At 44.1% G+C, this 72,089-nt stretch overlaps 1 long non-coding RNA gene across 1 annotated transcript; it reads left to right on the forward strand.

Annotated features, from left to right (window-relative positions):
* Window positions 1-31,965: 31,965 nt before the first annotated feature.
* On the forward strand, window positions 31,966-37,920 carry LOC117981472 (uncharacterized). The gene is made up of 3 exons (XR_004673010.3): window positions 31,966-32,108; window positions 36,719-36,851; window positions 37,825-37,920. It is a non-coding gene; the product is annotated as an uncharacterized LOC117981472 (long non-coding RNA).
* The last annotated feature ends 34,169 nt before the right edge of the window (window positions 37,921-72,089 follow it).

Consider the following 72,089-nt stretch of genomic DNA (forward strand, 5'->3'; position numbering starts at 1 on the left):
AATACCTCACTTCTTTTTTAAAAATTAGGGTAATTAGAATGCTAGGCATTTAATAATAGCAACACTATTCACAATAGTCAAAGGTGGAAATAATCTAAATGTCCATCAGTGGATGAATGAATAAACAAACCGTGGTATACACACATAATAGAATATTATTCAGCCATAAGGACGAATGAAATTTTGATGCATGCTACAACATCGATGAACCTTAAAAACACTATGCTAAATGAAAGAAGCCAGACTCCAAAAGACAATATAGTATGATTCCACTTATATGAGATAGCTAGAAAAGACAAATTCATAGAGACAGAAAGTAGAATAGAAGTTACCAGGTCTGGGAGAGTGTGGAATGGGAGGATTATTGCTTAATGATTATAGAGTTTCTGTTTGAGATGATGAAGGAGTTTTGGAACTAGATAGTGGTGACAGTTGCACAACATTGTGAATGTCCTTAATGCCACTGAACTGTACACTTGCTTAAAATGGTAAACTTCGTGTTATATGTATATTTCCACAATAAAAATTTAAAACAGTTTAAATACCATTCTTTTGTTACTAGGGTCATTAGAGATGCTAGTCTGTTAATGGGTTGTTATTGGTTGTCACCTACTTTTTCCATAAGACATCCTAGTGCTCATGCTAGCCAATTGATATTATCAAGAAGCTCCTATTTTGTTAAAGACCCAATCTTATAATTAAGAGTTACATTTAAGAGCACATGACTAAGGAAGCAGTATTATACAAACTGCAGAGATGACCAGAAATGTGCCGCAAGAGCCAAGACACCACAATACTTGTCATGGCTTGGGACTACATGGGTGTCCCACAATGGTCACAGAAAGGAAGGTATAGGGAAAGGCAGGAGCTGACTCCGGTCATCCACTAGGCAGGGTAGATCCTGTGTAAGGGGTCTAGCAATGCCTAACATGGTTCAGAAAAATGGTCTGCCTCAGGAGTCAGAGCTGCGGGACAGGGAATCTAGAAAGAAAGTCATGGGAAGAGGCAGACAGAAAGTAAGCATGGGAGGCTGATATATGAGGGGCAAGGTCCCACCCACTGGGCGGGGCACAGGGGTAGGCCTCCACTAGCAGGGTGGAGTTAAGGATCTATGCAGTTTCACAGGTAAAAACTCAGAAATGGGGTATCTGGGGAAGCTATCAAATGCCTTAATAATATTTATATTCTTGAATCTAATAATTTATTGACAAGGAATTTATTCTATTAATCATTTAATACAAAGATGTAACTAGCCATTAATAGAAATATTTTTATAGCAACAGTGCTCAGAATAATGAAAAATTATGAGTAACTTAAATGCCCAACAATAAAGAAACTCCATACAGCAAAATAACATGTAGCTATTAAAAATGCTGTTGTGGGCCGGGCGCGGTGGCTCACGCCTGTAATCCCAGCACTTTGGGAGGCCGAGGCGGATGAATCTCTAGGTCAGGAGTTCCAGACCAGCATGGCCAATATGGTGAAACCCCTTCTCTACTAAAAATACAAAAAAAATTAGCTGGGCATCTGGGCGTGAGCCTGTAATCCCAGCTACTCAGGAGGCTGAGGCAGAAGAATCACTTGAAACCGGGAGGCGGAGGTTGCAGTGAGCTGAGACCGCGCCATTGCACTCCAGCCTGGGTTACAAACGCGAAACTCCGTCTAATAATAATAATAATAATAATAGTAGTAATAATAAATACCACTAGTATTCATTCATTCAATCATCAAACACCTACCATGTGTCCAGCTTTGGTTTATGTGTTGGAGACTTAACACCACACAAGCCTCTGCTTACACATGGCTTACATTTTAAAGGGGTGGGGCAGACCACCAATAAATAAACCATATGTGATTATAGGTAGTCATAAATGCTATTAAAAATTGGACAGGAGAGGCCGGGCACGGTGGCTCACGGCTGTAATCCCAGCACTTTGGGAGGCTGAGGCGGGTGGATCACGAGGTCAAGAGATCAAGACCATTCATTCAAGACCATTCAGGCCAACATGGTGAAACCCCTTCTCTACCAAAAATACAAAAATTAGCTGGGCCTGGTGGTGCACGCCTGTAGTCCCAGCTACTTGGGAGGCTGAGGCAGGAGAATCGGTTGAACCTGGGAAATCATATCATTTCATCTGTAAATTTTTAAAAGTCATTCCATGTTAATTTTATATTGCAGTGAGCTGAGATCCCATCACTGCACTCCAGCCTGGCAACAGAGCAAAACTCTGTCTCAAAAAAAAAAAAAAAACTGGACAGGAGAGAGCAAGACTGGATGGGGGTAGAGGGTACACTATTATAGGTAGAATGGTCTGGAAAGGCCTCTCTCTGAGAAGCACGTATATGACCAGCCATGCATGTCAGCAAACTAGGAGGAGGTATGGCATTTGATGCCATACTTTACACTCCTGTTAAATAATAAACCATGCTATTTCATATAGTTTATAATTATCTATAATTATATAGAAGGATGCAGGTGGTGTATTATTGAGAAAATTTTTGAATAAATGCCACTCTTAACTCTGGTCATTTGCAATTAGATCACTTTGTACTTCACTGAAAAGACAAGAAAAGTATTACCAGGCCATTAGCTTGGATTTTACAAAGTGAGCATCAACATTTCTATGTCCAGGAAAGTTCTAGGACTCTGCACTAAGTGGACTTAGCCCTGAAGGTGCTGGCCCAGGGTGGAAATGCCTGACAGTGGCAGAGGAGCAGGCAGAGACATCTGTTTGCACTCAGCCAGTGCCAAGGTAGTTCCACCCCTTCCTCACACGTACCACGCCAGACCATACAACAAGGCCAAGTTTGTGCCAGCTGCTCTACTAGAGATCTCACAGTTCATTTTATTCAACCATGCAGCAGATATTTACTGAGCTGCTACCATGTGCCAGGCTCTGGGGATAAAATAGGGAGCAAGACAAAAGCAATCCCGGTGCACTGAGAGCTTGTAGCCTGGTGGGAGAAACAGACAATTAAACAGGCAATTACAACAAACCATAGCAGTGTTATGACAAGGTGCTGTGGGGGCATGGGGCAGGGGTTCCTCCCTTGATTTGGAGGGGTCTTAAAAAGCTTCCCAGAGAAAGTGCTATTTGTTTGAGCTGGACTTAGAGGTTGAGTAGGCACCAGATGTGGCAATTAGGAAAGGATGGAGGAAATAGAGTTCCAAGCGGAAGAAGCATGGAAATGCCTGGAGGTGCAAACCCTGGACTACTTGAGGCCCTGAAAGGCTTAATATTCATGGAGAACTGTGAGAAAAGAAAATCCAGAGACATGTCTGTTCTGTTCGCCTATTATTCACCTATCATTTTTTCAACAACAATTTTCAACCATATACTGCAATAAAGAGAATAATATAATGACTCCATCATACCCATCACCCAGCTTCAATAATTATCACCTATGGTCAGTCTTGTTTTGTCTGTGCCTCTCCCATTGCACCAACTCCTCTTCTCCCACTCTGTGGGTTATTTTGAAGAAAATCCCAGACATCATATCATTTCACCTGTAAATTTTTAAAAGTCATACCTTATTAATTTTATATGCAACTGCTGGTATAGTATATTCTCATGGTAAGCACTCAGTAAACAAATTCACTTGTTTGCTGAACAATACACAATTGAGTAAAAGAGAAAAAGGCAGGCAGAAGCCACACGATGAAGGGCTTTGTCTGTTGTCTTGGAGTTTGGCCTCTATTCTGTGGGCCCCAGGGAGTCAGTGCAGGGTGTTGAGTCAGGGAATGACATACAGTGGCCATTCTACCTAAAGTGTTGGAAGGGAGAGTTTGAGGTGGAAGTTGCATCTGCAGAGAGGTTTTTAGGGGCTATATTACAAATCCAGACCATCAAATTATAACTATATATGGGGGAGAAAGTAGAGGTGGAGGGGGATACAAAAGGCAGAAGAAAAAGCAGAAATAGAAAGAGGAAGAGGAAGAAAAGTGGATAGTAGAGAATGAAGGAAAACATAAGTCCAAGAAAGATGAAGGAAAGCGCTGAAGATGGGAGGCTGTGGAGAGGGCCTGGAGAAGAGGGTGAAGAACACAAGGAGACTGAAAGCTTTTCACCCTTGGTTCTTGTTGTGCCATGCCAGGCAAGTGTCTGCAGAGAGCAGAAATGCCCATTTCCTGCCAGTTCTCTTTGCCTCAATGGGCAAAATGTCAGCAGCACTCAAGGGGAGAAGTCTGGTTTCAATATCTGATCCAAGGAGGAAGGGAGAGAGGAGGAAAATGTGGTGACAGTGGTTCTCAGGGCCTTGTGTGTATCCAAGGAGTATCCAGCCAATGAAGGGGAGGTAAAATCTAGACAGGAAAAGAGCTGGCAGGAACCAGGCCAAGGGGAGAGAACCTCCAGCCAACTGAGAAGAGGTTGAGGGCCAGATCCTCCCCTAGAAGGAGCTGGAATAGGGACAAGCACCGAGGCTCTGGGCAGAAGACCATTGTCCCTGGCACATCCGAGTGGTGTTTAATAGAATGCCAGCAGCTCAAGGCTCCCACAGACACTGAGGGTGGAGGAAGGGCAGCCACCCTGTCCCCAGGCACACACTACACTCCAGGTGTGGGAGCCACCTGTTGTTCCTGGCACCCCTGCAGGATTTTCAGCCTTGGGGTCTTGGCAAAGCAGATCTTGCAAGTGAACAGCCTTTAGAACTCAAAGCTTGGCAGGCAGGGGATCAATATTTGAGATATTTCTATTTTCTAACCCAGCAAGGTTTAATAAGGTTTTATAACCATTGTTTGTTTTAGAGTTAGACAAACATGGGGCTGCCTCTCCTCTCTAAGCCAGATAATGCTATAAAGGATTTCCCTAAATACAGCTGCCTCTCACCCCACCGCTTCCTCTATGACCAAGGAGGTGCGAGCCCTAAGATGGTGGGAATAGTCATTGTCCATGCTTGTTTACTGCATAGAGTGGGTCTCCCACAGCACCTCTGTGTGAATGGGGTAGGATTTGGTCTTGTCTTTTTTCATTTTTTATTTGGACTAGCAAAAGGCTGCCACCTGGAAGTGTTTGCTTTGCAGACTTCACCTTCCCCTGGGTGGTGGCTAACCTTAGACTGCAGTAAGCAGACCCATTTGAGCGATTACTCTGAGCTGTGTTCTCTAACCCAGCATTTAGCAGCAGCAAAGGTAGATTTTGGTTAGCTATCTGCCACCTCTTCTGTCCAGAGCAGGAAGGCTTGCTCTTTTTTTTGTCTGTTTTTTTTTGTTTTTTGTTTGTTTGTTTTTTTTTGAGATGGAGTCTCGCTTGTTGCCCAGGCTGGAGTGCAGTGGTGCGATCTTGGCTCACTGCAACCTCCATCTCTCTGGTTCAAGCAATTCCCCTGCCTCAGCCTAATCCTGAGCAGCTGGGATTATAGGCACATGACACCACGGCTGTCTTTTTTTTTTTTTTTTTTTTGTATTTTTAGTAGAGACTGGGTTTCACCATGTTGACCAGACTGGTCTCGAACTCCTGACTTCAGGCACTCTGCCCACCTCGGCCTCCCAAAGTGCTGGGGTTACAGGCGTGAGCCACCGTGCCTGGCCAAAGGCTTGCTCTTTATGAGGCCCTCTGGAGACCCAAATGATGCTGTGTGGGGCCAGGCCTCTGTAGACATGGCTCAGCCAATAACAGTGGAAAATGTCTTGATCTCTTTTGCTACTACCCCAGGGCCCATGGTGAGATCCACTGACAGTGTCTTTTGGTGTGTTTTTGACACCAATTGACAAGTTTCTCCCAAACTCTTTATGGAGACATTTGTATAAAGAGAAACTGGCCAGGTGTGACAGGTTCCCTCCTGTAATCTCAATGCTTTGGGAGGCCGAGGTGGGATGATCGCTTGAGGCCATGAGTTCAAGACTATCCTCAGCAACATATCTGTACAAGAAAACAACAACAAAAACTAGCCAGGTGCGGTGGCACATACCTGAAGCCCTAGCTACTTTGGAAGTTGAGGCTTGAGCCCAGGAGTTCAAAGCTGCAGTGAGCTAGGATCACACCACTGCACTCCAGCCTGGGCAACTTAGCAAGATCTTTACTCCTTAAAAGAGAGAGAGAAACTGATGGGAACAGTAAACAAAGGGGACTGTAAGCAAGGAGTTGGTGGAGGTCATTGATATTCCCTCAGCACAAAACTGTACACATCTTACCTAAAAGAAAGTAGCCACCCTTAGCCTATCTTGCTCAAGAATATTGGTCACAATTGACTGTGCACTCTGTTCCTGCATGAAGGACCAGCTATGACATGGCAGCTTCTCGGGGCTTCAGGTTCCATTTGAAGATTTTCTTATTTCTCTCCCTGTCCCTCCAGAAGCTGCTGGAGTAATCAGACACTAACCTCTGCTCTCTAGTATGAATGTCTGTGCTTAAAACTGGTGCTCCTAATAGTACAATACAGTAATAGCTCATCATCTATTATCAGAGAATATAAGAACATTTTCTAAAAAAAAATCACAATTTAATTATTGATATGTATAGGTTGTAGCCATTTTGTAAAACAAAAAAGCACTACTCTGCTTTTGTTAATAGAATGGGCTGGAACATAACTTAAACTTCTGATAATGATAATTTAGGATTGCTGTTGGACGCTTCTGATAGCATATTCTGCCCATGGAAGAAACAATCTTTCTTCTCCTGAATTGCACCAGATTGCCTCCCAGGCAGCCAGCTTTGCCTCTGCTCCCATATCTTAAAGTTTAATAGCTTTACTTTTGTACCAGTCTCCCTTTAGTAGGCTGTCTACAACCCCAGATATTCATAGAATAAGAATTTTTAGATCTAGAAAAAAATTGGCACCTCCACAGTCTTTGATTGTCACCTAGGGCAGAACTGCAGGTTACCAAGGAAACCAAATAATCCCGTATTGTTTGTGATACTAAGTCAAAGTTGCTCTCTGTGCATCTGAAGGAACAAAGTACCAAGACTTTGTCACAGTTGCCACTGTTAAGGTCAGAGTCTTTTAAACGTAGTCACTGTTAGTCTGGAACTGTACCCAGGGAAGGGAATACTACAGTACCCAGATTTTATTCTATCGATAGCAATAGTAGGTGTCCTAGTGATTGGAACTAAGTTCCACCTCAGAGTCACGTGTCTCTTGAGTCAGTGTTATATTCACCTGTGGATAACTGTGGGCAGTTAAGAGTGGTATAAAATAGTGCAAATAAAAGGTGAGGGAATCTTGATGAGAACGGGAAAGAGTCCAAATCTGCTAGATGTTCCAAAGTCACAACTGGAAGTTTTGGTGACTGGTTTCTGGAACAGGAGGGGGTGAAGTAGAGAGGTAGTCCCAGAGGAGCCAGCTCTCTAACTTGGGTGGTGGCACAAGCCAAGATTTAGAGCACATGGGTAGGACATGTAGACGGCAGGTTTCTCTGTGCACATGTAGTCTAGCAGCCCAGAGGATACTCGGGGGAAAATGCAGTCATCCTTGGCTTCACAAACATTCAGATGACAACTGTTTTGAGAGGTGCATATGGAATTGCCCTGACTATGAACATCATGTGGTGGGAAGAGGTGGGACATTGGTTCTTTTGGGTCAAGTTCTCCTGCTAACTAGCTATGGAACCTTAAGCAAGTCATAACTGTTCTTCATAAGTCTCTAAAATGAGAATGAGAATATCTCTAAAATAAAATGAGAATATTTTCAAGGTCTGTTTCAAGTGTCACATTTAGAGCCAAATGTACTTTGATTCACTCTGTCACTTTTTCCAGGGAGGTATATTTGCTTATTTATTCAATTATATATTTGTGAATTGCCACAGGACATCCATGCCAGTTAAGTCTCACAGCTTTGTCAGTTGAATTAAGTATAATTATTGTCTCTCTGTCAGGATATCACTTGCCTGTTATGGTTTGAACCTAGTGCATTGTGTGATGGTTACTTTTTAAAATAGTTGCAGATCTTGGACTTTCATCATTGTCATAATTCATCTGCCAAAACATCCCCAGGCCTCACTTGCTGTCATGCAGCTTTTTGTTTTTAATTATGGTAAAAAAAATCACACAACACAAAACTCACCATTTAAACCATTTTAAAGAGTACAGTTCAGTGGCCTTTAGTACATTCACAATGTACAACCATCACCACTATCTAGTTCGAGAAGAATATCATCTCAAACGGAAATGCTGTACCCATGAAGCAGTCACTCCCTTACCCCTTCTCCAGTCTGTGACAACCACTAATCCACTTTCTGCCTCTATGGATTTGCCTATCCTGGACATTTCATACAATATGTGTCCCATTGTGTCTGGCTTGTTTCATTTAGCATAATGTTTTCAAAGTTCAGTATGCTGTGGTATGGTTCAGTACTTCATTCCTTTTGTGACTGACTAATATTCTATTGTATGGATATACCGCATTATATTTATCCATTCATCCATTGATGGACATTTGAGTTGTTTCCACCTTTTGGCTACTGTAAATAGTTCTATGGTGAAAACATATATACAAGTTTTTTTTAAACATGTGTTTTCAATTCTTTTGGTTACATACCTAGAAGTGGAATTGTTGGGTCTTATGGTAATTCAACATTTAACTTTTTGAGGAACTGCCTAACTATTTTCTAAAGCAGCTGAACCATTTTACATTTCCACCAACAATATATGAGGATTCCAATTTTCCTACATCCTCACCAACACTTGTAATTTCTGTTTTTTGAATAATGTTTTATTATAGCAAGCCCGGATGGGATTATAGAAAGCATGCTCCAGTGGGTGTGAAGTGGCATCTCACTGAGGTTTGGATTTTCATTTTTCCAGTGACTAAGGATGATGGGTATCTTTTCATGTTCTTTGTTGACCATTTGTATTGTGTCTATACAGGTATTTTGCTTATTTTTTCCATTGGATTATTTGTCTTTTTTGTTGTTGAGTTGTAGGAGTTTTTTATATATTCAGCATTCTAGATCCTTATCAGATATATGATTTACATATGTTTCTCCCATTTTGAGGGGCTGTTTTTTCACTTACTTATTAGTATCCCTTGATATATGAAAGTTTTTTATTATCCCTTGATATATGAAAGTTTTTTATTTTGATGAAGTCCCACTTATTTTTTCTTTTGTTACTTGTGTTTTTGATGTCCTAAATAAAAAATCATTGCCAAATCCAAGGTCCTGAAAATGTGCTACTATATTTTCTTCTGATAGTTTTATAGTTTTAGTTCTTGCATTTAGGCCTTTGATCTAGTTTGAGTTAATTTTTGTATGTAGTGTGAGTTGGGGGTCTGACTTCATTATTTCGCATGTGGGCATCGGTTGTCTTGGTGATACTTAGGAAGGTGTTTATACCTATTGGTTATTCCATGGCAGCTAACCACATTAACTGTGCTATGGTTCCTTATATTGTGCCCATATGTAGTGGACACTACTGGTTGCCTACCAAAATCTATTACTTCTTATTTTTTCCTGAAAGAATCCTAGTTTTGTTTGGGTATTCGCTTTTTTCCCCACATGATTCAGGGTAAAGTAACCCCACCCTAGGCTCTAGATCCTAATTACTTTAAGCCTGCTGTTCTCAGAATGTCATCTATAAACCCTTGAAGGTTTCCTAGACCCTTTCATTAATTCTGTGAGATCAAAACAGTTTTTAAAATAATACTAAAGTGTTATTTGTCCTTTTCACTGTAGGTAACATTTGCACTAATGCTACAAAACCACTGGTGGGTAAAACTGCTGGTGCCACACACTATATACAAGATAGTAATAGTAGTTGTATTTTTGTATTCCATCATGCACTTGCAGAAAAAGAGAAAAAACTAGTTTCACTTGATGCCCTTGATGAAAAAGTCAATATTTTAAATTTAATTAACCTTTGACCTTTGAGTATACTTTTTAAAAATATTCTATATGAAAAAATACAAGTAACCTTCTGTTACATATTGAAGTATGATTGTTATCTCAAAAGAAAGCACTTATGTGATTGTCTGGTCTGCAAGCTAAATTAGCTCATTTTTTTTACTTGAAAGGATGATTGACAAACTATGTTTATTTAGACATAAGTATTTATAGACATTATTTCAAACTTGGACAAAGGGAGCCTCTTTGGGGAAACCAATTGACAGTATTTGACGCCAGGGATAAAGTTCAAGCTTTTGAGCAAAATTAGAATTTTGGAAAATGTGTATCCACTATTGTGAGCTTGATAGATTTCCATATTTTATTAACAGCTTCTGAATATTTAGATTTTTCTGATATCAGTGGCAATATTAGTGAATATGATTGTTTTGACATTATATAATGAAAGTGTCAATATTTGGAAGATCTGCATAATTTAGTGAACCAGTATTTTCCAAATGACCAATGTTTGACTTTACAAAATTATGCACGTATAAAAGATTAATTCAAAGTGTAAGACAGATCAATACATATTAATGTAACAGGACATAAAAAGTTCATTACTATGGTTTCCGTGCACACAGTTTTCAGGGTTCTATTATTCAAGGTGCATCTCCATCACCTGCCAAAGTGGAGGCAGATGGCTCAAGCTCAGGCAATCAGGCTGTCTCCTCCACTGGAAATTGATCTTGGGTGAAAATAAAAAAGCATAGAAAACTGTTGAAATTGACACTGGGAAGAGATTTTTCACTTATTCTTGCTACCTGAATCCTGAGAATTGCCCTGATTCCTGCCCCTTCTGAGGCTTGGTCCCTCAATTTTTTCTTAGATTTGGGAGCCACCTGTATCCTTAAAAAAGTATTTTTTGCTCAAGGGAGCTACAATCTGATTCTGTTGCTTTCCACCAAGAACTCTGATAGAGACGTAGAAACCTACTGTGAGTCCTCTCTTGCTGGGACACCGAAGCTCTCCCTGCCATGCTGTGCTTCCTGTGCCTCTCACCTATAGATCTGGGACCTTTGAATGACATTGTTGATGAATAATGAATGGAATTAATTAACTTGACTAGCTTTCCCCAGTGCTATGGGCTGACTGTCCCCCCAAATTAATGTGTCAGAAACTTAATCTCCAATGTGACAATGTTGGGAGGTGGTGCCTAATGGGAAGTTAGATAATGAGGCCCTCATGAATGGATTAATGCTGCTATAAAAAGGACTTGCAGGAGTGTATTTGCCTTCCTCTGCTCTTCTGCCATGTGAAGACACAGTGCTTGTCCATCTTCCACTTGCTCTTCCATCTGCTGTCATGTCAGGATGCTGTAAGAAGATCCTCACCGGATGCCAGCACCTTGATCTTGAACTTATAGCCTCCAGAACTGTGGGAAACAAATTTCTGTTCTTATTGAATTACCTAGTCTGTGGTATTCTGTTATAGCAGCACCAAATGGACTAAGACACCTGGTTAACATTCATCATCTGTTCATCTGCTCACATCCCTGTGGATATGGACCACTTGTCTGAGCCAGGCCAGTAATCTGCATATCCATTCAGACAGTATAGAAGTGATAGCCTAGGTGCCTTCCTGAGGGCTAGGCTGAGCCTGTCCTGATTCTTTTCCCTTTCCATTAGCTCTGTGCTTACGAGTTCCCAACATTCTTCAGATCCAAGGCTTTCATGAATTTATAGTGGAGAAAGAATCGTACCTACTTTATATACATTTTCATCATGAATTGGAAAGAACAGAGGACCTAGCATAAGAATACCTGAATTCAAATCTCAGCTTTACTACCTGCTATGTGGCCTTGGGCAACTCATTTAATTTCTCTTGAGTCTCAGTTTCCTCATTTGTGAAATGGGAGTTGTAACTATTCCTGCTTTACTTACCTTACAGAGAGGTTGTAAGGATCAAGTTACATAATGGATGTGACAGCAGCCTAATATCCACTAGTTTAACTTTCCCAAGGATCAGGATCTGTGTTTTATCTGCATTGCATCGACACTGCACGATACCTGGGTCACAGTAAATACTTACAACATGTTGGTTGAAGTAACCTCCTTGGGAGGGAGTTGTTACAAAGCTCAACTAGAACTGGGACTAAACTAGCAATGGGAAAAAAGAGGAGCAAACTCAGAGCATGTGGCCTCATTAGTCTATAGTCTTGTTCACTGGCTCCTCTTTTAGGTTCTTTTATACTGGACTGTTTTTTCACAACACTAAAAACCTGGGGTTTTTCCTTCCCCAGTTGCCATTGAAACTGGAACTGCTTGAAAGAGCAGCTGAGCAATTCATCAGGCTCTGTGGCTTAGAAGGAGATGCGAGCTCACTCTAAATGAGATTTCCAGTGACACAGGCTCCAGCGGGGATGTTACAATTTCACAGTCACATGTTACTGGCATTGTTTTAAGCTTGCATGAAAGCTTTTGCTAAACCCAACTGCTTCAAGGTTTGCACCAACCACTTGGGCAAACTGCCAGTCGCTATGCCACATTCTTTCCAAATCTGAAGGATTATTGAATATCCCTCACAGATTCTTGCTTTCTTTCTTTCATGAGACAGGATCTTGCTCTTTTGCCAGGCTGGAGTGCAGTGGTGTGATCGTGGCTCACTGCAGCCTTGACTTCCTGGGCTTAAGTTATCCTCCCACCTCCGCCTCTCAAGCAGCTGGGACTACAAGTGCATGCACCATGCCTGGCTAATTTTTTAATATTTTTTGTAGAGACAGGGTCTCACTATGTTGCCCAGGCTGGTCTCAAACTCCTGGGCTCAAGCAATCCTCCCACCTTGGCCTCCCAAAGTGTGAGCCACTGCACCCAGCCTCTCACAGATTTTTCTAGGGTGAAACAACCCAGCAGATATGGACTGTACCCTTGGAATGAGGCAAAGACTGAAGGGATTTTCTTATTGTTGTAATTAAAATTTTATTTATATTGAAGGAAAATTTATATCTAATAATACTCATAGATTGTAGTTGTGCATTGGATTAGTTCTTTCAAATGTAAACACCTAAGTAATCATCTCCTCAATTGAAATGTAGAACATTTCTGTCACTCCAGGAGGTTACCGTCTCTCTTCTTTCTTTCAGCTCCTGCCCCAGACAACAGGCAATAATATCCTAGCCTTCCATTAACACAGATTATTTTTGGCTTGTCTAGAATTTCTTATAAATGGAATCATATGATACATACTCTTAGTTTTCTATTTTTTTTGTATCTGAGTTTTTGTTTTTGAGATTTATCCTTGTTGTTACATGTATCCATTGTTCACTATTTTTAAATTGCTGAATAACATTTCATTATGTGAATAGACCACAGTTTGTTTATCCATAATCTTTTTGAGATTTATCCTCGTGTCATGCATATGTGCTTGTTCTTTTTTATTACTGAGCATATCCTACTATACAAATACACCACAATTTATCTATTTTCTTGTTGAGAAACATTTGAGTTGTTTCTAGTTTTGTCTTCTGTGAATAAAGCTGCTGTAAAGAGTCTTGTAAAAGTCTTTTTTTTTTTTTTTTTTTTTTGAGAGTCTTGCTCTTGTCACCCAGGCTGGAGTGCAGTGACGTGACTTCAGCTCACTGCAACCTCCGCCTCCCGGGTTCGTGCGATTCTCCTGTCTCAGCCTCCTGAGGAGCTGGGACTACAGGCACCTGCTACCAAGCCCAGATAATTTTTTGTATTTTCAGTAGAGACAGGGTTTCACCATGTTGGCCAGGCTGGTCTCGAACTCCTGACCTCAGGTGATCCACCCACTTTGGCCTTCCAAAGTGCTGGGATTACAGGCATGAGCCACTGTGCCTGGCCAAGTCTCTTCATGGGGATTTGTTTTGCCGAGGAGTAGAATTACTGGGTCATATGGTAGGTGTATGTTTAACTTCATAAAAGACTCTCAGAACTTTTCCATAATGGTTGTACAATTTTACATTCTCACCAACAATGTATGATGTTCTAATTGTTTCACATTATCACTTACACTTGTCTTTCGTTTTAATCATTTTAGTGGGAGTGACATGGTTGGTATCTCATAGGGTCAGGGGACTTTTAATGGAATTTCTGTATTTGCTACTCACAACCCTAGGCAGGAGAGATGACAGCAACAGGAGGACCCTGGCAGCAATTAGGGGTTCTGGTACTCCACTCTCTCCCTCCCCCCATCCTTCACCAAGCTATATTTTTTTCTTCACAATACCCCCTAAATCTGACACTTTTTCACTTTCAGAATTTTACTTTAGTTAATTCTTTTGCAGTTTCTGTTTGGAGTTGAATTCCTGAACCTGGATCCAACTTCAGCCCCTGTTCCAGGAGACAAAGCAAATGGTATCAAGAAAGGTGCCTCCCTCTCACCTCCACCTCATCTTTGCTTTCTGACCTCCTTAGGATTATAATTTCACTAGAGTATGCAAATCATAGCAGACATCATGGCCATTCTATCGTGTGGAACAGAAAACTCTTTGAGTAATGAAGATGATTCATAGGAACCATAGAACTTAATCTAGTGATCATCAGAGCTTTCCCAGAAGGATGACTTTAAGTGTTTCAGGCTAAGTGGCATCTCTCTTCTGTAGATTCGTTTTCTTTTTTTTCTTTTTTCTTTTCCTTTCTTTCTTTCTTTTTTATTTATTTATTTATTTATTTTTTTTGACGGAGTTTTGCTCTTGTTGCCCAGGCTGGTGTGCAATGGCATGATCTCGGCTCACTGCAACCTCTGCCTCCTGGGTTAAAGCAATTCTCCTGCCTCAGCCCTCCGAGTAGCTGAGATTACAGTGCATGTCACCACGCCCAGCTAAGTTTTGTATTTTAGTAGAGACGGGGTTTCCCCATGTTGGTCAGGCTGGTCTGGAACTCCTGACCTCAGGTGATCCACCCGCCTTGGCCTCCCAAAGTGCTGGGATTACAGGCATGAGCCACCACGCCTCGCCTCTCTGTAGATTGTTAGATTTTCATCTTCATACAACCATTGCTTTATGGGAGCTCTCCAGGGTCCTGGACTTCTGCTTGAAATAATCTCTTGACACTGGAAACTAGTGTTCCATGCCTGCATTCAGCCACTGTCTCCATGTGTCTTAAACACTGGCCCTCTGATACCTGCTTTTAATTCCAACCCAAGTCCTCATGCCTGCGACTGTCTTTAAGATATGAATTCCCTCTACGTTTCCTTCTCCTCAGCTACTACCTTTGGCCAAGCTAGCAGCGTCTTCCAACTTAGTGCTTCTCAGATTTAAATGTGCAAATGAGTCACCTGAGGATCTTGTAAAAATTAAGATTCTGATTCTAGGTTTGTGGAAGGGCTCAAGATTCTGCATTTATGACAAGCTCCCATCTGATTCTGATGCTGCTGCTCTGTGGAACACACTGAGTAGCAAGGATCTAACTAGTCTTCCCACTTCCACTCTTGCCCTTCAACATTGGAGTTACCATTGTGAAGGCACACCACCTTTCAGTGACTTCTAGTTACCCTTAGAATGAAATCTAGACTTTTTACTGTGGCCAGAAAAGCTCTGCTGCATGGGCTGGTATCTGTTTATCTTCCTTGCCTCATTAGGTTCACCCTTCTCCTCATTCTCTACACTCTAGCCCACTGGACTTTTGATTGCACTTACAGAAAACCACATACTTTCCAATGCCAGTTATTTATGTATGCCATTACCTCTGCTTGGAACTACCTCATTTCGGTAGGGCTATCTCCTTGTAAATTTGGGGGGCTCAGCTTAAATGTTCCCTTTTTAGAAACACCTAGCTAGAAGGTAAACCCCATGGTGAAAGAAACCTGTCTATTTTGGTCATTGTTGCAGTCCCAACATATAGTATACATTCAATAAATATTTGAGGGAGGCCAGGCGCGGTGGCTCACTCCTGTAATCCCAGCACTTTGGGAGGCCGAGGCGGGTGGATCACCCGAGGTCAGGAATTCGAGACCAGCCTGACCAACATGGTGAAACCCCGTCTCTACTAAAAATAAAAAATTAGCTGTGCGTGGTGGCTCACACCTGTAGTCCCAGCTACTTGGGAAGCTGAGGTAGGAAAGTCTCTTGAACCTGGGAAGCGGAGGTTGCAGTGAGCCGATATTGTGCCACTGCACTCCAGCCTGGGTGACAGAGTGAGACTCCGTCTCAAAAAAAAAAAGAAAAAAAATTTGAGAGAAAAAGTATGAATATTACAAGCTCTACCCAAACTGGTCTTGATTAACATAGTTTTCTTCCATTTTCAAATAGATAACTTGGTTTTCTGGCTGGTGTTCCAATCACTGATGACTGCATTCCAGCAGCTTTCTAACTGCTTTGTCTCTATGACTTCCTGCTTGTTAATCCATCTTACTCTCACCATCAGTTAATGAATCAGAAGTGCTGCTTTTGTTATCTTATTTTCCTATTATAAAAACAGTAATTCTCATTCCCCATTACTACTGAAGAGTGTCCAAGCTCTTAACAGGATATAGTAGATGGACTGAATTGATGTTCCCAGCTAAAAACCTCACTGTATCCATACCCATTGCAGTGAGATTTTTGAAAATCTCTCATCAAAAGGTAGAATCTATTTCTCCCTCCCTTGAATATCAGCTTGCCTTGTGCCTCAAGAGGCCTTGCAGCTGCCACTGTGTTTCAGAACCCTCTCATGAGAATGCAAGCCTGGACTAGCCTGCTGGAGGATGAGAGATCATGAGAGGGGAGTCTTATTGTCCCAATTGAGTCTAATCTTAGATCAGCCTTGTCTGGGGGATGGGGAGGAGTCCTCTGGCCACCCACATGTTTGATGACTCACTAGAAGGACTCCCAGGACTCAGAGTCAGTTGTGCTCATGGTTATAGGTGATCAAAGGATACAAGACAGCATCAACAAGGGAAAAAGTCACATCAGTCTGGAGGAGTTTAAGTGCAGGCTTCCAAAGCTTTGTGTCTGGTGCAGGAGGTGGATTACACAGAACACACTTTTTCTTCCAGCAATAAAATTAAGTAACACATACACAATATTTCTGACTAGGGAAGCTGACTGGAGGCTCAGAGTCCTGGGATTTTATTGCAGAAATAGGCAGAGGATGCCTATGTGATCAGCCACAATTACTGAAATTCCAGTCCAGTGTAAATCACATTGTTTGGATAAACATTCTAGGCAAGCTGGTATGGTAGGATTCAGTGCCGTGGGCATGCCAAACAGCCTTATCAGTTAGATGGTAGACAGAAGGACAGAATAAAGGCCCTTTGAAGGTGGTTAAGTTCCTATACCCAGAACCTGTTCATATGTTACCTTACATGACAAAAGGGACATTGCACATATGATTACATTAAGGATCTTGAAATGGTAAGATTTTCCTGAATCATTCAGGATTAAAGTCAGCAAGGGCAAGATAAAGGAATTAGAGCGCAGAGATCCGCTGAAGGAGGGAGAGATTTGAAAATGCTTTGGTGCTGGTTTTGAAGATAGAGGAAGTGGTCATGTCTTAGTCCTTTTGTGTTGCCATAAGGGAATAGCTGAGGCTGCATAATTTGCAAAGAAAAGGGGTTTATTTGGCTCACAGTTCTGCCAGCTGTACAAGAAGCATGGCACCAACATCTGCTTTTGACGAAGGCCTCAAACTGCTTCCACTCATGTCAAAAGGCAAAAGGGATCCTCTGTGTGCAAAGACTGCGTGGCAAGAGAGTAAGCAAGAGAGGAAGGGAGGTGCCAGGCTCTTTTCAATAACCAGCTCTTTTAGGAACTAATAGTGTGAGAACTCACTCATTACTCCAAATCCTACACCAAGCCTTTCATGAGGGATCTGATCCTATGACCCAAACACTTCCCAGTAGGCCCCACCTCCAACATCGGGGATCAAATTCAACATGAGGTTTGGTCCAACATCCAAACCATAGTGTGTCATGGGCCAGGGAATGCAGATGGCCTTTAGAAGTTTGAAAAGGAAGAAAATGAATTATTCTCCAGAGCCTCCAGAAAGAATGCAGTCCTTCTGATCCATTTTAGACTTCTAATCTCCAGAGCCCTAATATATAAAATATTTGTGTTGTTTTAAGCTACTAAGTTTATATTAATTTGTTATATCAGCAATAGAAAATTAATATAAATAGTAACATAGGAAACATTCCAAAAGCAAAGGTCCTACATACCAGCCAAGGGTCAGCTCTTTAAGCAGGGTCCTTTGGAGGAGCAACATCATCAGAACTACAATATTTAACTCTTTCCTATAAAAGCCTACAGCCAGACAATCACCAAAAATGTGAGAGGGACCAGCCAAGATCAGCAGAACAGCCTGCCTGACTGCAGAAATATGAGTGAGCCCAGTCAGGACCAAAATAACTTCAATATTGTGGGAAATAATATATCATTGTGGGCAATAATAAATGCTTTTTGTTTTAAGCCACTGAGTTTTATTGCAGTTTGTTATACAGCAATATCTAACTAATACATGGAATTCAAGGCTTTTGAGTAAACATGTAAGAGCCCAATCCATATATCATATCTTATCTCTTCTTCACAAACTTTGCTTTATTTATACTGATCTATTTAATGTCATCCAAACAATCTGTGTTCCTTCCTATCACTGTCCTTTTCTCCATGTCATCCTTGTATCTCAAGGCCTTTTCCATCCACATCTCTGCCTACTATTTCAGAATGTAATTGACAAGCATTTAGCATGCAATTTTTGTGAGCATCCAAGTTTTCAAGTCTAGTCAACTGATGCCATTTGGAATTTGGTTAGGATCATGAAGTGTGTTACTAGAATTAAACAGGCTTGTAAGTCATTGCCATCTGTAAGCTCTCAAAAGAACAAATACTTCAGAAAATACTTTCTGCACAGATGAGAAACTAGAGTTTGTGAGGGAGCTGCCAAAGTAATTTTTTATATTAGTGAGAAGGAGGCTTATTGATTATTTGAGTGCTTATAGAACTCTTATTTGTTCAGTCCCAGAGCTAAGCTGTCTGGTATACTCATTGGCACTTTGATTGTTTCTGTATTTATAAATGCTAAGAGCTTATCTGGCCCAGTGTTAGGAAGCTTGTTGTATATTTCATTGCTGTCTAAGAGTTAAAGCTAGCTGCAAAGTCTTGAAACCAGCCAGTGTTCTTAGGCAAGAACCACAAGTTGTGCTGACAATCACTAAATGGCGAGGTGGCAAATGGTCTTACTGGGTTGTAAAAATGAAATGCAACAACCTGTATTCATGGAGTGCTTACTATGTACTAAGCCTTGGGCCCAGCCATGGGCATACAGAAGTAAATAACACAGAAATAAATAATATTTTTGAATTTATAATACAGTGTAAAAATAATAAAGTCTGGAGTAAATAATTTCTGTAAGTCAGCAATGAGATACAATGAGATACACAAGCATTTAAAGACGAAAAAAAATCTGACAATCATGATGTCATCCCAAGAATATCCCAGAATTCTTTGTGTAATGTAATTTATTCATTCCTAATTTTTGTGCCAATATTTATAATAATCTCATAGTCAACAGATATTTGTTGAGTGGTAACTATATCCTAAGCACTTTGACACCAAGGGAAACATGAAAAAATTTAACATATTCCCTGCCCTTGTGACTTTGTACATTCCAGTTAAACATTAATAGCAACAAGAACAAAATATCTGGGCTACAAAAGTGTGGTTCTTATTGCATTAAATCAATTTACTTTGTATGCCTGGGTAAATCATCAAACACACTCCTAAAAATTATGGTTTTTTTTTTCTGGCCAGATTCTTTGATATAGAGATGTGTAGATTAAATGGACAGTCAGAGATAAATATGAATAAACTGCAGGAAGGAAAGAGCTGACCCTGGGGCTTCTATTGATGTTTTCAGTGGACCCCCAAGTGTCTCATCTGTATAGTGAATGTTGTGAAAAGGGAACTAGACTTGAAATCATGAGTTCTAGTTTCCACTCTGCCATGAACCAGCCACAGGGTCTTGGGCAAATCATGTAGCCATTAGTCTCCTGTAAAAACAGGAATTTTACATCAGCTGTGCTTAGCTCCAAAGATGTTTAGCCCTCTGATCTATTTTTCCATATAGGTATTGTTTATATTCCTATGTGTGGCTTAAATTTGTTAGAGAGAACCAGCTATCTAGTCATAGAACTGTCCTATAAGACAACATCTTGTGGCCCCACCATTAACTTCAGCGGCAAGAATATGAAGCAGCAAAGAGCATTTGCTTATCAGAAAAGGCTTCTTTGTATTTAGGTAGAGAGGATCTGGGGCATTAGTGCTGTAGGATCAGTGATTGTGAAAGCCTGTTTTTTCCAAGTGTTTCAGAAAGAACATGAGGCTTCAATTTCAGGATGTTAGCCTTGAGTGGAGCCAGGGTGGGTGTGGCTTTTGCAATTCTACCCGCCCACAGACCCATGGACTGAAAATAGTGCATAGGCTTGCCTTTTAGTTTTTCTTTCTTTTTTCTTTCTCCGTTAAAGCATGGCTGTTTCTGCCTTAGCAAACCTCCAAGGATGCAGGCTTTGCAACCCTTAAAAGCCAAGGAGCAGGATAGGGAGATTTTTTAGCTTATGATTTAAAGAAGAATCCAACAAAATTTAAAAATATGGTATTATTATTAAAATGCCCCAAGCAAATATTGGTGCTTTAAGAATTTCAGGATGCTGTGGGAGGTGAGCCCATCCAATTGCTTCTCACTAATGAGTCTTGCACATAAAACCCCTGACGGCACCGAATTGATGGCTCAGTCCTTAAACCCTAGGTGGAGAATGATGAATGGGTAAGTAAATATTCATGAGGCCATCTAGGTCATCAGATTTATAAAGAACCACTAATGCATCAAAAGGCAGAGGGCACGGGTAATAGAGTGCACACTAAACTACATGCTGCTACCTGGCTGCAAAGAAACATTTGCACTTCACAGAATGGCATCTGCCCAGATGTCTCATTCTCCCTGCTCTCCTCACTCCAATTATGGCCTCCTTATTTAGAGAGCCAACTCTTTGTTTTTTTGAAACGTGCATTTTTCTTACCCATGGTTGAGTATCTCTTCCTTACATCTTCATAGCAAATATTTAATTCCGGTGTGATATTTCCTGTGCCCCAGCTGATTTGGGAGTCTCCAGGTATCTGTCAATGACGGCTCAGAAAGTGCAGCAAATACTTTTTTTTCTTTTTTTTAAGACAGGCTCTCACTCTGTCACCCAGGCTGGAGTGCAGTGGCATGATCTCGGCTCATTGCAATCTCCGCCTCCTGGGTTCAAGTGATTCTCCCACCTCAGCCTCCGGAGTAGCTAGGACTACAGGTTTGCACCACCACACCCAGCTAATTTTTATATTTTTAATAGTGAAAAGGTGTCACCATGTTGGCCAGGCTTGTCTCGTACTCCAGACCTCAAGTGATCACCTGCCTCGGCCTCCCAAAATGCTAGGATTACAGGCAGGAGCCCCCATGCCCGGCCGCAAGTACTTTTTAATATTAGCCTGAGTAAAACACAATGTCAAGGTGAGTTTGCCCTGTGCAAAGCGTTTTAGACAGCAAGACATTAAAGTGGTGACATCAGGATGTCTAGACTCCAGAGTAAGAGGGACCAGGTGTGTGTGATAGCTCAACTATTTGCTGTTTTCTCAAATGAACGTTGCAGCATCTGTCTTTCCATCTTTAAAGTAGGAACAGAAATTCTACTTATCTCATACAGTTGTTATTAGGATTCAATGAGCTAATGCATATAAAGTTCTTAGCACAGTTTTGGGCATATGGGAAACAAAATTTACCAGCGTAGTCGTACACCTTGCTTCTGGGCTTTTGAAGAAGCCAGACAACAACTCAAACTGGGTAGTCTGAGGAGGGTTTACTAAACTGTTTACCGGTGTTTACAAAGGTGTGGGCAGGGTTTTAGGTTTAAAGGTTGAGGACAAAGGATACTATAGTGCTGTAAGCTACTGACAGTATAAACACTAAAGGGGTGAGGGGAGCGAGCGATGCACAGAACCCAGAAAGGACAGAGAGGGGAGCTGTGTGGAGCAGCCACTCCCACAGGAGCTGTTGTCTTCTTGGAAGAATGCAGCCAGCTCACAGTGACCTGCAGCAGGGAGTCTCATACCCCAGGGAATAAGTCCTGCTCCTCCACTCTCCTCCTCCCTCCCTCCCTCCCTCAATTTCTGCCAGTACCTCCTTCCAGCTGAACCCAAGAAGCAGGAAATCTACTTTTGCAGTCCACGTGGGTCAACGTTCCCGGGGTCAGAGTAGAACAGAAGAGGCCAGCAGGAACTACCCAGCAGATCTAGTATTGAAATCTCACCTGTTCCAACTAACTAAAGAGACAACTTGTCACTCTAAGCCAGAGAGAAGCCTGCACTGAGACTAGATTATGTGTAAGTGTAGCATCAGAAACAAGGGAGTTCCCTGGGAGCTCACCTCAATAAGTCAATAAGAACCACTTTTAATTGCATATAAGGAGTACTTCTAAACCAAATGAGAGTCTGAAAACAATGTTTCCTCTTAAATAGGTTATGCATTCTCTGGCTGGACACAGTGGCTCATGCCTGTAATCCCAGCACTTTGAGAGGGTGAGGCGAGTGGATCACTTGAGGTCAGGAGTTCGAGACCATCCTGGCCAACATCACGAAACCCCGTCTTTACTAAAAATACAAAAATTAGCCGGGCATGGTAGCACAGGCCTGTAATCCCAGCTGCTAGGGAGGCTGAGGCAGGAGGATTGCTTCAACCCAGGAGGCAAAAGTTGCAGTGAGCTGAGATCCTGCCAGTGCACTGCAGCCTCAAACTTTTGGGTTCAGGTGATCGTCCCACCTCAGCCTCCAGAGTAGTTGGGACCACAGGCATGTGCCACCACATACAGCTGGTTTTTTTTTTTTTAACATTTGTGGGCATGAAGTCTAACTATGTTGCCCAGGCTGGTCTTGGACTCCTGACCTAAAGCGATCCTCCCACCTCGGCCTCCCAAAGTTCTGGGATTACAGGCCTGAGATACTGTGCCTGACTGCTTTCTCGTGTATATGATTTATTCAGGAAACACAAAGATAATACAGTGGCAAAAATTTATCCAGTGTTCTTCTGAATTCATCATAATTCTTGATCCAGTTGAATCCCAATCAATAAAAAATCTGTTCTGATACATTTCAAAGATTCAATCAAATGATTCTGGGATATTCAAATTCGCAATTTGTATTAGTTTTCTAAGGCTATCATACCAAAGTACCAAAAACAGAGTGACTTAAACAACAGAAATTTATTCTCTCATGGTCTTGGAGGCCAAAAGTCCAAGATTAAGATGTCATTAGAGCCATAATCTCTCTGAAAGTGCCAGGAAAAGTCTGTTCCAGATCTTTCTCCTAGCTTCTGGCAGCTCCTTGGCTTGTGGCAATATAACTCCAATCTTCACCTAGTGTTCTCTCTCTCTCTGTGTCTGTCTCAGTGCCCACATTTCCTTTTTTAAAATAGGGACACCAGTTATATTTGGTTAGAACCCACCCTAATGACCTCATTTTAACTTGATTACCTCTGTAAAGACCCTCACTCCAAATAAGAGGGTTAAAACTCCAACATATCTTTTTTGGGGCAAGTGGGAAGAGGGGGCACAATTCAACCTAGAACAGGATTATTTGGGGCAGTGTTTCCTCCTTAGGGCAGATCGTGAGAGCCAGCAGAGGGCTCACCTCTCTGTGTCCTGCTTTCATTAACCTACAAAAGCACTACCTGCGTGGAACACGAGGCTCTAGCTGGGGAGAGCTTACTGAAACACTGGGCCCCAAGTGAGATGGCCCCATCATATCTAAGAAGCAAAGAATAAAGGCAAAATTAATATAAATCAGCCAGTTTAAAGGAAATCCAGGGTTATGCTTGAGAAAACAAAGCACCAGGCATTATAGCGGCAGCAGGAAGCAGAGCTCCTTAGGGACTTGCTGAAAGGATATCCCTCCTGTGTACTCTGGGAGGCAGATTTCCCCCAGAGCAGCCTTCAAGCACCCTCTGTGGACTGCCTGGGAGTCCACAACACATCTCAGGCCAAGCCAGACACTGCCTAAGCAGCCTAGACTGTTTCAGCTCCAAATCAACTTGAACATGGTTAGCTTGCTACCTCCTCACTAGTCTCCTGCCCCTGTAATCACTGGTCAAAGACACAAGGCAACTCATCTTCTCTCCCTCTCCCTTGCTGTCCCTTTTTTCATGTCCCCCCCCTCCCCAGTGTCTCTACCCTTTCTTCTATGCTTATCCCCTTACTGTTAAGCACCCCATTGAATTTCTCATAGGCTTTTGTCCTTGGCCCACCAACTTTTTTCTTTGTACATTTCAAGGACAACCTTATTTGGTGTCATGGTTTCAGCCACCACCTATATCCAACTTCTCCAAGCTGGTGTCAGGCAGAGCCCTGCATTTTTTTTCTGTTTAACAACTTGCCACATAAATGTTTATTCTCCTCCACGACACCGTAAGTTTCATGAAACGATCAATCATATATGTCTTGTTTGTCATTGTATTTCCTGGGTGTCTCATGTCTTGTTTGTCATTGTATATCCTGGGTGTCTCAGAATGATTAGTATGTGATTGTCACTCAATAAATATTTGCTGAACTGTACAGGACAGAATTGCTTCAAAATATTTATCCTGAACATCCCTTCTGAGTGTCAGATGCCTACTTACACCTGCCACCTCTTGCTCCATAGGTACTCATGAGTCCAAAACTGACCACCTCTCAGTCTGGTCTGCCTATGTCTGGATTGCCCTAGTCTCCCACACTGAAAGCCTGAGAATCCATTCTTTCCTCCTCTCTCCCCCACCCTCCATATCCAATCAGTCCTTCCAAATACATCTCCTAAATCTTTCTCAAATTCTTCCTCTCTCTCCAGTCCATTCCTTCACTAGAATATAAGCTACAAGGGCAGGGATGTTAGCCTGTTTTGTTCACTGCCATATTCCCAGCGCCTAGAATAGAGCCTGTCACATAACAGGTGCTCAAAAATGTTTGTTGAATGAATGAATCCTACCAACACTCTAGTTCTATTTATATCAGTCATCTGTGCTGCATAACAAACCTCTCCCAAACTTAATGACTTAAAACAGCAGAAATTTGTTATTTCTGATGGGTGGTTTTTGGGCTGGCTTTGCCTGGACTCACTTACATGATTGCAGTCAGATTGCTGCCTTGGAATGTCTGGCTGAGCGGGGTGCCTCAGTTCTCCTTGGTGCCGCCTCTTACCATGACTGACTTCTTCACAGTGAGGTGGTCTCAGAGTTCCAAGAGGCAGAATGTGAAAGGTGTACAGTCTCTTAAAGCCTTGTCTTGGAAATCACATAGAGTACCATCTGCTGTGATAAAATCATGTCACAAGGCTAGGGAAGATTCAAAGGTGTGAAGAAATAGACTCAACCTCTTGAAAGAAGGAGTGGCAATGCCACATATGGCTTAAATGTACATGGATGTTAGGGCTCAGAAAATGGTACCCCAAAATGAAGGCCTCATCAGGAGCCTCAGAAGCAAAAGTTTCTCGCTGATCATCTCCTGAACTTCTGTCTCTGGCCCCTCATTCTTCCCAAAGCTACCGATACAAACTAGAAGCCCTCTCCCTCAAGATGGGTCTTAGAAACCGAACCCCTTTCCCCCAAAGCCAGCCATAAAGACTCAGTTTATCACTTTAACCCCAGCCCTTCACCTTTCTGTGTAAAAACTGGCCATAAAAAAACTATCTGACCTACCTTGTTTGATTGCAGGTCATAAGACTCCCATTCCAGAGAGGGCCCTGCCCCATACCTAGTAGGAAGGAATGCTGCACAGAGAGGCCAAGAAAAATCTAGACAGACCTTGCTGGGCTTCCCCACTCAGTCTATTAGCATTAGGTCATACCCTTTCTGTCCAATCACGTTTCTACACAGCTGTCCATACTTTGTTGAACCTAAGCATAAAAATGGAAAGTGTCCTCTGCATCTTTGGGTCTTCATTCTGAAGGTTTCCGTGTCAAGGAAAACTATGATCAAATAAATGTGTACGCCTTTTCTCCTATTAATTCTTCTTTTGTCAGTGATTTTCAGTGAATCTTCAGAGAGTAATGGGGAAGTTTTCCCTTGGCATCTATATGGCCCTCCAAAGTTTGTATGTTGAAGCCTAATCACCAAGGTGATTGTATTGGAAGGTGGGACTTCTGGGAGGTAATTGTGTCATGAGGGCTTGTTTCTCATGGATGGGATTAGCACCCTTAAAATGGGCTTGAGGGAGTAGGTACCCTCCTCTTTCCTTCCCACTCTTCTGCCATGTGAGAGCAAAGCATTTATCCCTTTTGTCCTTTCTGCCCCTTGTATTAGGTCATTGTTTGATTGCTGTAAAGGAATACCTGAGACTGGGTTATTTATAAAGAAAAGAAGTTTAATTCACTCATCGTTCAGCAGGCTGTTCAGGAAGCATAGAGGCATCTGCTCAGCTTCTGAGGAAGTCTTGGGAAACTTACAATTATGGCAGAAGGCAAAGGGGGTGCAGGCATTTTACATGGTGAAAGCAGGAGCAAGAGAGAGATGGGAAAGGTGCCACACACCTTTAAACAACCAGATCTCATGAGAACTCACTGACTATAATGAGGACAGTACCAAGAGGATGGCAGTAAACATCATGAGAAATCCACCCCCATGATTCAATCACCTCCCACCAGGCCCCACCTCCAACACTGGGGATTGCATTTCAACATGAGATTTGGGCAGGGACACAGTTCCAAACCACATCACCCCTTTTGCCATGTGAAGATGCAGCAAGAAGGCCCTCACCAGACTCCATGCCAGTGCCTTGACCTAGGGCTTCCCAGCCTCCAGAACTGTGAGAAATCAATTTTTGTTTTTATAAATTACCCAGTCTTAGGTATTTTGTTCTATCAAACAAATAGACTAATACACATGGCAAAAGAATGTAAACAGGCAGACATGGTTCATTGGGAGCCATTATGATAACAACTAACCACACCATCTCTCTCCCAGGTCACTGCAGCAGCCTCAAACTGTGGAGGCTGTGCATATTTCAAAGCCATTTCCCACACTGCTGGCAGGATGATCTTCCTGAAGCACAAATCTGACCTACTGCCATTTGCCAAAACAATATCCTTTGAATAGCAAATGATTAGCTATAATTGTAGCTCCATCTACCTTTCACTGACAGTATTTTGTTGCCATGCAGAAGGAAGTAAATAGATACATGCATCCACAGGTTAGCTCAGGTGATGACCCACCAGGATGCTTGACTCATCCGTGGATGGCACAGAGACACCCTCCACAGAGTGTGGCGTCAGCAGCCTGCACTTGACTTCCAACTTGGCCACCTCCTCGTTTTGACTGTGAACTGAAATCTTACAAAAGAAGGGATGGCAAAGGGAAAAACTAAACAGAAGGAAGATTTAGAAACAAAAGACAGGTGGTTTGGAAAAAGTGAAACTTATAAAAAGAGTAGTCAAGCAGAGGAATAAAACCAAGATCTTTGCTTCCTTCAGTTATCTTTCAGTAACTAAGACTTAAGATATGAAGTCTTGAAAATTAGGGGGAATGTGCATATTCTTCATCTTTCTATTATTTTTAAATTTCAATATATGGATTTTTAAATGTTTAAACAATATGTCAGGAATTACAAATACTTTCGCTAACAAGCTTTGTAGAGCTAAGCTGCCATTATTAGCATCTTGGGGAAGTACTTCCAGTGTGCCCACCATATGTTCCTCTGGAGTGTTTTCTGGTTTTGTTTCTGCAGAAGTTGTGTTCTCAGAGCATCCTGCAAGAGATGATATAGAGAATCCCAAGACGATAGAAATGTAGAGATAGGCTAAGATGCCCCAAAATACATCTTTGCCTGTTCTGTTTGCCCAGTACATGGTGAAAGGCTGTGAGATTGAGATGGAATGGTTGACAGAGCTCAGTTAATAGGAAAAGTTCTGGAATATGCTGGCAGAAGTGTAATTCAGCTCAAAATGCACCTCCCTCTCCCTTCATTCATCGGCCCTCCACCAGTGAAGCAGCTTGAGGTTCTTATCATTCTGACTGGAAGCTCATAGAATAACAGAGGGAAGGGTGTTAGCAGCTTAAATAAAGAATTAGCTGTAGATCCAAGACAGTAGGAAACCAGAAAATAAGAAGTATACTGGGACATCAGGACGGGCACCTGGAGCCGGGCGTCATATGTTTAAAGCCTAGTTGCTTCCTTACCTTGCCTGAACAGGTGGTGGGAGCAAGAATGCTCATGTGTTGGTTACCAAGACAAATAACCCTGAGGCTTCAGGAGTCTGGGAGTTTGAAACTTGAAGATACTAGAAGACAACAGGCATCCAAGCTCGAAATAATGAAACTGGAGTGGAAGCCTCAGACACACCTACCAGCCGACACTGCCTTCACCCTTGCTTGCAATTTGACCCTGAAAATTCAGGGAAATGGGAGTGACAGTTCACCCCTACAGGACAAGAATAGTTTTCTTTATTTTTTAAAAAATATATATATTTTATTTTTTTAGATGGAGTTTTGCTCTTGTCACCCAGGCTGGAGTGCAATAGTGCGACTCGGCTCCCTGCAACCTCTGCCTCCCAGGTTCAAGTGATTCTCCTGCTTCAGCCTCCCAAGTAGCTGGGATTACAGGCGCCTGCCACCATGCCCAGCTAATTTTTGTATTTTTAGTAGAGACAGGGTTTCACCACATTGGCCAGTCTGGTCTGAAACTCCTGACCTCAGGTGATCCGCCCGCCTCAGCCTCCCAAACTGCTGGGATTATAGGCGTGAGCCACTGCACCCAGCCAAGAATAGTTTCCTAGTGTAACCAAGGACTCTTACTCTTTCTGGTTGGGTACAATGAACTCCCTGAGTGGTGTCCTAAGATCCACCACCTGAAACCCCTCATGCCTCCATTAGCAGGAAGACCTAACTTTGTCCCAGCAGCTCATCTTTCATGATATTCCAGAGCCCCAGAGGGCTTCCCCAATACAATGGGTCAGTCCTGTCACTGTTCCCTCTTAGGAAGATACCAGAAGTGTGGACATTCCATCAAAGAGACCTCTTCTCTGCTGTTGTTACCACTGCATGCTGTAACTAGAAGTCAAGCATCTCTGCGCAGTCCTGCTTACTTAAGAAAAACCCCATGTCTTCTTTAGCAACTTCAAGATTCATGTATCAGTGATTATTGGGAAGAACTGACCTCCTCCAGCTTCCCTGGAGCTGCAGCTCCTTCCTCTGTGTTTCTATAGTATGCTTTTAAGCCACACCTCTTTGGCAGCACTTTCCACATAGTCTTGTTCTTTACATTCATCTGTCCATCTTTGTGAGCGCTCAGAACATGTATAGTGCCTGGTTGGTATAGGGCGTAAATATGGGTTGAATAAATGAATGACTGAATGCTACCTTAAGAAATATCTAGAAACCTTGCTTATATTCATACAGACCTGGAAGTGAGTAAAGGAGAAATCTGGGGAGTAAAAGCGGGCTAAAATCTTCAAGTTGCATAAAAAGCGTCAAAAGATGCTATTTAAGGCCTGGCGCAGTGGCTCACACCTGTAATCCCAGCACTTTGGGAGGCCGAGGCAGGCAGATCACAAGGTCAGGAGATCGAGACCATCCTGGCTAACATAGTGAAACCCTGTCTCTACTAAAAATACAAAAAAAAAAAAAAAAAAAAAAAAAAAAAAAAAAGCCAGTCGCGGTGGCAGACGCCTGTAGTCCCAGTCTTAGCTACTGAGGAGGCTGAGGCAGGAGAATGGCCTGAACCTGGGAGGTGAAGCTTGCAGTGAACGGAGATCATGCACTCCAGCCTGGGCAACAGAGCGAGACTCCATCTCAAAAAAAAAAAAAAAGGTGCAATTTAATTATTACTTTGATAATTAGAAAGCTATATCAGTATTTTTTAAATTAAAGATAAGTGGTTTCTTCAATCCTCTGCAGTTATTGGAAAAGGTGGCTACCATGACTATCATTTTACAAAGCAGAACCTGAGGCTCAGGTTGGTTGAGTGACTTTCCTAAGGTAACCACAGCTAGTAAGCAGTAAAGGTAGGTTCTGCACTGAGGACTACCTGCCTCCACATCTGTTTCCACTAGACCACATTGCTTCCTTCTGGCCCCTCACATAAAGTTATTGATTCATTGGCTGATTCATTCATTCATTTGCTAAGCTCCTAGCTTGGACTGGACACTGCTCTAGGCATTGGGGATAGAAAGATACATAAAGGTCATACTCTGGCAGTACAGAGGAGTAATTTATCCTGCCTGGTGGGTCAGAGAAGGGTTTACAGAACAGGGGCATCTGAGCTAGGTCTACCTCTCTTGATTAAGTCAATTATTGCCTCTTGTGGCTTAAGCTACATCCGATATGATACTGTTACTTGCAACAAGAAGAGTCCTCATACATACTGTGTGGATGTACCCATATTTATAAACTAATCTCATATTGTTGGACATTTAGGTTGTTTCCAAAATTTCAGTATTATGAACAAGATTATGATGAACTTTTACATATGCATCTTTGTGTACATGTCCTGCAGGGTCAAAAGTTATGTCTTTGATTTCTGTTACCATATTGCCTTCCTAAAAGATTTCTCAGTTACTATTCCACCTTCACTGTAACAGAATGCCAAGTTTTCCCAAGCAGCCTGACTTCTAGTTGCTGAGCTCTGTATTAGGATCAAGATAATTTGCATGAAACTACTTTACAAATAGTTAACTTTTTCTTCATTACAAAGCAGAGCCTTTTCCTTAAGAATGGAACAAGTATCATTAAGTGCTTCCTATGTGCCAGGCATTGCACTAAGAACTATATATACATCATGCTTATTAAACTTCACAACGCTTTGAGGAATGGACTGTTATAATCCCCATTTTACAGAAGAGAAAACTGAGGCTCATAGAATTGAACTAATTTATCTAAGGTCATATGCAAAGTCAGCATTTGAACTCAGGTCAGATTTCAGATCCTCACTTTTATCATTACTGGTTTAAGTTGAAATGTGGAAGTATGAAATAGTGGGGGTGTCAGATATGTACCTAGTTAACAATACCAGCAGGCAAAGTTAGATAATAGAAGCTCTAAATAGATAAGTATGGAAGGTAAATGTGTGCCGTTTCTAGAATGACTCAGTCCCAGCTCCATGATAGCAGCTGAAGGTGAAGAAATAAGTGAGAAACAATGATATCCCAAGATGTTACCCTTCAATTTCCTTTCTCCCCTCTATGTATGCCCCAACTCATCACAAGCGATCCTCACTAAAGAAAGGGCTAGAGATGGGGTTCATCACCTCATCCCCATCAAAATTCCTTGATTTATAAAAACTGAAAAGATATTAAGATTCCTACTTTATTCTTAATAGTAGTTAATTATTACCTAGTTGTTTGCCCAGTAAAGACCAATTTTTCTCCTTTTTGCCCCTTGTTTTTTAAATCCAAATACCAAAAACCCCTCATTTAATTATAAATATAATCCATTTTTATGCTACTAAAAATTCAAAATGTGAGTCATACACACCAGAGTCAAATGGTTTTCTCTCTTTCTAGCATCTATTAGGGTACTTTGAAAACTGCTCATAAGTCTTCCTCAACTACCAGCTGGTTTCCTGTCTCCTCCCAGACTGGGGCTCAGGTGCCCAAGTCCCAAGGCTGTCAGTCAACACAAGAACAGCCTCACTGGGCTGTGGGCCTGTGGCTCTGAACACACCTGCCACACTCTCATGTCACTCCTGTGGGACAAAGCAGGATGTGCTGGTGGGACACTGACCAGGTGATGTGAGACCTTGTAGCTTCCTGGTGAAGGGATATGGGAACCCTGCCAGTTTAGTGGATTTATAACTGTGGGTCAGCTTCTAAACCTCAGTTTCCTCATCTACAAAATGGTGATAAATGACATTCTCAAAACCATTGTGGGGACTTAATAATGAGATAATGATATTAAACTCTCAGCCCTGCACCTGGCACATACAGTGTTCAAACATGGCCATTGTGAGTGGCTTTACACTGGGAACCAGGAAGGACAATACATCCATCGTGACCCTGTCTTGGATGCTGGAACTGCTATGTCTTCTCTCTGTTCCCTTGGCTCTGCATGCCTCTGTCCTCCAGGAGACGAGCATAAAAATGGGGGAGCACACAGCACCTCTATTAGCAGCCTCAGTGGCATTGCTGGAGAGTCAACCACTGTCTCCTAGGTACATTCTGTCTTCAGTTGCATATTTTCAACCATTACCCCTGTTTCTGCTCATACCATATTTCCTTACAGCAAATTCTTAGTCCTCATCTCACTTGGACTCCTGCATGGTGATGGCATGAGCACTAGAGCTGCAGGATTTAAGAAACGGAGGGAAAATGATGGATTCACATTCACTTGGACATAACAGGCATCTACTTTCATCAAAGCAGAAGGTAAAAGAACATTCCTAGTCTGTTTCAAATTATTTAAAGTGACGTTCTTGTAATAGTAGAATTAATAAAATATTTGCTTATAATTTACTGATCATAAACTGTGCTCTTAAATTGGTATCTCTCAAAGCATACTCCATGGAATACCTGCTCTGAAGAATGTTAACACAACGTTAAAAATCATTTCTTGCCCATAAAATGTGAGAAAAGGCTCTCCAAGCCTTTGAAATGAAAGCGTGCACTGCGAATCTCTAAAGGGAGTTACGGCATGCAATATTTTCCAAACTGGCCTTCAAGCTCTGTTTGTGAGAAACATCTCCCAGGACTCGTGTTCTTCTGAATACACTTTGGAGAATGGTTGTAAACTCAAGGAAGGTGAAACCACATTTATTGGTTGTTCTATAAAATCAAACTTGGAGGTGAGGCTGAGAATGACATCCTTGGAAACAGTCAGAGAATCTCTCTTGTTGCCATCAGGAATTGAAGACAGAGGGGAGAACAGTGGTCAGGGATGGGCCAGTCTGTCCAAAGGGGACAGCAGGTTTTGGAGACAAGGTGGCACATATGTAGAGAGCTCTTCTGCCCTGGCTGCTTGTCATGGATAGGAATATAATGTGTGCCCAAAAGAGACTATGGCATAGTGAGGCGGGGAGGGTGGTCTAGCACATTCCTCTCTTTAGCTTTTTGGAAATAGGGTAGAACTGTGCAAAGAAATTAAGCCAGTGTCAGTAAGTTATGAAATAAAAGACCTGATTCTGTATTTCTGCAGTAGTATACAAAAATCACAGAATTTTTAGCCACATGGAAAACAAAAACATAGAAAACCCTGAGGACTTCAGTTTGTCTCACTTAGGCTTATCACCGCTATATGCAAGTAACTTGTGCCTCTCCCTGCAGCCCCCTCAGCATTTCAGTCTTGCTCTCATTATATGTCCAGCCCATGTACTTGACTGTGGACTTTTTCTTCCCACCTCTGTGCCTCATCCCAACCTCAGATAGGATATATAATTTTGTTCAGGACTATTTCACTTCCCCGTGGCACCGAAGAAAATGACATTTTAGGCCGGGCGCGGTGTCTCATGTCTGTAATCTCAGCTACTCAGGAGGCTGAAGCAGGAGAATCGCTTGAATCCGGGAGGCGGAGGTTGCAGTGAGCCGAGATCGCGCCATTGCACTCCACCTTGAGCAAAAAGAGGGAAACTTCCGTCTAAAAAAAAAAAAAAAAAAAAGACATTTTAAAACAAAGCCTGGCTTGAACTAAAATTGACTTTATCAGATCATATCACTGAAAGGTTTAAGAGACGTTTGGTTTCGGGCACAGCTTGAGAAGGCCTCAAACAAGGTCATCGGGATCAGGGTTCTGGTCCTTTTTTTTTTTTTTTTTTTTTTTTTTTTTTGAGACGGAGTCTCGCTCTCTCTCCCAGGCTGGAGTGCAGTGGCGCGATCTCGGCTCACTGCAACCTCCGCCTTCCAGTTCAAGTGATTCTCCTGCCTCAGCCTCCCAAGTAGCTGGGATTACAGGTGTGTGCCACCACGCCCAGCTAATTTTTGTATTTTTAGTAGAGACAGGGTTTCACCACGTTTGCCAGGCTGGTCTCGAACTCCTGACCTCGTGATCCGCCTGCCTCGGTCTCCCAGAGTGCTGGGATTACAGGCGTGAGCCACTGCGCCTGGTCTCTAGTCTCATCTTTCGGTTCCACTTCCGGCCTGATGGCTTCATGCTCAGTGCCACAGCATGGCAAGATGGCTGCCGCTGCTCCTCAGTCTTCAACTCCAAGTCCAGCAGATAGAGTGGTCTCTTTCCCAGAAATCCCTGCAGTGGTCAAGTTGAATCTCATTGGCTCTGATTGGGTCCAATCACTGGGTATAGGAAATGGGTTGTTCTGATTGGTACCAGCCTAGGTCCGGGTCACATGCTCCAGCACTCCAACCAGAGCACAAGGATAAGAAGAAAATCTATGCTATTTAGTTACCAGAAAAAGATGAATGGCTGCTGGGGAGCATAAGGGAGAGATCTCCACTATACTAGACTCGATACTAGGTCATTTAGTATAGAGGATAAAGGCTCAAATGCTGCAGCTAGATTACCTGTGTTTAAATCCTGGCTATGGCCTCGTTATCTGAGTGACAAGTTCTTTGTTTGTAGAGACAGGGACTTGCTATGTTGCCCAGGCTGCACTTGAACTTCTGGACTCAAGCAATCCTACTGCTTTGGCCTCCCAAAATAGTGGGATTACAGTCATGAGCCCCCATGCCTGGCCTGAGGGATAAGTTCTATTAACCTCATGGCGCCTCAGTTTTCTTCCCTGACAAATGGAAATGATGAAAGTGTTTACCCCTTAGGATTGTTGTGAGGCTTCACTGACTCCCTATACATACACCACTTAGAAACTGTCAGGCAGTTACAATGTCATACCTTGATGTTAGCTGTTACCCAGGAGATGACTTGACTCCAAGACTTCCCTCTGAAGTATTTGCACTTGCCTTTTCTGGGTATTTCCCCCTTCTTTTTAAATTGTAAAGAAGGAGTCAGGAGGTAGAGGCTGGTAGGTTTGTGGCCCTAGGGCCTCCTTTCCTTGCTCTGCAAGGCTGGGGGTGCCATCAGCATTGCCTTATTTGATGTGGGAACTCCAGCAACTTTGAGTCAATACATGTCAATAGAGTTATCCATAAAAATGATCATCAAGGGTCATTTATTAACTTCACAGATGCGTATCGAGTAAACATTTATTGGCTGCTCCTATGTGTACTTAGGGCTGAGGTTGCCAAGTTGAATGAACATGTGACTGTTCTCTAGAACCTCGTAGACTAGAGGGAAAGACAGGCATGAAAACAGGCAACTAAAATAAAAAGGATTTATTATAGAAGTGTGTACCAGATGTCAACTCTATCTAGGATGGGGAATGGGTTCATTTTATACAAAAGAAGAGGTGGTTACACGGAATCTTTAAAAAGAAAAAAAAAGTGTGGAAAGGAAGGTGCGGAAGGGAGGGGAAGTCATTCAAGGCTGAAAGATGAGCATGCGCAAAGGCAGGGCAGCGTAAAGAGTGATCTCAGGTCTCTCAGTGGGGATTAGCTTGGGTGTTTAAGTTTGTGCATAAACTTCTAAGAGGAGGTTGAAGATGGAAGGAAACTCAGAAGTGATGGAAGGTCGCACAGCTCCTTTGCAACAGACCCAAATACAAATATACACATTCTATATGAAGCTTTGATGCTTTAGACTTCGATGAGACCATCTAGAAATTTTAACTACTTCTTTGAAAACTAACTGTCCAGTTCTTCTACTGCTTCCCCACAGACCCTCCAAAGCTCAAACCAAGGAAAGGGTAAAGAACAGGTTATTGGAAACAAGAGGTGGCAGACTGAGATCTCCAGGGTGTTTATGTGGTTGGGAGAATAAAGGGTGCAAGGGAAGATTCAGTTAATCCACAAGGTTGTATTACTGGGAGCAGTGGCTCATGCCTGCCATCCCAGCATTTTGGGAGGCCAAAGTGGGAGGATCGCTGGAGCTCAGGAGTTCAAGACCAGCCTGGACAACACAGTGAGACCTTGTCTCTACTACAAATTAAAAAAATTAGCTGGGTGTGGTGGTGCGCCCCTGTAGTTCCAGCTACTCAGCAGGCTGAGCAGGGAGGATCACTGAGCCCAGGAGGTTGGGGCTGCAGTGAGCAGTGGTCATGCCACTGCACTCCAGCCTGGGTGACAGAGTGAGACCCAGTGTCCAACAACAACAGCAACAAGGAGTTATAGAGTCCTACATGGACCTCATGTCAGGCACTAGGAGGTCCCTGGATATCAGACAGCTAAAGTGAGCAGGAACATGGTCTGCTGGGTGGGCCTGTCCAGGATGGGGTAGCAGGCAGTGCCACATGCTGGCGGGTGGAAAAATGAGGGGACTTGGCAAGGCCTATCAAAAGTGTTACAATTTTACTTACTTTTTATTTCTAGAAATTTATTTTAAGAAAATAATCATAGATAAGTACAAAGATTCATCCACAAAGATGTCGTCTTAGCATTTTTAGAACAGCAAAAAATGGAACTAACACAATGCCCAGCATGGGGATTGAGTACACAAATCACAATTGATTTATTATAAATAGCCACATAATAGATATATAGTGGATATAAAAATGTTTCAGAAGTCCTAGTATTATAAGAAAATATGTATTGCAAATCAGTGCATTCACAATCATGTAATGATACCCTACAAGTAAGTAAGTCACACTCATGCATGCACAGATGCACACACTGGGTAGGGGGAAGCTAGATGGATATAGACTGAAATGATATCAAAATTTTATCTGAGTGTTGGGATTTTCAGTTATTTTGTTATGTAAAATTTGTATTTCTTCCTGATAAATACCAAAATTTCTACATTTCTACTACAAATAGTTATTTCTTTTATAATTCAGGAAATATATATTAACACACATCCTATCTTGAACCAGTCTGGTTCAAATTGGAAATCATTCAGAAATAATTTATTTCTGAAATCAAATTAGAAATCTTCACCTCTTTCCCATATTCCTTCTCTAATTCCCTGTCCCCTTGTCCTCTTTCCTTGACTTCACTCTGTGGGATGTCCGGTCACTCCCCTTCTTCTCTATTTGCAGGGGCCACCGATATGGTCCTGGAGGGCCGCCCCTCCTCACTGCAGCCTGCCTGCTCCCCTTCTGCCTCTGTGTCCAGCTGGAGCCCAATGCCTGCTGTTCACTTCTCTAACTTCTGCCTCCTCATCTGTTCTAGGTAATCCACTTGGGTGTTGGGGGGACCTACAGAAAATAAGTGATAGAGTCTTTAACCTCATTATTTATGTTTTTTAAAATTTATTTTTATTATTATACTTTCAGTTCTGGGGTACACAGGCAGAATGATTATTTACTTTTTTTGAAAAAACAAAAACACTTATTGAAGGCTGATAGCTGCTGGGCAGTTAGGGAAACCAGATTAACAAGTGATGATGGTGGGGCTGCCCAGCCATGCCTGAGGTCAGTAAGGGAGAGGCCATGCAGAGAGGACCAGAGAGGGCTGCAGGAAGGGGCGAGCCTACCAATGAGCCTGGCAGGTAGGGAGGGTTGAGATAGGTAGAGGTGAGCTGAGGGGCACAGCATGAGCAGGCCATGCCCCGGGTGTTTGTCAGGACTGTGGTGTCTGGTCTGCTAGAGCAGAAGGTGTATGGGGAAAGATCAGAATGAAGACAGGCTCTACAGGCCTCCAAATGGTCGCAGCTGTGAAGAACTGCGGGGGGAGGGGGGGGGTTATCACCATGGTTCCTTTGATTACCAGCAACAGAGACCCACTCAAACCTACTTACACTCAAACCTACTCAGGTAAAGGGGATATTTACTGCAAGTCTCGTGGAATCCAGAAAGCTTTTGGCAACAAGGCCACCTTTTTCCTAATTCCACCTGACCTGGGGCCTCCCCGAGCCTCTGCTCCAGGCTCCCCTCTGCAGACCAGCCTCCTGTGCAGGCTCACCTGCTTTCCCATGGCCCCAGTCACCTTCTTATTCCGTATGACCTCCCAGCTCCCCGGCTTTCCTACTCACTGCCCCAATTCTCAGTTTCCGAGAGAAGAATCTGATTGGTCCAGTTCATCTAATGTTTCTAGGAAGGGGAGTGATTTGCTTAGGGTTTTTCTTCTTTGTTGATCATGAACTTCCCATGGAAAGAGACTGTGACTCTTTTGTTCACCATTGTATACCCCATACTTGTTACAGGGCATGGCAAATTGTCAGTCCTCAAAAGATACTTGCTGCACAATGGATAGCTCGTTTTTGGATGGATTGCGTTCATCGAGCCAGCTGCCAGCATAGGTAAGGGCGGACCTAGAAGGGCAAGGGAGGCCATGGGCACAGGGAGTTTCCTCTGCAGGCCCAGTGGTCCACATCTATGCGGATAGGGACCGTGGTCCACGTCTCTAGTGGGTCTCTAGTGCCTATAAGACCACTAGAAACTCATTGAGGTGCATAGAAAATGGTTGCCATAAAGCTCAGATCTAAATTTTCAGCTTAATTTTAGCAACTAGCTTTAGCTAGTTTCCGATACAAGCACTCTAGGCCACTCCTTGACTGGCCTTCCCTTACATCTGCAACTTGATGAAATTTTCAGTTAATGATTATTTTAATGGCCCATTGTCTCTGTGTCTTTGTGAACTTCCTTATATCTTCAAAAACTTATAAATCATAAAAACAAAATTAAAAAGTTATGATTCATGAATTGGGTGAACACAGGTGGCTCAGGGTCATGAAGCCCTGCCTGGATTGACGGCCCATGAGAGTGATTTCCCTCCAGGCTCAAGAAAGAGTAAGGAGCCTCTTACCTCTCTGGGGCCTGGAGGAGAACAAAAGATGTTGGCTTCCTCAGCATGGAGAGGGCACTGGCCCACTTTGCAGGTCAAATCTGATGAAAACAGAGTAAACGCAGGGCCTCTGATCAGACTGGTGATGGAGTAGGAGCAGGGACTCTTGGGTTTTAATACCTCTGTCTCCTGATCTTTAGAATATTCTAAAACATTCAGCTTTACTTCCAACCATTCACAGGTGGATCACTACAGGACTAGCCAGGCTTACATGAATAATGCATTGGGGTGAATTGTGTGGTTGGAGCCAGAATATTCTGGATTCGACCTTCATCTGTGCAGGTAGCTGCTGTGTCCCACAACCCACACTCCTCAACTCTGGAGCATCCCTCTCCTTCACTTTATGTCTGCCTGCATCTGGTCCCCAATCCCCACCTCCAGGCTGTTCTGTTGGTCCTGCATCCCTCTAGGACTGCATCATAGGGTCCCACTTAGAGGTTCCTTGGTATTTGGTGACACAAGAATATTGCACTGTCCCTGCAGCTTTTGGAGTCCAGGCTTGGAGAGGTGGGCGGCCCAAAGCCCTCCCATTCTCCCCTCCCCATGTCCCCCTGCCAACAGCACAGCCTGTAGATAGCTATGCTGGGCTCCCCCGTACCCACCTCTGTCCTGTTGTCTTAGCAACTAGACCAAGGAAGTTGGTTTTCTTGGTATCCAAGGTTACCCCGTGTTCAGACAAATGCTGCACGCTGCATGTGCATATGGATCTACAGTTGGTTCAGTGAGAGGAGGCTCACATTGTATATGGGTTATACAGGTGTGTGTAGGTGACATGCTGAATCTGGGTCTGATTTTGAGATACCCTTTCATTTGAATAACCAGAACTCAGGGTTATAACTAGGAACATTGGGTCCTCTTTGCAATGTTTAACATGATCTCTCCCAAATCAACAGAAAGAGCTCTGCTTCTATAGGGGAAGTGGGCTCTTAAAGGAGAGGATGTGGAAGAGGGGAGGGTGGGAAGGGAGGGTGAATGTTATTTATTTTTTGTTTAGGTAAGTGGATTTATGAAAGAAAAGAACAGGGCATCTTAATACTTTAGAGTTGATAGCTCTGGGTGCTATTTCCGGGAGTCTCACAGACCTCTTCCAAGACTGTCAGGGTCGAGCTTCTAGTTCAAGGGACACACATGGCCCACTCTGTATAGTCAGATCTGATTAGAGGCAGCAGGCCTTCATGCTGGGAGTTCCTTGGTGTCTCCAACCTGCTCTATCTTGCAGTCTGTAGCTGCCTGGGGCCAAGACTCTTCTCTGGCGGTCACCTCTGAGCCCAGCTCAGCAACACAGGTTCCTCAGGCCCATGGGCCCAGTCCAGTGCTGCTTATTCCCACCTTGACTCATTAACATCCTTTCGTGTTTTCTAAAGCAGTTTCATAGATATCTCATGTGACCCTGCAAAAATCCAACAAGGAGGAAGGTATTATCAGGCCCATTTTGCAAAGTGAGCAAACAGGGACTTTGGGCAGCCCACTTTTTAGCCTGGAGCATTGGCTGAGCCTAGTGACACATGCTCTGAGGCCTGGGGTCCCCCTCTTCTCATTGCCTAACCCCACGACCTGGAAATGTGGTCATGCTGAAGGTCATTTACCATCTCTTGGGAAGAAGAGTTTGCATACCCTCCTTTACTTGGTCTTCTCTCAGAGAAATTGGAATAAATTAAAACAATTCCATCGACTCTAGTAGTATAGTTTTCAATAAAAAGTTCATGGCTACAGCATAACCTGGTACAAAATGTAACTGGGTTGAATTGCATTTCAGCAACAGCTACTGGATTTGCTGAGATTCGACTCTGTTACACACACAACAAACCACAGTAAAAATGGGTCATAAACACAGCTTGCATTACAGAGGCAACCAGATTTTGGGCACGGCACCAGGATCTTTCTTTTCCTCCCCACTTTATCTTTGGCCAGGCTTCACGCTAGCACAACCAGACCTTTGTTCTGCTGCCCACCCCGTAAAGTCAGTACGGCTTCTTATTCTTGTGTTCTTCCTCCATCTATACAAAAGGGGCTCCCCTCCTACCCTCTAAATCAAGATCCATGCTTGAACTTGAAGGATGAAAGAGAAAATAGAATTGAGTTGCCTTTTGGGGGTTAATTAAAATTAATCCTGGATGGAATTAATGGCTTGAATGTCATAGTATTTCCCTCTCACTTTCCTTCCCCAGTGCTCTCCTTCCCCACGCCCTACTCATATTGCTGTGACACCTGGTTTCCTGATGTGCTGTTGTAGCACTAGCTTCTCAATAGCCTTTGCTCAGTGTATCCATTCTTTCCAGTCTGTACTTCCCAACTCAGTTGGTCATTTGTTCATCAGTTTAACACATTTATTGATCTTTTGCCATGGGCCAGGCATCGTGCTTGGGATGCAAAGATCCACTCATGCAATCAATCAGTCAATTAATTATCAATATTTTTTGAGCAACTATTATGTGTTCTAGGCCTCAGTTTATGGCAGAGAACAAAACAGCCTTTAGAGTGCTTATAATCCACAGGGAGAGTGGTGGAAACAAATGAATAAATTATATACCCAAATTATACACTATTAATATGTTAGTTAAGTGCCTTGAAGAAAATAAAGCAGGGAAGAGAGATGGGGAGTGTTAGGCGGGGCATGGCAATTTTAAATTTTGCAGTTACGGGTGGCCTCACTGTAATGATGGCATTGAGTAAAATGCCCTGAGTGAGGGGAGGGAGTGGACATGGATATCTGAGTGTGATAATTAATGTTATATGTCAACTTGACTGGGCTAGGGGAAACCCCAATAGCTGAGGAAGCATGACTTCTGGGTGCATCTGCAAGGGTTTTTCTGAAAAGGATGATCATTAGAATCAGCAGACTGAGTGAAGAAGCTCCACCCTCATCAATGTGGGCAGGCACCATCCATGCCATTGAGGCCCCCAATAGAACAGAAAGGCAGAGGAAGGGCAAATTAGCTCTCTGCTTGAGCTGGGAAACCCATCTTTTCCCATCTTCAGACAGCAGAGCTCCTGGCTCTTGGGAGATCAGATTCTGGGACTTACACAAGTGGCTACTCTGTCTCAGGCCTTTGTCCTTGAACTGGAACTTACTCCATCAGCTCCCTTGGTTGTCAGGCCCTCAGACTTGGACTGCATCACATCACCAGGTTCCCTGGTTCTCCAGACTGCAGCTGACAGGTGGTGGGATTTCTTGGCTTCTGTAATCTCATGAACCAATTCTCATAATAAATCTCTTCTTATATGTCTCTGTATACCTTGTTGGTTCTATTATATTTCTCTGGGGAATCCTGACTAATACATAGGGGTAGAACCATATGTCCAGTAAAAGGAACAGCCATGCAAAGGCCCTGAGGCTGGAGCATGCTTGGTGTGGTTTAAGACCTGCAGGGAGGCCAGTGGGTATCTTGTCTTCAAGGGGAAAGTGGTAGGAGAGGAAATCAGAGACGTAGGGGATGGAGGCAGATGATATAGGCTTTATAGGACATGTAAAGGACTTTGGCATTGACTCTGAGTGGAATGTGAGCCATCCGGGGGTTTAGAGCAGAGGAAGGACATGATCTGCTGTGATGGAAATTGACTGGATGGAGGTCAGGAAAGGGAAGAGCAGGGAGGCAGTTGAAAGGGCACTGTAGCAAAGCGTGTGAGAGACAAGGTGGGTCAGGATGGTGGTAGAGCATCAGGAACCTGGTTATGTATGTTACATAGAGGATATGTGACAGGATTTACTATAGATCAGACATGGGACGTGAAGAAAGAAAGGAGGTATGACTCTAGGGTTTTAGGCCTGCACACTGAAAAAGTAAAAATGAGACACAACACCTGCCCTCAAAGAGCTCAGAGGCTAATGATGGGGCCCTCAGGTAAAGGAAAAATTTGCTCTCATAGAAGAGGTGCCATGGTGAAAGTTTGTGCAGGATGCCAGGGAGGAATCTGGGTAGCAGAGGAGGGGCCATGAGTTGAGTCTTGAAGGAGGAGTAAGGAATTGCCAGGCTGGCAAGGCTGGGGAGGATGTTGCAGACTGAGAACCCAAGGAACGAAATGGGGAGTCAGTCAGCAAGCCTGGCAAGAGAGGAAGTAGCCACTGGTGAGTTTGAAAGCCAATGTGGCTTCAGTGTTGCCAGACTCACCCAATAGCCACTCCCAACCCTCTCTCCTCTGACATCTTACCATGGCTGGAAAAGCTAACTCCACATTTTCTGCATCTTCTTTGCAGAGAGGAGTGACCATGTGACACAGTTCTAGACAAAGACAGTAAACTTATATCTACCTGGGGTTTGCAGCAGAAATGTGCTTTGCTCTCTGTGTTAGTCTGTTCTCATGCTGCTAATAAAGACATACCTGAGACTGGGTAATTTATAAAGAAAAAGAGATTTAATGGATTCACAATCATGGTGGAAGGCAAAGGAGGAGCAAAGTCATGTTTTACATGGCAGCGGGTGAGACAGCGAGCATGTGCAGGGAAACTCCCCTTTATTAAACCATCAGATCTCATGAGACATATTCACTATCATGAGAACTGCATGGAAAAGACCCACTGCCATGATTCAATTACCTCCCACCAGGTCCCTCCCATGATATGTGGGAATTATGGGAGCTGTAATTCAAGATTTGGGTGGGGACACAGCCAAACCATATCACTCTCCTACTGAAGGAACAATCATTTTTGCCAGGCAGGAACTCTTCATCTTGCTTGGAATACACACATAATGTGGAGTTGCAACCAACACCTTGCAGCCCTGAGGTGGTAACCCACAGCTAAGGAACAGGATGTGGAAAATTAGGATGAGAAAGAGTCTTTGATGAGGGTGAGCTGCTGCTCCAGCTCTGAGTGCCTACTTGTAGACTTCTTGTTATGTGAAATAATTAAATGTCTGCTTGCTTAAGCCTCTGTTAGTTGGATGTTTTGTAAGTGCCCAAAGAAGAGCCAAGAATGGCTCTGACTTGTGGGCAGTTGGGAGACACAGAAGGGTTTTGGGAATGCCATGATCTGATTTTTACTTTAGCAAGATTTTTTGGGCAGTGGTGTGGAGACAGTTTGGAGATGGGAGGCAGGAGGCCCAGGTGGAGGCTGCTACTCCCCTCCAGCAGAGCTCAAGGTGGGCTCTGCCAGAGTGGGGCAGCAGTAGGCCCTTTCCACCACCCACTACCTTGCCTGCTCCTCAGGCCTCCGGCTCTGACCTTCTCCTTCCCACAGCTCCTCCTTTGGTGCTGGGCTTTCCATCAGCCTCCCTCAGGGGCCTCCAAGGGCAGCTGATGTAGCAGGCAGCCTTGCTTGCCTTTCCTTTGGCCTCTGAGACTCATGACTTCCCGGAATTCTGGCCACATCCATCCACATCAGCAACTGGAGGACTATGTGGGTTGGTAGGCCCTTCTCAGGGGCTAAAGGGCCTGATTTTAGACCAGGCCCTGCCTTTATTATGCTGAGGAGCCTTGGACAAATTGCTTTAACTTCTGCAGGCCCTGATTCCTTTCCTCTGAAGTCAGGAGTGTAGAAACAGAAGGTCTCTTTCTGCTCTAACATTCTGCAATCCTGGGACCCCTGCCCTACCCAGGAATCAGAGGCACCACTGTTAACACAGTGGGCTGGGGGCATCTCCTGGAAGCAAACTGCTCCCAGACAGTTTCCTCCACTTGATGCCATGGCATGGTGCCTGAAAACCCACCATTGGTTAGTTCATTTTTTTGAGTCCTGAAGACCTTCAGATTTCCTATACTTTCCTACTGTGCATATACCTCTGGAGAGGACGCACTTTAATCTCTTTCTACTTCTTGATGGAGAGAAAGAAAAGGGAGGGACTTAACAAGAATTTACAAAAATTGCCTGCTGTGCCGACTAAGAATCCCTAAGTCTAGCTGGGAAGGTGACTGCATCCACTTTTAAACACGGGGCTTGCAACTTAGCTCACACCCCACCAACCAGGTAGTAAAGAGAACTCACTAATATGCTAATTAGGCAAAAACAGGAGGTAAAGAAATAGCCAATCATCTATCACCTGAGAGCATAGTGGGAGGGACAGTGATTGGGATATAAACCCAGGCATTCGAGCCGGCAATGGCTACCCTCTTTGGGTTCCCTCCCTTTGTATGGGAGCTCTGTTTTCACTCTATTAAATCTTGCAACTGCAAAAAAAAAAAAAAAATTATGCCTACTGTGGGAAGAACATAGAGGCAAGATGTGGAGGGGGCATTAACTGGAAAAGTCCAGAACTAGATCACCTCATTTAGAAAACCACTGTCACTGAGTCATCCTCACATTTGGCCTTCTTTCCATTAGCCCCTGGGCCACCCACAAGCCTTCCCAGCTCACACCTTCATGGGTTCTTTTGTTTATTTTTCTTTGAGACAGAGTCTCGCTCTGTCACCCAGGCTGGAGTACAGTAGTGCAATCTTGGCTCACTGCAACCTCCATCTCCCGGGTTCAAGTGATTTTCCCGCCTTAGCCTCCTGAGTAGCTGGGACTACACGCATGCACCACCACACCTGGCTAATTTTTGTATTTTTAATAGAGATGAGGTTTTGCCATATTGACCAGGCTGGTCTTGAACTCCTGACCTCAAGTGATCCACCTGCCTCGGCTTCTCAAAGTGTTGGATTATAGGTGTGAGCCACCATGCCTGGCCCATCTTCACTGGTTCTTAACCTATCTTCTTATCATGACCTCCCTCCCTACTGCCCTCTCCCCACCTTAGATAAACGTTCAGGTGACGATTCTCTCATTTCTTTTCAAGGCCTTGGAAGCCTCGGCCAAACATTTATATTTGTTAAGAGGGAGGTTATATGAGATGCTGGAGAATTTTTCTCTAAAGAATTCCATCCCCTAATGCACATACTCCCTAGGCCTCCAGGATGCATCAGTTGTGTCATGTGACAGCATGGACTGCGGTAGACCATGGAAGAGCCAGCTGAGGTTTCAGTTCCCAGTGGAGCCTCTGAATGCAAGAGAAGAACAGCTAAGAATATGGAGGACCCTGCGTGCCCGAAGCTGGGGGGAGTCTTCAGCTTGGGTGCCTCTTCCACACCTGCCCTAAGTACTGTATTTATGGGGAGGCAGGAAAAGGGGCAAGAAGAAATTTGCATCATTGCCCTTGCCCACTGTAGAGGCTTCTGTGTTGCATAACAAATGACCACAAACTTAGCAGCTTTAAATGACACCCATTCATCATCTTGGAATTTCTGTAGACCAGAAGTCCTGGCATGGCACAGCTAGGTTTTCTGCTTAGAGCTGAGATCAAGGGGTCAGCTGGGGCTGTGGTCTCATCTGGGGCTCTAGGTCCTCTTCCCAGCTCGCTCAGGTTATTGGCAGAGTTTACTTCTTCCAGTTTTCCTGCTGGCTGTCAGCAGAGCGGCTGTCAGCTCCTAGAGGCCTCCCTCCAGTCTGAGCCTGTGGCCCTCGTAGGCAGTTCACAGCATGACAGTGTGCTCCCTTCTTTGAGGCCATCAGGACAAATTCCTCTCTCCAGTGGGCTAAGATGGAGTCATGTATAACCTAAAGTAATCCCAGGAGTGACTCTCTCGGCATATTCCCAAGTCCCATTCACATCAGGGGAGGGGATGACACGGGGCATGTCCACAGGGAGGGGGTGGGCGGGGGAGTCGGGGGAGATGGGAATGTTGGAGCCATCCTTGATCCTGACCACCCTCCCAATGTCTCCTGTTCCCCTTCTCTCCCATCTGCTCTCCACACCCTTTGGGATTTAGTCTCTAGGTACATCTTACCTCTAGGAAAATGTAAGTCATATTCTAGAATGGGAATTTTATTGTCAAAAGGGAATTTGAACTGAATCAAAAGAATTTGAACAGAACTGAGCCTCCCTCTTTGGCTAATCTGAAGTGCACCTGATTTGTTTACCAAAATAGAGGACTCACTATGTTGTAACCAGTGCTACTAAATGCTTTATGTACATGATTTTATTTAATTTCCTGGACATCTCTATGAGAGGAGCATTGGCGGCCCCATTTTACAGATGAGGAATCTGAGATTCAAAATGGACTCACTTAGGCTCACAAAGGTAACTACAGAGGAGGCAGGTTTGTCCAAAGGCGCTGCTCTTCACTGGTGCCCATCTTACCTCTGGCTATGACATCATCTTGGGGTGGGCAGGGTGTGGAATGAGGAACAACACAGCCACCTCTCAGAATGACATTCCTCCATTGCATTAAATAGGAAACCACTGACTTCTGAAACTATCTGTGTCTGGTGCACCAGCCAGCCCCTTTGGCTCTCTCTTCACAGCGAATGATGCCTGATATTTTCAAATCAGCTTTCAGTCATCTTCATTAGAAACACAACTTTGAATCAAAGAATAATTTTAAACCTCAGAAGTCAGAAAGAAAAGACTGTGCGTGGGTTAAACCTGAGGTGGAGCTTCTAGCATTTAGGACTTGCAAAAATTTTGGATAGGAATCAGTGGAGCATGAAACAGCAACACTGATGGGCTCTAAGCAAAGCACGCACCTTCCCTGGGTGATCTCCCAGGACTTTGCATGGGCCAGTGGCGGCCTGGCCTAGGTTCTTCAGAATCGAGCTCTTGATCTGCTGCTGCCAGGATTGTGTCCAAGGCTTACAAAGGAGGCAAGAAGTTGCTGGCATAAAATGGCCACACTGCTTTGTTTTAGAATCTTTGTCAACTTGTGTGGACTGAGAAAACACCCTGAAAGCCTGGTGGACATGTCAAGGGAAGTCACTTAACACCATGGTAAAAACATAGGCTTTAGCCCAAGTCTTGTGTTTAAACACCTGCTTTGCCATTTGATAGGTGTTTGACTCAGGAAATTTTTTAATCCTCTCCAAGTCTCAGTTTCCTTATCTGTAAGTTGGGGGTATTAACACCTACCTCTGGGAGGATTCAAAGGAGATATTAAATCCCTTAGTAGATAGTAAAGCCCCTGCCCACAGGATGCATGTGACAGAGACACTGCTGTCGTGTTGCATTTGCAGCTGTGCTCTCCTGCTCGACACTGTCTGCCACATTCCAGCAGAGGTGCCTCCATCAGCCAGGCAAGAAATGCCATATCTTCTAAGAAGTCTTCTTTTAGGAGAGGCTCCTAACCGTGCCTGGGATGCCAGAGAAGCTTCTAGGGTGAGAGGATGTTTCAGAGCGACACTGATGGAGGCACAGGAGTTGGCAAAAGAGGAGAAAGTGGGAAGGTGCTCCGGAAAGGGGGAGTGAGAAAGGGGGCGTTGCCAGGGCTCTGCAGTTTGTTTTTGCTGGAAATGAAGCCTCTTATGTTTTCCCTGCCCTGATGTCTACAGGAACGCATGTAGGAGTTTAAAACATGTGAAGTGTCGCCATCTGTATCACTTAGAGATGTAAGTGTTTTGAAAAGTTTGTATGTAAATGTGAGTGAGACAGACAGACACACACACACACACACACAGAGTTAAACACAATTACTTTAAGGCAACACTCTCCAAAAGTTCAGTGATGCCTCCAGTCTTAGGAATCAGAACCTATTTTACAGACTGCGACTGAGAGCAGGACGCCCTCTGCTTCTTTGGTGCAGGCGCCCCTGAGAACAATACTTCCACTGCATTTTCCCAAGTGGCAAACCTTGTAGCTGAAGATCCAGGCACTGTGGTGAGCACATTACTGCATTATGTCAGATGTGTTATTATCTTTATCCATTTTCCCTTAACTCATCTGCGTGCAGTTTCATTTCATGTAGACACAGAATGTTTGACAGGAAGACTGATGAAGTAGCAGCCCCTTCTGCGTAACTTGGCAACCGACTGGGGTTTCTGCTTGTTTGTTTGTTGCTCGTCTTGTTTTTGTTTGTTTGTTTTGTTTTGGTAGAGACAGGATCTCACTGTGTTGCCCACGCTGATCTGGGACTCCTGGCCCTAAGTGATCCTTCCATCTTGGCCTTCCAAAGTGTTGGGATTATAGGCATGAGCCATTGTGCCCAGCCTTGTTGTTATTTTTGAAGCCTGAATGGGGGCTCTTTGTACCCTCCAACTTGTGACCTGGAAGGGACACAGAGCAAAGAACTGTCCTCATTGGCCAAGGGGGACAGAGTGCTTACAGCTTTGGGTCATTACAGCTATTCCTTGCCAGCTCTTTGATTTCATCTCCCTATCGTTTTCTGCTTTGTTTGCATCCTTTCTCTTTCAAACTATGCCACGTCGTGACACCATCTGAAAACAAAAGTATCTTCCCCCAGATCTCTTGAAAAAAGAAGGAAAAGAAAGAAATAGGTAGAAAGTCCTCATGTTAAACCAGTGGAGACTAGGGCAGTGTCACTGTTCTTGGACCTTCAGATACTACAGTTCTGTAGGCAAAGACTGCAGCAAACGAAATCACACACCAGCTTACTCGGCAGCCAGATCAGACGGGGTGGAGATTGCAGGCTATCCCAGCAGGGTCAGGCCTACAGCTGACCAGCTCCACCTGCCTGCTTCTCTCTTCCAATATGCCATTCTGAAGCTTGGGTTCCTCTGCATTTTCATCCTCTTTGCCTTGCAGTCTGCTGTTCACATGCAGGGGTTACTATGGTAATAGAAAAACCCTGTCGTGTTAACAATTTTTTACGGAGAGAGTTTAGGCAGAAGCGTCAAACTGGTGTGTTTATTGTTTTATGGGGATAGAAGCCTGTGTTCTGAGTTTCCAAGGGAGTCAGAGGAGTTCTGGTCTACCCACAACTGTCCAAACCACCTGGAAATGGGTCATTGCCTGGGCCACTGGGTGGGGATGGACTGCCAGCCCTGGGTGAATCAGAAACGTCTTTGCCAGGAGCAGGGAACAAATAGTCCTGGCCTTCATTCCTTTCAGATATGGTAAGACAATGTGTGCTGATCACCTCTGCACTGAGAAATCTGCCAAGTGAGTAAATGAACACATGGCTTTGTTCTCTGTTTATTCTCTCTGTTCTCTTTTCTCCTTTAAGAGTTGTGTTGAAAATGGGATCTAATTAAACCTAAGAGCTTCTGTACAGCAAAAGAAACTATCAACAGAGTACACAGACAACCTACAGAATAGAAGAAAATATTCACAAACTATGCATCTGACAAAGGCCTAATGTTCACAATCTATAAGGAACGTAAACAAATCAACAAGGAAAAAACAAATAACCCCATAAAAAAGTGGGCAAAGGACATGAACAAACACTTCTCAAAAGAAGATGTATAAGTGGTCAACAAAGATATGAAAAAATGCTCATCATAGCTAATCATCGGAGAAATGCAAATCAAAATGGCAATGAGATGCTAGCTCACACCAGTCAGTATGGCTTTCATTGAAAAGTCAAGAAATAACATATGCTGGCAGGGCTGTGGAGAAAAGGGAACGCCTATATACCGTTAGTGGAAATGTAAATTAGTTCAGCCACTGTGGAAAACAATTTGGAGATTTCTCAAAGAACTAAAAATAGAACTACAGTTCGACCCAGCAGTCCTATTACTGGGTATGTACCGAGAGGAAAATAAATCGTTGTACCAAAAAGACACCGGCACTCACGTGTTCATCACAGCACTATTCACTATAACAAAGACATGGCATCCATCCGGATGCCCACCAACAGTGGACTGAATAAATAAAATGTGGCACATATACATCATGGAATACCATGCAGCCATTAAAAAGAATGAAATTATGTCCTTTGCTGGAACATGCATGCAGCTGGAGGCCATTATCCTAAGCGAACTAACTTAGGAACGGAAACCAAATATCACATATTCTTACTTATAAGTGGGAACTAAAACATTGGGTACTTGTGGACATAAAGGTGGCAAAAATAGACACTGGGATGGCTAGGGGGAGGAGGGAGGAAGGGAGGGGGGCAAGGGTTGAAAAACCAGCTGTCAGATACTAAGCTCAGTACCTGGTGATGGAATCATTCACAGCCCAAGCCTCAGCATCATGTAATATGCCCATGTAACAAATCTGCACAGGTATCCCCTGAACCTAAAATAAAAGTTAAAAAAAAGTTGTGTTGAGTGGGTATGTGGACTGGACTGTGAGCTTCCTGAGAGCAGGGCTGAAGCTTACTTGTTTTTTGTCCCCTCTTCCCCTGCTCCCCATTGGGTCCCAATTATAGACCTGTGGATGCTCCATAAATGCTTGTATTGACTTGACCTGACTAGTTGGTAACCCACAGCAATGGAGAAACAGAGAGACAGATTACATCAGTGGTTTGAAAGAAGGAAGGTACAGGGGAAGCCTTCTCTGGGGAGATCTATCAGGGCAGAGTTCCTGAATGACAGGAGCTGTGGGACGTCATGAGTCTTAAGACATCTCTATACTGGGGCTGGGAAAGTGGCACCTACCTCCTTTCTCAGATAGCCCAGAGCAGCAGGTGACATGGAGTGTTCCAGATGACTATGGTGGAACACATTTACGTGGCTCATGACATGACCCACTGGCACATTCTATCTGTCCTCCAACCTCCCCTGTTTCTTCCACCCTTTAAAGACTAATTATTTCTTCCTTTGCTCTGCAGCATAAGTGATAGGGAGGTAACAGCTGTTCACACTGGCATTGTACAGAAATCATAGTCTCATAGAACATAAGCATTGCTGTGTGCCAAAGATCATCTGGAACAGTGAGTGATTCATAGTCTTTCTTTCCCCCGTGCAACACTCTAAAGGGTTGAGCCACCTTCCTATCAGCAGAAAGAGCCTTCTACAGTGGTGATCTGGACTGGGGTGGGGTAGGGTGGGGAGTGTCACATGGGGTTCTCAGGGGGTCGTGATGGTAGCTGTCAGGTTTGTTTTCTGTCATCTAGTGGGCATAGCCCTGGGAGAAGGGGACATAGGACAGGTACATTGTGATAAAAGTGATTAGGAATAGCCTGGAGCACACAATGGGTAGTCCTGCCCTCTCTGTATCCCACAGTTCTGATACTCCCTTCTCTACGCTCCTTCTTAAGTTGAAAATCACTGATCAAGTTAACTTAATTTTTCAGACGTGGAAAGCCAGAGAGACCCAAAGAAGGGAGGCAGCCAGAAACACAGAGTAAAAGACAATGCTGTGTGTTAAACCCAGGTCCCACAACTTCTGGTCAAGATCAGCAGAGCATAGAACTCTCTGAAAAGGACAAACATGCTTTCTGCAGAAGAGCAAAGGATATTGATGTACTCATTTGTTAGTTTAAAATGAAAGAAGAAGGAGGGGGCCAGGGAGTTCTTGAAAAGCAGCTGAAGAAGTCAGGGACACCTGGACATCAGCTAGAGGCATGGAAGGGCAGGGGCTGGTGTTTGGAGGCAGGAGAAAATCCTGCTTTACCTGAGAGTGCAGGCTGCTTTCCAGGCTGGACTGCGATGGCAGAGGTGGTGGGGGCCAGGGTCTGTGGGTGGAGATGCACTGGAGCTGGGGCGTGCGGGATCTCAAGCCCACCGTGTGCATCCAACTCCGTATTCAGCGAGGCTGTGTCAGTCACGCACCAGCTCTGTCACACACCAGCTAAGTGACTTTGGCAAGCTGCCTAATCTCTTTATGCTTCAATTTATTCATTTGTAAAAATGAAGATGGTAATGAAAGTACTTATCTGGCAGGTTACTATAAGGATTAAACAAGTTAATGTGTGTAGTTAGAAGAGTGTCAAGTAGAAAGTAATCAACTATATTAACCATTATAATTGTGTTTATTACCTTGGCTCGCTTATGGGTCCCCAGAAAGCCAAAGAAAGAATCTCAGTGTTGTTATACAATGTGAGCAGCTACTAGAGAGAAGATTTAACAAGGTAAATCATGGTTTAAGCCAGAACCACCAGACCCTGTCGTGGGCGGATTAGTGAAGGACTCAGTGGTGAGGCCCTGGATGTACCTGCCAAGCTGGGCGTCAAACACTTTCCATTCATTTTCTCTAAGTCCCTCCTGCTTTTGGTGCCTTCCTCCCACCTCCCAGGGGTCTGCTCACATCACACTCCCTGGCGGTGAGTGTAACCCTCCTATTCCATGGGGACAGCTCCCCCAGGCAGGGAGACTTGTGTTTTCAACTTTACTGGGATTTGCCATCAGACCTTCCCTGTGTTCAGGGCTCTGTGCCCTGCTAAGTGACACATAGCTGCTTTGATAAACAAACTCGAAACATTCATGGGATACTGTTTTCTATCAGAGTAGCCCTCATAACCATCTCAGGAAATGGTCATAATTTTTAAAATCAGTATTCGAGGGACATGGATGTTTCACTCATTAAGGAAAACGAATTCCTAGTCACAGTACATTATCCTGCGGCTTTCCAGGAATGATGTCGACCACTCTCACAGTTCCTTCTAACACCCAATAAATCCAAAATACTGCTCTTCATGACTATCTATAAGTCCCAAAGATACTTCCAATTCTACTGTCCCAAACCGACTGCATCATCTTATCTTCAAGATCAGCTTCTTGTGTGTTCATTGTCCCAGGTGATGGCAACCCCCTCCCCCAATTACTTAAGCCTGAAATAGAAATTTAATTCCTTTAAAAAATGTATATTTTTTTTAGAGATAGGGTCTTGCTATGTTGCCCACGCTGGTCTCAAATTCCTGGGCTCAAAGAACCCTCCCACCTCTGCCTCCCAAAGTGCTGGGATTATAGGCGTGAGCCACCGCACCTGCCCTTCTTGATTCCTCCCTTTCCCTTCACCCCTTGCCACTATTTAGTCAAACCAGTCTATGGAATTTAGGGTGACCAATCATCCCAGTTTTCCTGGGACTGAGGAATTTCCCAGGATGTGGGACTTTCAGTGCAAAAGTTAGGAAAGTCCTGGGGAAACAGCGATGAGTTAGTCACTGCAGATGAACTTCACCTCCATTTCTTGACTCCATCTCCTCCATCTGCAGCCTACCTTGCTAGTTCAGGTTCTTTCTGGCACTTACCTGGACCACTGCAGTGGCCTCCTAATATATGTTGAAGCTCCCAGCCCTGCCCCCTCAAATTTACCCTCCAAACAGCTAGCAGAGCCATCTTTGGAGAAGGCACTCTGAGAAGGTCACTTCCCTTCTTGGCTGCCCTCTGACCCCCTTGGCTTCTCAGTGGCTCCCCACAGCCTACAAGACAGAGCTAAGATCTCTACCTGGCACACAGTGGCCCTGTGATCTGGCCCCTCTGGATACCAATCTGGACTCTCAACAACCTACTGGCACCTTTCCATACCAGTAAAACAAGCTGGCCTCTAGTATCTTCCATGCTCTCCTTCCAAAGTACACAGGCCCTTGACTTTGTATCTTTACCCCTGTTATTGTCTTAATTAGGACCCTCACAGAAGCAGAGCTGAGACAAAGATTTGGATGCAAACAGTTCATTTGAGGGGTGATCCTAGAGGCAGGTATAAGAGAGTGGGGACCGTGAGACAGGGAGGAGGAACAGCCAATCTGTGTGTGCATGGTCACTGCTGGAGGACAGGGTGAGGGATTCCACCAAGCCCTCAGAAGCAGACACAATGCCTCCAAATGATGGGAGGCTGGAGTGGTTATCTGCCAGCTCCTATCTCCTTTCACTGAGAGATGCCTCTGGATGTAACCTCCCCCAGCTTGCAGGCCTTGCTTGCAAGAAGCCCTAGAGGCAGCAATCAGAAGGCTGCATGGTGTAACCTGAGGTGGGTGCTGCACTGTTGGGTCTGAGCCCATCGTAGCTGAGGCTGAAGTCTGAAGCAGACCAAAGGGAGCTGCCTCTGCCTGGAATGACCTTCCTCATTTTTTCTGGCCTGAGTTGCAGGCAGGATCCAGGTTTGTTCCCATTCAACTTTAAGACACCCTGAATTATCATCTCCTCCCAGAATTCCTGCCCGAAAGACTTACTACCAAAGCAGGAGCTGTCCCCCTAGTACCTAGGACCATTATAGAGCTGGGTCCTGGCTTTCCCTCTGTGGCCACAAATCTCCAAACTCATGTTGATCCAATCCAGGGCCTCAAAGCTGAGGCTTTATTTTAATTGTCACTTAAGTAGTGTTTATTATGTTGCTGGGTACTAGTCTAAGCACCTTACAAATTTCAACTCATTTAATTCTTAGAAAAACCCTATAGGCTAAGTATGATTATTTTCTGTCTATTTTACTATTGAGGAAATTAAAACACCAGGAGGTTTGGTAACTTGCCCAAGGTCACACAGCTAATAGTGTCAGAGCTAGGATGCAAACCCAGGCACGTGGCTCGGAATCCCAGCTCTTCCCCTCCACACACGGCTGCTCAGCTAGAGAGGGCTCCCTGGATACAGAACAAGAAGGAGCAGGAGTCTTAGAGGAGTGTATTGGCTTGCTAGGGCTGTTGTAAAAAAGTACTACAAACTGATGACATCAACAACAGACATTTTGGGACTGGCAATCCGAGACCCAGGTGTCAGCAGGGGTGGTTTCTTCCAAGGGTGCTGAGAGAGGAACTGCTCCAGCCTCTCTGCCAACTTCTGGTAGCCTCTGGCACCCTTGGCTTGTAGATGGAATTCTCTGTGTCTTCACATCATCTCCCCTCTGTATATAGCTGCCACTGTGTCCTAATTTCCCTCTTTTTAAGGACACCAGTCATATTAGATTTGGGTCCATGCTAATGACCTTATCTTAACTCTATCATCTACAAATATCCTATTTCCAAATAAGGTCACATTCACAGGTACCTATAGGAGTTAGGACTTCAACATCTTTTTGGCAGGCTAATTCGAATCATAACAAGGGGGCTGCTCTGGGCTTCCACACCCCCTGCTCTTAGTAATGGGCAGAGAGCTTGAGCACTTGTGCTCCAGGACACGCCAATGCATGAACGGGACACTCAGGGCATCTCACAGTTTGATCAGGCTTGTGGCCTTCATGGTACATATATTAGTCCATTCTCATGCTGCTATAAGTACATACCCAAGACTAGGTAATTTATAAAGGAAAGAGGTTTAATGGACTCACAGTTCCTCGTGGCTGGGGAAGCCTCACAATCATGACAGAAGGCAAAGGAGGAGCAGAGGCACGTCTTACGTGGTGGCAAGCAAGAGAGCATGTGGAGGGGAACTGCCCTTTATAAAACCATTAGATCTCATGAGACTTATTCACTGTCATGAGAACAGCATGGGAAACTACCCCTCCCCCAACACACACACCATGATTTAATTACCCACCACTGGGTCCTTCCATGACATGTGGGGATGATGGGAGCTACAATTCATGATATTTGGGTGAGGACACAGACAAACTGTATCAGTACATCTCACAACACCTAGAATCCAGACGCCAAGGATGATGCACAACATTTCCCTGTTTTCCCCACCAATTCACCCTTAAGTCTATGTAGAATCAGCCCTGCTGAGCATCCTTGAGTTTCTTTTCTCTCTGTGCTCTCTCCTTCCCTCTCCCTTGACATCCCCTAAGCTTTTCCTGCCATAGGAGCTGGATTGCTCCTCTTAGAGTGACATAAATCAAGGTCATGGACATAATGTTCTAGGCAAAATTCTGGGAGGAAGGTGATTCTTAAGCATTTCTGTAGCCAGACGGTGTTATGCAGCATCTGCATCTCTCAGAACTTGCGGGGGTGCTCTGGTCAACTTCCTCTGCCAGTCTCTGCCTCTGAGCCTGATATTGATAATTTCTGCCCTCACTCCCAGCCCAATCTCTGAAATCTCTGCCTACCCACAGGTAGACCAGAAGTACTAGGAAATTCATAGCCTTAGAAGCAGTCCTCAGGGTTGGCGTACAAATACCCCAGCTCACTCCTGCTTGGATGGGATAATTCTGAGTTGAGTATTTTACACCATTTCTCAGTTTCCTACAGGTTTAAGTAGGTTTACTGGCTGCCTGGCCTTCCCCGTGCCACCTCCCCACTTGTACTCCCTGCAATTTTTGAATAAATTACTCACACTTAAATCTTTACCTTCAAATCTACTTTTGGGAAAACTGAAACTCAAACAGCAACCATAGGAGAAGCTCCAGGCCTTTCAGATTCCTGAGTGGAGTTTCTAGCTCAGCACTGCTCCCAAAGAACTGTCTATGATCATAGAAATATCCTAGATCTGTGCTGTCCATAGCCACTAGCCACAGGGACTGCCAAGCCCTTGAAATGTGGCTAGTGTGACTGACAAGCTGAATTTTAAATTTTAACTAACTTTAGTTCATTTCTATTTAAATAGCCACATGTGGTTTGTGATTGCTGTATCAGAGAGCACATGTCTGAAGGACAATTACACCTTTCTTCTTGTCCATGCTTTGTAGCAGAATTAAAAAGTGATTTTGGCTGGGCAAGGTGGCTCACACCTGTAATCCCAGCACTTTGGGAGGCCGAGTTGGGCAGATCACCTGAGGTCAGGAGTTCAAGATCAGCCTGGCCAACACGGTGAAATGCCATCTTTACTAAAAACACACACACACACACACGAGATTTGATTTGTAAATACCATAGGTTGGGGGCTGATAAGGAGAAAAGTTGGGGGAGGGTGGGCAGGGAACGCTGGGTTTTGACAATTCCTATTTCACCTGTTTCTCTTGAAGAAAGTTGTGCTTTTGAAGGATCAGGATTTCACTTAAGGCAGATGCTGCCCACAAAAGAATCCCACTGGCAGCACTAACAAATGACAGGCTTATCTGCACTAAAGGCAAGGCTTGTGCCACTTAGAAGGCTTGAAGTTCTTGTAATTACTTCAAATAAAACCACTCCAGTGTTCTCTTGGTAAAACCCTTCAAAATCCAAGCTAACTGAGTGCCTCTTCTTTCTCTTTTAGCCATATGTTCTTAGAGACAATGTTTTCCATGACCTTGAGTTTATTAGGTTTTCAAGAGAGGTTGAGAGTAGAGTCCTTCAGAGAATGTTAAACACATTTTCCTAGGAGGAAACGCTCTCTAAGAACCATTTGTAGTGCAGAGAAAGAAATCAAAATCTTTTCTGCATAAAGGGTGAAGCCAGGCTGTCCACGTGTACTTAGGGCCCTTGAAATTACGAAGAGTTTCACGTTGAGAACGGTCATGTCTCCCTTGCTGCTGGGACACAAAGGATGCAGTGTGGTGACTGGGCAAGTGCCTGGGCTTTGGGGTCACCCTGACCAGGGACTTGATGCCTGATTCTTCCCCTATGTGACTATGAGACTTTGGGCTGGTTTCTTAATCTTTCCTTATCTGTAAAGTGGGCATAATAATAGTACCTGCCTCATAGCATTGGTGTGAAGATGAAATGAAGCAATGCAGGTAAAAGGTCAGCACATTGCCTGGCATTTAGAAAACACTTAATCAGTGCTATTATCTTTACCATTGTCATGAGACAGACTCAAGTTCGAATCCCAACTCAGTCACTTATTGATTGTGTGAACTTGGCCAAGTTGCTTAACCTCTGTGTCTCAATTTCTTCACTTTTAAAATGGAGATAAAATCTACCTTGAAGGATTTTAAGGAAGAAAGGTTATTTGTAGGCAGTACTTGGCATGCAAAAGATATAACTTAATAATTATTATTACATCTTTTTCTCCTTGTAGTGACAGGCATGTGGTAGGAATGTAACATACTTTGGCTGGATTATTTTTCTCTATGCTGAAAAATATTAGTATCAGGCCTCTTTGCAGTTACTTCAGTGGACTACTAAAATTACTTCTTAGTGGACTCTGAAATTTGTATAGTGTTTTATACTTTATCAAGATATGCCAGGGATATCCTCTCTTTTGACTTCTTGCATTTACTCACTGTAGTCAGGGATAAGCTCTATGTTTTATGTGTTAATTTCAGTCATGCTTTTGTGCATATTAAAGTCCATTTCAGGGATGAGGAGGCTAGGAACAGGAAGAAGCTCACAGTAACTGAGAACTTTGTACCCTGCACTGTGCCCAGATTTACCCATACTATCTCATTTTGTCTCCATAGTTGCTATTCCTCAAATAGGCTATTATTATATCCATTTCACAGGCAGGAAAACTGAAGCAAAGAGAGGTTCAACACATCATCCAAGATGACACAGGGTGGAGCCAACTTTCAAAGCCAGGCTGTCTCCCTCTGGAGCCCTAGTTCTTCCTCACTCTGCTATCTTGCCACACCATGGCTTTTTTTCTTCTCCCTCAAGGACCTCTGCTTTGGTGAATTCTTGCCAAAATGAACCTCAGAGACATACATCTAAGGACCTTGCGTGCACCAAAGAGGGTGGGTGGAGGGGGCAGAGCTTCCTGGGGGTCCACTCTAGGGCCTGCAGGAGGCCTGACCTTGGGCAGACAGCCCTAGCCTCAGCTCTTCTTATAGCTCCCCTGCTCTTTCCTCTTCTTGAACTGCTGGGTGCCAGCATCAGTTCAGCTCTTTCCCCCCACCCTCTGTTCAAGGCCTAGGAGGACAGCAGCTGTCCCTACTTGCCGCACTGTGGGGAGGCGCCTGTGCTCACTGCTCTGCTGTTGAAGAGCTCAGTGAAGCATATGATGTGACTGTGGATATCCAACTGCTTTAGCTGACATCTTGGTAAGTGGCTTCCCACTCCAGTTCTGTGGAGGCCTTTCCCCGTTCTGATGTAGACCCGTAGGGTGAAGACTGGTGGGTCAGTGGGCATGCGGGGTATGCTGGCATGTATGCCACAGGGGGTCCAAGCAAGTTTGCTAGGTAGGTCTCATTTCTCCCTCTCGTTCTCTGTTTCTCTGTCCAGCAAACTGGATGGATGTTATTTCACAGACACAAAAGTGTTACAAAATCCAGCCCCCCCGCCTTTGTTTTTTAAGCAAGATGGCGTCTCCTTTTCAGGCTTGCTGTGGTGGGCTGAGCCATAACCTTACATGGGCGGATCCAGGCTTCATTTCACATAATTCACATTCTTGGCTTCCTGAGTCACTGTCATCATCTAACCTTTCCTGGCAGCCAGGAGTGTGTGGGCGTGGATGGACAGGGAATCAGATAAGCCCCATCCATCTGTGCACACATCTGCTCGGGACCCCTTTACCTGATTCTAGAGAAAGCCTTTCACATTTAAAATAACGTGACTAAAAAATTCTTGTGTGAATTTCTTAATCCCTTGCTGGAGTCAGTGGACATTTTTGGACCAGGAGACATATGGCTGCCAAGAAAGGCTGAATCAGAAGACAGGCAGCATCTCTTTAAATCCAAAACCTCTTTAACTGTTGAGTAGAAAATCAGAGTTCAGCATAGTGGCAGATTGTCAAGTTGTTCTCACAGTGAGAATCGTTATCCAAACCTAGTCTTATTCTGCATGCTTTCCTATTTATTCTCTTTAATCTCATGTCTTCTGGGACAGATTCCTCTTCTGCAGTAGACCCAGCCTTATCAAAACAGGAAGCAACTGTGGAAGCTTTCTCTGGGAAAGTAATCCCTGAGTGGCAGATGACTTCTAGGCTTACATTTTACCCCTTTCTCATCTGCCACATGCCCACTCCCTACATCTCCATTCCCTGGTTTGTGTAGAAAGCCATAATAAAGGACAATCCCTGGGAGCTCTTCCAGGGGTCTGCAGTGAGGATGAAGCTGAGGGCGTGTGTTACAGTCCACAGTGGTCACTTGGTGAGGCTCATCTGTGCTTGTCAGGAACTGGCTGGCTTCTATCCCAGGGACCTTGTAAGCTGTCTAACTCGGGCACACTCTCAAAGGCCCAGGGCACAATGCAGGCAACAGGTAAGGCACGTGGAGAAGTGGGGAGCACAGGTAAGGTTTAGAGGGGCAGCTACTTTCGCCTGTCAGGTAGGAAAGAGGCCTAGTGCTGCTGCATCTTCTGATTTTTTTTAAACAAGAGAAGCCAGATGGTCAGGCATCGTGGCTGTCTGTAATTCCAGCACTTTGGGGGCCGAGGTGGGCAGATCACCTGAGGTCAGGAGTTTGAGACCAGCCTGGCCAACATGGTGAAATCCTGTCTCTACTAAAAATACAAAAAATTAGCTGGGTGTGGTGGTGCGTGCCTGTAATCCCAGCTACTCGGGAGGCTGAGGCAGGAGAATTGCTTGAACCCGGGAGGCGGAGGTTGCAGTGAGCAGAGATTGTGCCACTGCACTCCAGCCTGAGCAAAAGAGTGGGAGTCCCTCTCAAAAAAAAAAAAAGCCAGAAATACATATTTTTTAAAAAATATAAAATATTCCAATTTTTTAAAGGCTGACAGCCAACCAATAACAAACAGACAATACTGCAAAAACCCAAATGGAATATATCCGGGGGCTGCCTTTGGCCCACAAGTCACCCATTTGCAACCTCTGGAAAAGCCTTCCTGAATTGACGCCTAAAGCCATGTTTGTGGTCTCCCCTTAGCAAACTTAGAGGATGCATGGGGTGTATTTTTGATACTTGATCATATTTCAGGGTTCATTTTATATACCCTTGTGTTTCCTTTGCTTCTTCATCATCATTTAATTCTATTAAATGTTATCTCATCCAACTGCATGTATCACCAAAGATGCCTTTTTGGAATAAGAAAGATAAATGAATTTCTTAACTGCAACATACTTGACCTCCCTGTTCTCCCAGGTCCCCACACTGGGCGAGTCTTTAGCGGAGTGCTGATGAGTCTAAGACGATCATGGTAATTCCTTCCCAGGGATTGGTTTTGGCATGCTCATGTGACACAACTCTAACAAATGACATGTAAGAGAAAGTATGGGGGAGGAGTGTACATTGGAAAAGTTTTTTTAATGAAAAAGCTCTTGGGCTCTTTAAACCATTGTGAATCCCAGAGCTAACAGCCCTGGGACTTCCTCCTTCTCCTGGTTAAGTGAGATAACTAGTTTTTCTTATTATTCAAGCTACTTTTATTCAGGTTTTTCTGTTTGTAGCCAAAGCATCTGAGTTGATATAAAAAGGAAATTTCTAGGTTGTTAGCCATGCTCAGCTCACAAGATCAGATAATTTACCTATTCAGAGGGGATAGGCTGACTGCTCCTCAAGGGCCACCCTATTGAGAAGACCAAACTGTAGATTTCCACCTCTGCTGCTATTGCGGGTGGGTTGCGGGAGGCTGCAGGCACATTCCCTCCATAGCATTTACTGATTGCCTGCGTGAAGAATCCTTAATTCCAGTAAGCATGGTGAATGTGAGCAGAAGGAACTAGGTGTATTTTTAAGGACAGCCTCATAGAGTTCTAGAGATGAAAGCTGAAGGAATTTTCCTGAAAAGGACTGGGTAAGTGCATTTTCTTCTCACAACTAGTTAGAGTTCCTAAATTGTTGGGATGATGCCAGGTTTTGTTGATTTTTTTTCTATTCTTTTTTCTTTTTTGAGATGGAGTTTCACTTTTGTCGTCCAGGCTGGAGTACCGTGGCATGATCTTGGCTCACTGCAACCTCTGTCTCCTGAGTTCAAGCCATTCTCCTGCCTCAGCCTCCCAAGTAGTGGGGATTACAGGTGTGTGCCACCACACCCAACAAATGTTTCTATTTTTAGTAGAGACAGGGTTTCACCACGTTGGCCAGGCTGATCTTGAACTCCTGACCTTGAGGGATCCGCCTGCCTCTGCCTCCCAAAGTGCTGGGATTATAGGCGTGAGCCACTGCACCCAGCCGATTTTTTTTCTTATGTCAAATATTTGAACCATGTTTAGCTCTCACTTTTCTGCAATAAGCTACGAAATGTGATTTGTGACACCTAGAGATGCACCAAGGGCTCAATAACCCATGAGCCCCCCTAAATGCATGGATAGGACCAGCCTGAGGCAAAGCTGTGATATGGGCCCTCCCATCCCACAGTGTCAGTGGATCCAGATGTGTCACCCTCTGGTCTGGGAGTCCTCTCCCTACCTCTGGAAGAAATGTTGGGTTTCTTCCAACATTTGCCATTTCCTGAGCCCATCAAAGCTACAGAAAGTCCTACTAGCAATAAAGAGGATGGTGTGGTATGAGCCACAGCAGTAGTAGTAATCCTAACCACACCGAGACCTTGTGTGTGTTAGACACTTTAAGTACTCTATCTATAGCAACTCATTTAACTCACAAAAACCTGGGAGGTAAGTTATCCTCATTTGACAGATGAGAGAGCTGGAGCCAAAGTCACATAGCTAGTTGCTGGCAAAGTTGGGATTCAAAACCAGGCAGTCTCATTCTGGGCCTTGTGCCAGATGAATGTACCACTGTCCTCTCAAGTGTTAAGTGATTACTCCTGGGGATGGGGAGAGGGGTAGGGGGACTTTTTAAACATTTTTAAACATGCACTAATTTTAGCTGACTTAAAAATGTTAGACATGACAGCCAGCACACACTCTTGGGAGTTCGTGTCTAAAGACTGCACCTTAACATCTGCTATGATAGCACTCATAGCCCATCTTCCCACATGGCTTCTGAAAAACCACTACCATTGTTTCCATTGATGAGACCCAGGAAGAGAGGAAATCGAGGATGGATTTTATGGTTACAGTTTGGGGGCCTTTATGTGGTTCCTGGACAACCTTGGCTAGAACACCCCTGGCTTTAGGGGGATGGTAGTGGAGAATTAGTCAAGTAAAGACACATGAAATGTGGAATTATGCAATTTCTAATTCTTGGGCAGGGTGTTTATCTTGGCTCTTAGACTGCAGAGTTCATAACTCAAGAGTAGAGCTACTGATAGATTTTTACAAAGTGATTATCTGATTTTCTTGGTTTTGATGTCTTTCATCAGTTAGGTGTCAATGGCTACCTATGCTCTGGTTACTATGGTTGCATAACAATTACCTCCCCCCGCATCCCCATTCCCAAACATAGTGGCGTAAAACAGCCATGTATTAGGCTCACACATTCTGTGGGTCAGGAATTTGATCAGGGCAGAGGAATTCTATGGAGCAGAGACAAGAGGATGGCTGGCTTGACTCTACTCCACAGCGTCTGGGGCCTCAGCTGAAAGCCCTGAAGACTGCAGGCTAGAATCTTCTGAAGGTTTGTCCATTCACATGTCTGGTGGTGGATGCTGGCTGTTGGCTGAGGTCATCAGCCCCTCCCCATGTGGCCTCTCCACTTGGACTTGTTTGGACTTCGTCGCTGCATGTTGGCTGGAAAGCGAGCACTGGGAGGGCTTGGAGAGGGAGGAGAGGTGGAAAGCAATGCAAGCAGTGAATGGAGGCTCTGACCTTTTTGGGATCTAGCCTCTGAAGTCACGGAGCATCAGTCACTTCCACCATTCTTCAGTGAGTTGAGCAGCCATAGGCTTGTCCCTAGATTCAAGTGGAGGAAAAACAGAGGCCACCTCTCAGTGGGTGGGCACCAGTCACTTTATAGGAAGAGCTTGTGGAATGAAATAGTAATCTCCATCTTTGGAAAATGCAATCTACCCCTCATAGGATGATGGCATCAGTGGCAATAATGGCAGCAGCTGCAGAATAAGCCTTAACTGTGCTTCCCACATGTACCAGAGAGACCCCCCCACCCCCTCCATTATAGTTTAGAAAAGACTCCTCACGCTAGTTTCGACAGTTACCTACCCTATATCCCGTTCCATAGAGCCTTGTTTGGAGCCAGTTAATTGGAGAAACTCATCTCTGTTAATGGGTGCTAATGGGTTACTCATCCCATGAGACCTAACTATAGGTAATGGGGATCTGCCTTCTGGAGACAGGATTACTTATCCTGGGTGACTTAACAATGGCCGTAGAAGAAGGGAGTGGGTACAAATGGCTCTCTTTTGGTGCCACTCAGCTCACATTGTGTGGGCAGACACCTGGCTCCAAACTGCAAGCCAGGATCCATATGACAGCTCAATTAATGCAAGATTGCTGGGTGCAGCTATCCACTACAAGATAAGCTTAGGTAAGTCATTTATTTCCTGGTTCAAAAATGTCCCTTTTGACCTGGAAAACTGATGTTAAAAAATTGTGTTTAACTGGTAGAACTAAAATGATTTTTATTCTCTGCTTTTCTCTATTTTCTAATTTTTTCATGAGTAATATTATCCTTACAATACAAGTAAAATAATTGTTTTTAAAATTTTTCATCAGGAAGGAAAGCAGGAGAGAGACCTGGGCCCTGACCTTCCTTTGTCACCATCAGCTTGTGACATCTTCTCAGGCCAGCCCTAGCCAACTCTGTGACTGTTTCCACAGGTGTCGATGTTGGCATCATGTCTAACTTCTGCTGCTTCTCAAGGTCGCCACGATCATCTTTAGTGAGCAGATGTAAAGTATTTGTAAAAAGGCATCATGCAAAAACAAAGTTCATTGTTATTCATCCTTTTCCTTCGCAAATAAACTAGACTTCTTTAAAACATTAAAGCAAAGTGAGGCCAAGCTGTTTACTTGTTTACCCTAACATGAAGGGCCACTGCAAAGCCTGAGGCTCAAAGGTAAGATTCACAGCCAGGTGCAGTGCCTCCCGCCTGTAATCCCAGCACTTTGGGAGGCCAAGGCAGGAGGATTACTTGAGGCCAGGAGTTCGAGACCAGCCTGGGCAACATAGTGAGACCCTGTCTCTACAAAAATAAAAAAAAATTAGCCAGGCATGGTGGTGAGCGCCTGTAGTTTCCAGCTACTCAGGAGGCAGAGGTGGGAGGATCACTTGAGCCCAAGAATTTAAGGTTGCAGTGAGCCATGATTGCACCACTGCATTCTAGCCTGGTGACAGAGTGAGACCTCATCTCAAAAAAGGTAGGATTCACAACATGTTTTGAAATCCTACAGAGTTCCTGAAGTCACACACACACACACACACACACACACACACACACACACACACACGCTAGATGTGATATGTGGTTAATGGAAAAATAGCATCAGAGACACCGCATTCATTAACAGAAATGAATTTCGTTTGGCATTTCTTCTTTGGTCTTCTTGATATCTATCTTATAGCTATATGCAGCACCTGTGGGCTGATAAATAATGTAGTCAAAGAATTCTGCAAATCCAGAAAGGTCACTGTTTATACATCATCTGTCTGTCAAGTAAAATTCTTGGTTCAAAGCAAAAAAGCAAGTTTATTTTGGGAATTGGTAACTTGGAATAACAGCTGCAAAAAGAAATGAGAAATAAAGACCCATCACTTAATTCTTTTTCTAAATATTCATCTGAAGCCCAAATTTCATCAAATTTGATTGGTTTTAAGGAGAAAAATCTTGCCAGATGGAAACATGAAGATTGGAAAAGCAACAGAACTTGGAATTCAGAACTGTGGGGGATTTATAGAAGCATTTGTTAACAACTGAGGATATGCACAGCCTGGGTGGGTGTCAGCTCAACTGTGTGACCTGGTGTCCCCAGCCCAGCCATCCTTGTCTGCACAGCTGAGGAGGTTAATGATGATGGAGAGACTTAGGGGTACTCCCCGCACTCTCTCCTGAGATCCCAGAGCAATCCTGATTGCGGCCGTAAATATTTATGTAGAACCATCGCTTCTCGCCTCCAAGCTGGGAATGACTTCGCATTGAACTTCAGCCCTGCCTGCCCCAGATTGACTGTGGCTTCCTGAATCTTACATTGCAGCAGCTCCTTCCTGCCCACTTTCTCCCTGTGCTATCAGGGTGACCTGCAGCAAATGTTCTCACACAGAATCCTCAAACAACCTCCAGCACAAGGCAGGTGATACCCTCGTTCTCCCATGGGGAAACTCCAGCCTAGAGGTCAGGGGACTTGACAAAAGCACACATGAATGGTAGAGCCAAGCCTGCCTGTCTGCAAATTCCTACTTTTGGTCTCTCTGCTGCCCTTTCAGCCCTGCCCCCAGGCTTCAGTTTGGGAGGCCCCTCATCTGCGCCTCACCCCCAGTGCCTCTGTCCTCACCTGTGCAGTGCTGGTTTGCAGGTTAACACCTGCAGGCTCCTCTGGGGCACATTACTCTTGCTTGCTGTGTTCTGTGGCCACCACGCTACCTTGGTTCTGGGGCTTGGCTGTTTCGAGGGTAGAATCTCTGAATGTCAGGAAATTCAGTCTTGAAAAATTTCCGCTTTGCTGGTAAAAGGAACGCCTCCATTCTTTTCTCAGCTCAAGCAAACGTAGATCACTGTCAGGGAACACAGTATCAGCAATTTCCCCTTCTCTTCAGAGCATGGGACTGGACTGGAGATCCCATCTTTGGCTTCAATATTAATATCCAAGGAGTTACCACTTCCTTTCTAAACAAGGGATGCGGCCTTTGGAGGATGGTGCCCTGATCTTGGAAGAGCCAGGTTACCCATGTTTACAGGGACTCTGTCAAATGAAAAGGTGAAGACCTCAGGCACAGAAAAGCTCCTGCTCCAGGCTACATTGATCTTTCCTAACCTCCTCAAACACAGCAGTCCTGGAGGGAAGCTAAGCAAAGACAGGCCTGCCTCGTAGTTTTTTTCAAACCCATTCGTTTGATTTGGTTTTGATTAGAGTAGGCTAGTCAACAATGAGCAAAGCCTTTCACAAAAGCCAAAAACATATGGAAATTCCAAATTGGTGTTTAAAATTCAAAATTTGGCCCAAGAATCTTACTCTACAAGAAAGAAATCTGCATTTGTATATTCTTTCTCAGTTACTCGAGAACAGACTTCCGTATATTCTAATCAAAGGCCTTGGGTCCCAGAGGCTGTGTTGGTCTGGTTCCTGACAGCCCTTGAATTCCAGCTTCTAATCTTTTGCAGATCTCACTATGTGCAGACTAAACTAGAGATGTCTTCAAAGGCAGCTCTCTAGACTTGTATGTGCTGGCTGTTTTCTGGGCTCAAGTTCATGCCATGATTGTCCGACCCATCTTCCCTGGAGAGGCAGATTTCTTCCATTCCAGTCTTTAATCATTATCTGTGTTAGGCTTGACCAATCTTTCTGAAGGACAATTGATTTTAAATAGTAGTCACAGGCTTAAGTATAGTCTACAAAGCAGATTTTTATTACACTGTAGTGAAAGGGCACACATAAAAGTGCATGTGAATCACAGAAGGCAGGCGAGAGAAGGGGGTCAGCTCAGGACAGGAAGAGAATAAATTTGTCCACAAATTACATAATCCACAAATTACATAATACATTAGCAAGTAACACATTCGATCCCAAACTCTCAGGGAGAAAAAAGTAATTCGTTTTCATGTTCCCTTGTTTTATGTTTTCTTCTTAAATATTGAAAATGAGTTGTGATGAAAAGTCAAATGGCTTTAAACCCATGATCAATATCCATACTTGGAGACAATATTAAAACAAGCGATTTTAAAACAAGACAATATTAAAACAAGACAATGTTAAAACAAGAATGACTATTCTCCATTTCATTTCTCTTGTGATACTGTGACTGTAACTGCCATTGCTAACTAAAACATTTGGGTTGGCTTTCTCACATTTTAAAGCTCTTCTTATTTCTTTTGTCACCCCAACAACTCTGTGACTCCCATTTCAATGATCCCTGCTCCAGAGATGAGTAAACTCATTAGTTTATCACTATGCAGAGAAAGGGGTCTGAAATCAGCACTATGTGATGTGGATACTGACTGGGATTTGCGGATCGATGCCCTCTACATTTCTATCCTCAGATCCTGTAGAAAATAACTAGCTCACAATGCACATGGCAGTCATCAAATTCTGTTGTGGTTGCCTGTTGCTACATAACAAACTACCCCCAAATTTAGAGGACTAACACTACAATCACTTTCTTCTGTCTCAGTTTTATAGATCAGGAATTTAGGGAGGACTTGGCTGCAGCCTGTGATATAGATAGGGAACATTCAGTGGCTATCAGCTGGCAGCTGGTCTGTCTGGAGGGTCAGGCCACACACACACCTGGTGCCTTGGTAGGGACAGCTGGAAGGCAATGCTCAGCTGAGCCCTTCTTCTTCTCCCAGGAGAGCCTCTCCATGTTGTCTCTCCAGCAAAGCAGTTGAGCTTCTTTTATGGAGGGCTCCCAGAGCCCGTGCTCTGAGCAACAGGAAATGAAAGTTTCCTGACTCTTAAAGCCTGGACCTGATCAAAACACTCACAGAACCTGCCTAGATTTAAGGTGAATGGCAAATTTATATAATGTCTGCACAGCTTCATATAAACAGGGAAGGTCCAAAACTGATACCATTTGATGATGACTACATAGCTATTTGTGAATGGAGGCTCACAGTTTTGAGAAAGTTCCATATTCGAGAGAGAAAAGAGCGGCAATGTTATCTCATCTGAGGCCCCAAATTCCTACTCTCCATTGAATGACTAGCCCTGGATTTCCCAGAGCACAGTTTATGCGACTGTCAACTGTCCACACCCAGGAAGATCTAAAAAGAAGAGACAGTTCTGAGGTGATTTGTGAGGCCTAGATTTCCAACAGCTCTTTCTTCCCCTGTGGTAGGCAGGCTGGTCGTGGAGGCAGGGGGAAGAATGCTACTGTTGCATGACAAACTACCCCAAAACTCAGAGGCTTAGACTTCATTCCCTAAACTTAGGAATATTACCATATTTAGCAAAAGGGGCTTTGCAGATGTGATTAAGTGAAGGACTTTGAGATGGAGAGATAACCCTGGATCATTGGGCATACCCAATATAGTCACAAGGGCCCGTGTAATAGGGAGGCAGGAGAACAGAGTGGGTAGCAGGAGATGAGAGGGGGGGAGCAAGAGGTCTGAGTGAGAGGAGGAAGAGGCCAGGAGCCAAGGAACATGGGCGGCCTCTAGAAACTGGGAGGCAAAGAATAGAGTCTCCACTGGAGCCTCCAGAAGGAACTGCTGACACCTTGGTTTTAGCCCCGTGAGACTCACTGCAGACTTCTGACTTCCAGAACTGTAAGATTAAAAGTGCGTGTGGCTTGAAGTCACTAACTTTTATGGTAATTTGTTACAGCAACAACAGGAAACCAATTTACTCTCCTAAAACACCGTGAATAAGTTACCTATATAGCATCTCATGGTATTTATATTGCACAGGGGTTGACCTAATAAAGTGCAACAGAGACTCTTCCGCCCAGAGATAAACTAGGATTCTGCATCCCACCTCCGGCTAAATCCCTGTGAACACATGGTTCGATTTTTGTTCATCCTGCCTTTGTAAGTGAACGGCTTCCAGGGAAAAGAGTTAAAAGTAACCAGGAGTTAAAGGCCATCTTCTAATGACTGAGGGAGCTAGTAACAGTGAATTTTGCTTTTTTTAAACTTCTAAACTTGAAAGAGTGGTTTAACTAGGGAGGTCTCTTTTAAGGACAAGGCCACTAAACCTCGAGTAGATTTCTTTCTTTGCTTTTCTTAGAGGTGTGGTCTTGCTATGTTGCCCAGGCTGGAGTGCAGTAGCTATTCACAAGCACAATCATAACACACCACAGCCTCGAACTCCTGGGCCCAAGTGATCCTCCCACTGCAGCCTTCCAAGTAGCTGGGGCTACAGTCACGCACTACCATTCCCAGTATGAATGGGTTTCTTAAGAATTATCCAGATAATTCAGACTTAATGTCTCATATTAGAGAATAAAACTCAACTAATATCTTTTTTAACAGGGAAATAATGTAAAAATGTTTACATTATTACACACTACAATAATAATGTACTAATGTTTATTTACTTTTGTCAAGTACTTTCACAGACCACTCTCCATGAATGTTAAGCATCATGACAAGTAAGCTTGTCTTCCTTATAAGAGAGACTGGGAAGTGGAGACTCAGAAAAATTCAGCAACTCACGGAACTCCCACACTAAGTTGTGAAGGGACTGATCTTGGATTTGAGTCTAAGCCCGAGTTCCAAGTGCCTCCCCTTAAACCTCTCAGGTCAAGGCCAAAGGCAAATGTTCCTACCAAGCTCCCTGCTCCTCACCCAGCAAGAAGGGATTAGATAACTGAAGAGGGTTAAATCAAAAATCAGTAAGACATTTGCCTATATCAGACACCAACCTGACCTCAGTTTAAGAGAACTGTCCTTTGAAGGCCAGGTGCAGTGGCTCATGCCTGTAATCCCAGCACTTTGGGAGGCCGAGGAGGGTGGATCACCTGAGGTCAGGAGTTCGAGACCAGCCTGACAAACATGGTGAAACTCTGCCTCTACTAAAAATACAAAAATTAGCTGGGTGTGTTGGCAGGTTCCTGTAATCCCAGCTACTTGGGAGGCTGAGGCAGGAGAATGGCTTAAACCCAGGAGGCGGAGGTTGCAGTGAGCCAAGATCATGCCATTGCACTCCAGCATGGGTGACAAGAGTGAAACTCCATCTCAAACAAAACAAAACAAAAAACAAACAAAACAAAAGGAACTGGCCTTTGGGACACACGGGACATATGAATATAAGCTAATATGATGGTAGATGGGAAAGGCACGGTGGTTAAAAAAAAAAAGCCCTTATCAGTTAAAGACATGCTTCTCATGTATTTATGGGTAAAATGACAAGTTTGAAACTCTCTAGTCCCATTTCCCAAAGTGATGAAGAGAGATGATGTAAGATTGGCAGCCTGTTGATACATTTCGAAGTTGGGTGATGGAGCGTGTGGGTTTTACTTTAGTATTCATTCTCCCTCTGTGTGTGTTTTAGATTTTTCATGATTAAAAGTAAAGAAGAAGTGCCGGGCATGGTGGCTCACTCCTGTAATCTCAGCACTTTGGGAGGCTGAGGCGGGCGGATCACCTCAGGTCGGGAGTTGGAGACCAACCTGACCAACATGGAGAAACCCCGCCTCTACTAAAAATACAAAAATTAGCTGGGCGTGGTGGCGCATGCTTGTAATCCCAGCTACTTGGAAGGCTGAGGCAGGAGAATCACTTGAACCTGGGAGGTGGAGGTTGTGGTGAGCCGAGATTGCCTTCCAGCCTGGGCTACGAGAGTGAAACTCCATCTAAAAAAAAAAAAAGGAAGAGAGAGAACTGTGACCTCGGGTACCAGGACAAATACCAAGGAGATCTCACTAGAGAGGGTTCTCTCTCCTTAGCATGTCTGTCCTTGGTCTAGATCCTCAGACTGGCCTCCCTGAGCATTTCCGAGTCTGAGAGCAAACTGCCTGCAAGCACTGCCTGAGGAGGACGATGTGACCAGCTGCCCTGGTGAGCATTTCAGATGAGGAAAGACCATTTCCAGCTTGCTTGAAAGAGAAACAAGGAAATGCTCAGGGGACAGCCAAGCTGCATCTATCACCACCTCTCATTCTGGCACCTAGGGAGATGGGACCCAGGTGCCCCGAGAAAGACTGACAGAACAAGGCGTGGGAGCTGAAGGCCAAGGGCTGGAATCCATCGGGCTCTGAGATCATGGCTCTACTCCTTCATCAGCTTCAGAATCCAAGACCTCCCTTTCCTTTAAGATTCTTGATAAATGCCAGAGCAGAAATGGGAGAGGCAGGAAGTTCAGGTTCAAGGTCAGAAGAGGTGGTGGTGTGGGATTAGCAACTCCTGGCCAGTCACCTGAATTTATCTGGAGAGAAAAACAGGGTTGCTCCCTTTCCTAACGTGGCAGGATAGTAGGACAGCCCTTGCTCCCCAGGGGCCCCTGGAAATGAATTCCAGTGGGCCTAGGAGAGGGAAGTGGCCATGTTTCCCTCCACTCTTCAGAGAAGTAAGACAATTCGCCAGCCTAGAGCAGTGTCAGAGCATAGGGTGATTCCTAGTTTGCTGGCTGATCTCTGCTGCCCAGCTGGATTGTGTTTCAATCAGCAACAGAGTCCCAGGCACTGTTTTGCTCTTCTGAATAGCAGAAACACTTCATGCAGCTACAGGATAATTTCCTAACAAGTGCATGATTTCCTGCTTAGATACTTAGAGTGAATAGCTCTCAACCCTGACCGCACATTCAGGTCACCCAGGACAGTTAAAAGCACCCCAGAGCCCGGAAATCACCCCTGATCAGGTCAGCATTCCTTGGGTGGGCCTCGGACACCAGGGTTAGAAAAGTTCCCCAGGTGATTCTAATGTGCGCCGAAGGTTGGAACCAGCTGTTTAGAATCATTCAGGCCTCTGCTGACATGTCACCTCCCGCAAAAATGCTTTCCCCAACCAGCCAGTTTCAAAGAG

Source organism: Pan paniscus, chromosome 7, assembly GCF_029289425.2.
Source record: "Pan paniscus chromosome 7, NHGRI_mPanPan1-v2.0_pri, whole genome shotgun sequence".
Lineage (NCBI taxonomy): Eukaryota > Metazoa > Chordata > Mammalia > Primates > Hominidae > Pan > Pan paniscus.